This window comes from Lepisosteus oculatus, chromosome 14 (genome assembly GCF_040954835.1).
Source record: "Lepisosteus oculatus isolate fLepOcu1 chromosome 14, fLepOcu1.hap2, whole genome shotgun sequence".
NCBI lineage: Eukaryota > Metazoa > Chordata > Actinopteri > Semionotiformes > Lepisosteidae > Lepisosteus > Lepisosteus oculatus.
Genome location: NC_090709.1, coordinates 9,486,447 through 9,557,703, shown reverse-complemented (window position 1 = coordinate 9,557,703; position 71,257 = coordinate 9,486,447). Strand labels below are relative to the sequence as shown.

At 46.1% G+C, this 71,257-nt stretch overlaps 2 protein-coding genes, 2 long non-coding RNA genes and 1 pseudogene across 4 annotated transcripts; 4 read left to right on the top strand and 1 right to left on the bottom strand.

Annotated features, from left to right (window-relative positions):
* The first annotated feature begins 8,292 nt into the window (after positions 1 to 8,292).
* LOC107076125 (uncharacterized) lies at positions 8,293 to 10,962 on the top strand. Its single transcript, XR_011191740.1, has 2 exons — positions 8,293 to 8,468; positions 8,778 to 10,962. It is a non-coding gene; the product is annotated as an uncharacterized lncRNA (long non-coding RNA).
* Positions 10,963 to 18,802: 7,840 nt separating this feature from the next.
* On the top strand, positions 18,803 to 19,762 carry LOC107076102 (uncharacterized). The gene is made up of 2 exons (XR_001477506.2): positions 18,803 to 19,423; positions 19,662 to 19,762. It is a non-coding gene; the product is annotated as an uncharacterized lncRNA (long non-coding RNA).
* Positions 19,763 to 25,336: 5,574 nt separating this feature from the next.
* On the top strand, positions 25,337 to 49,375 carry LOC102682882 (E3 ubiquitin-protein ligase TRIM39-like). Its single transcript, XM_069198345.1, has 5 exons — positions 25,337 to 26,796; positions 29,788 to 29,883; positions 30,027 to 30,260; positions 38,870 to 39,029; positions 48,054 to 49,375. Exons 1-5 carry the CDS (start codon positions 26,206 to 26,208, stop codon positions 48,755 to 48,757), a joined length of 1,785 nt encoding a protein of 594 aa, XP_069054446.1. The 5' UTR covers positions 25,337 to 26,205; the 3' UTR covers positions 48,758 to 49,375.
* A 1,177-nt stretch (positions 49,376 to 50,552) lies between these two features.
* On the top strand, positions 50,553 to 62,081 carry LOC107076103 (E3 ubiquitin/ISG15 ligase TRIM25-like). The gene is made up of 7 exons (XM_069198364.1): positions 50,553 to 51,216; positions 54,466 to 54,699; positions 54,824 to 54,983; positions 55,475 to 55,534; positions 56,490 to 56,522; positions 56,797 to 56,823; positions 61,886 to 62,081. Exons 1-7 carry the CDS (start codon positions 50,620 to 50,622, stop codon positions 61,903 to 61,905), a joined length of 1,131 nt encoding a protein of 376 aa, XP_069054465.1. The 5' UTR covers positions 50,553 to 50,619; the 3' UTR covers positions 61,906 to 62,081.
* Positions 51,976 to 53,914, bottom strand: LOC138243326 (uncharacterized; annotated as a pseudogene).
* Positions 62,082 to 71,257: the final 9,176 nt, after the last annotated feature.

Genomic DNA, 71,257 nt, shown 5'->3' with positions numbered 1-71,257 from the left:
GTCTGAAGGGAGTGTCCCACATTGACAGGCTGCAGGAACTGTCTCTTTAGTCTGAAGGGAGTGTCCCTCCCTGACAGACTGAAGGAACTGAGTCTCTTCAGTCTGAAGGGAGTGTCCCATATTGACAGACTGAAGACTGAAGGAACTGAGTCTCATTAGTCTGAAGGTAGTGTCCCACACTGACAGGCTGCAGGAACTGAGTCTCTTTATTCTGAAGGGAATGTCCCACACTGACAGCCTGGAGGAACAAAGTCTCTTCAGTCTGAAGGGAGAGTCCCACACTGAGAGGCTGCAGGAACTGAGTCTCTTCAGTCTGAAGGGAGTGTCCCACATTGACAGACTGAAGGAACTGAGTCTCATTAGTCTGAAGGTAGTGTCCCACACTGACAGGCTGCAGGAACTGAGTCTCTTTATTCTGAAGGGAATGTCCCACACTGACAGCCTGGAGGAACACAGTCTCTTCAGTCTGAAGGGAGAATCCCACACTGAGAGGCTGCAGGAACTGAGTCTCTTTAGTCTGAAGGGAATGTCCCACACTGACAGCCTGAAGGAACACAGTCTCCAGTCTGAAGGGAGAGTCCCACACTGAGAGGCTGCAGGAACTGAGTCTCTTCAGTCTGAAGGAAGTGTCCCACATTGACAGACTGAAGGAACTGAGTCTCATTAGTCTGAAGGTAGTGTCCCACACTGACAGGATACAGGAACTGAGACTCTTTTGTCCGAAGGGAGTGTCCCACACTGACAGGCTGCGGGAACTGAGTCTCTTCAGTCTGAAGGGAGCGTCCCACATTGACAGGCTGCAGGAACTGTCTCTTTAGTCTGAAGGGAGTGTCCCTCCCTGACAGACTGAAGGAACTGAGTCTCTTCAGTCTGAAGGGAGTGTCCCATATTGACAGACTGAAGACTGAAGGAACTGAGTCTCATTAGTCTGAAGGTAGTGTCCCACACTGACAGGCTGCAGGAACTGAGTCTCTTTATTCTGAAGGGAATGTCCCACACTGACAGCCTGGAGGAACAAAGTCTCTTCAGTCTGAAGGGAGAGTCCCACACTGAGAGGCTGCAGGAACTGAGTCTCTTCAGTCTGAAGGGAGTGTCCCACATTGACAGACTGAAGGAACTGAGTCTCATTAGTCTGAAGGTAGTGTCCCACACTGACAGGCTGCAGGAACTGAGTCTCTTTATTCTGAAGGGAATGTCCCACACTGACAGCCTGGAGGAACACAGTCTCTTCAGTCTGAAGGGAGAATCCCACACTGAGAGGCTGCAGGAACTGAGTCTCTTTAGTCTGAAGGGAATGTCCCACACTGACAGCCTGAAGGAACACAGTCTCCAGTCTGAAGGGAGAGTCCCACACTGAGAGGCTGCAGGAACTGAGTCTCTTCAGTCTGAAGGAAGTGTCCCACATTGACAGACTGAAGGAACTGAGTCTCATTAGTCTGAAGGTAGTGTCCCACACTGACAGGCTGCAGGAACTGAGGCTCTTTGGTCTGAAGGGAATGTCCCACACTGACAGCCTGGAGGAACTCAGTCTCTTCAGTCTGAAGGGAGAGTCCCACATTGAGAGGCTGCAGGAACTGAGTCTCTTCAGTCTGAAGGGAGTGTCCCACATTGACAGACTGGAGGAACACAGTCTCTTCAGTCTGAAGGGAGAGTCCCACACTGACAGGCTGCAGGAACTGAGTCTTTTTAGTCTGAAGGGAGTTTCCCACACTGACAGCCTGGAGGGACTGAGTCTCTTTGGTCTGAAGGGAGTGTCCCACATTGACAGGCTGCATGAACTGAGTCTCTTCAGTCTGAAGGGAGTGTCCCACCCTGACAGACTGAAGGTACTGAGTCTCTTTAGTCTGAAGGTAGTGTCCCACACTGACAGCCTGGTGGAACTGAGTCTCTTTGGTCTGAAGGGAGTGTCCCACATTGACAGGCTGCATGAACTGAGTCTCTTCAGTCTGAAGGGAGTGTCCCACCCTGACAGACTGAAGGTACTGAGTCTCTTTAGTCTGAAGGTAGTGTTCCACACTGACAGGCTGAAGGAACTGAGTCTCTTTAGTCTGAAGGGAATGTCCCACACTGACAGCCTGAAGGAACACAGTCTCCAGTCTGAAGGGAGAGTCCCACACTGACAGGCTGCAGGAACTGAGTCTCTTTAGTCTGAAGGAGACTAAAGACAGGCTGCAATGTCCCACACTGACAGCCTGGAGGAACTGAGTCTATTCAGTCTGAAGGGAGTGTCCCACAGTGACAGGCTGCAGGAACTGAGTCTCTTTAGTCTGAAGGGAATGTCCCACCCTGACAGCCTGGAGGAACTGAGTCTCTTAACCCCCTAGGCTCAACCTAGAGCAATACCAGCTCAAGCACTCTTCAGGATCTTCGATCAGCTTCTAGAACTTTGTCTTTCCAAAATCAAATCGTCTCGCGGGGGAGCCAGAGCCTCTCCTGCATTCAACGGGCACAGGGCGGGGTACACCCTGGAGAAGACACCAGTCCATCACAGGACACGCACTGGACAGGACACCAGTCCATTACAGAGGACACACACAGGACACACACAGGACACCAGACTCCCAGTACTGACACTTGTGCCCCCCTTCTGAGGTAAGCATCTTGTAGAAAGAAAGGGAACTGAAATTAAGGCACATGAAGATATAAGTAAATGAGACGTGACTGTTAGATGTGTTCAGGCACATCTGGGTGTCTCCAAGCTTTTTTACGCACTGTAACACAACACCTCCAAGCGACCCATAAGATGCTCAGACGTTCTGACAAGTCATTAACCCATGAAAACCCGGAAAAAAATGAGGCAGTGAGTTCTTATTTTCAAACTTTAGTTCAGCATCAAATCAAGTCAAGTCAAGTCAAGTTCAAGTTTATTGTCATTACACTCATATAAATGGTATATGGTATAACAAAATGCTATTTAGCTAGCTCTCGGACATAAGAAAACAACAACAACAATACAATTGTATAGCAAAAGAAAGACAGAGACAACAGGCAGTGTGCAAAAAACAACAGACGATGTGCAAAAAAACAACAACAGGCAATGTGCAAAAAACCAACAACAGGTAATGTGCAAAACAGGTAAAGTAACAGGTTATTTGCAAAAATATGCATCAACAGAATAAAATAAAGGGATAGAAATTATGGGGAGTGAGCTTTTGACATGTATGGTAGAGGTAGATTTTCAATGTGTGTTTGGGTTTTTGGTAAGAAAGAAAGAAATAAGGCACTGTGAGGTTCAGATCATAGGTGAGAGGTGAGGTGAGAGTGAGAGAGGCTGGGAATTTAACAGTTTGATAGTGCAGGGGTAAAAACTGTCTCTGAGTCTGGTAGTCCGGGCCCGAATGCTCCGGTACCATTTTCCAGATGGTAGCAGATCATAAAGTCTGTCGCTGGGGTGTGTGGGGTCTTTGATTATGCTTAGAGCTTTCCTCAAGCACCGTCTGTCATAAATGTCCTGGATAGATGGGAGGGTAACCCCAGTGATGGACTGGGCAGTTTTCACCACCCGCTGTAGGGATTTGCGGTAAGCAGCACTGCAGTTGCCATACCACACTGTGATGCAGCCTGTCAGTGTGCTTTCTGTAGTGCATCTGTAAAAGTTAGTGAGGATCTGGGGACATATCTTAGCCTTCTTCAACCGTCTTAGGAAGTACAGGCGCTGTTGCGCTTTCTTGATCAGACAGGTGGTGTTGAGAGACCATGTGAGGTCCTCGGTGATATGGACACCAAGGAATTTAAAGTAACTGACCCCTTCCACTTCAGTCCCGTTGATGTGGATAGGGGCATGTCCGGTTTGCAGTTTCCTGAAATCAACGATCAGCTCCTTGGTTTTGCTGACATTGAGGGTGAGGTTGTTGTCATCACACCATGTTGTAAGGAGATTGACCTCCTCCCTGTAGGCCCTCTCATCATTGTCTGTGATCAGACCTACAACTGTGGTGTCATCGGCAAACTTGATGACGGAGTTGGTGTTGTGTTTGGCCTTACAGTCGTGGGTATAGAGGGAGTAGAGCAATGGACTAAGCACACACCCAGAGTTAGTGTGCCAGAGGTGTGGTTTCCAAGCCTGACAGCCTGAGGTCTGCCTGTCAGAAAGTCCCGAATCCAGTTGCAGAGGGTGGTGTTGAGACCAAGTGCACTGAGTTTCTTGACTAGTTTCTCTGGGATGATAGTGTTAAAAGCTGAGCTGAAGTCGATGAATAGTAGTCTTGTGTATGTGTTCTTTTTGTCCAGATGGGATAGGGCCGTGTGTGTGGCAATGGAGATTGCGTCATCTGTGGATCTGTTGGACCGGTTGGCAAACTGGTACGGGTCCACTGTGTTTGGGATGGTGTCCTTAATGTGCTTCATGACCAGCCTCTCGAAGCACTTCAAGATGACAGGTGTTAGTGCCACTGGTCGGTAGTCATTAAGACATGTCACTGTGGTTTTCTTTGGTATTGGGATGATGGTGGTTGTCTTGAAGCAGGTGGGGACTACGGCTTGGGCCAGAGACATGTTGAAAATGTCTGTGAATACACCCGCCAGTTGATTGGCGCAGGCTCTGAGGACGCGACTGGGTATGCCGTTGGGTTCTGCAGCCCAGAGAGAGACAAACAAACAAAGGGAGGAAAGATATCCAAAAAATATGTGAACAAAAAAAATACACACACACACACAAAGCAATACGCAGCTAGAGGTTATTATAAATCAGTTTTATATACATCTATTGTTTTTTTTAACATTGTTATTTTTCATCTTCATAATACAGTTTAAGTGATATTGCAGTTCCATTTTATAAGCGTTAAAGGAGGGGGTATCAATGGGCCGTTTTGTTTTGTGATTGCGATATCTAGCCAGTTTTACTAACAGATCAAATGTAAACAGTCAACTTCCACATTACATCTTGCACAGTATAACATAATATCAAACGCCTTAAATCTAACATTGGAACTTAAATGCTTAGAGATATAGTTCTGCAAGTCCATCTAAAATAACTTTGTTAATATATGCAGGTGATAAATTAACGTGTCTGAGTATCTTTTCCAGCTTTACTGAATTACATCAACTTGCCCACCGAGGATAAGCGTACCACCGTTGCCCGAGTAACGTGACGCCTGTGAATGACGTGTAAAGAGCGCATTCTATACCAGGTGGAGACGGACAACGTTTCCAGCGCTGGGTTTCAGGGGCTTTCCCAACCTCTCCTCGACCTTTAAACGCCTTACATAGTAAATTTACATTATCCTGTAATATGAATTTCCCTTACAGAAAAGAAATGTAACAGAAGAAACTCTAGTAAGGTTAAATTCCCCCCCACGATTACAACCTCCGATTAAACTGCTGCCTGGCCGGTGTACGCGTCGCCAGTCCGCTCCGGCTCCGCAGGAGACGGGCTGTCAAACCCGAGACGGGAATCCGGGTCCGGGCCGCTCCACGGGTGAGTGAACCGCCGTCCTCTCCGGGCTTAGTCCGGACGGAAGCTCAGTAGTACCTAGTGCCCTTTTCACTAACTGCTGTAGGGTACGTGAGGTCGGCGGTGACTAAACACTCCGCCTGCAGGGAGAGGGACGGGACGGAGACGGTTATTCTCTTCTGGCACTTTATTTTAACTGTCACATTTCCACCGTCTCTCTCTCTTTCATTTTCGTCCTGCTCTCTCCCGTTTCCTCGTCACATGGCCGCCGCATGGCCAGTCAGAGAACAAGGAAACGCGTGTATCATCATCGTAAACCTGTCCAGAGACGGAAGTAGAGAGCTCTCTTTAACTTAAAAATATTTTAAACTGCATAACCGAATAAAACAATGACAACGGGCCAGGGCATAAACGCGCACCAGTTTCTGACGCGTAGGCGGAAGTCAGAGGCGCCTGACTCCTTTTGTCGTTGAACCGACTTCTGTCTTCATTACTTCGGAGTTTCACTCCTATATCGTATCAGAAATAAATAACTTTCCACACGACTTTACAGGAAGCTGGAAACAACAGGTTCGAGAAGTGATATTTACATGTCTCTATATATAATACTTTCCGTACAAATAAAAGGTATAGATGTCTGGGGGAGGCTCAGTGGTTGTTATTCCTGCCCTGGGATCAGTTCAGAACCTGGGGTGCTGTCTGTGTGGAGTTCTGAACTGTGTTTGTGGGGGTTTCCTCCTGGTGCTCCAGTTTCCTCCCAGTCCAGAGACAGGCTGGGGGGTTAATTGACTTCTTGGTGTGTGTGTATATGTGTGTGTCCTGTGATGGACTGGTGCCCCGTCCAGGGTGTGTGTGTGCGTGTCCTGTCCAGGGTGAACCCTGCCTTGTGCCTGTTGCTTGCTGGAATAGACTCCAGCTCCCCCCTGTGACCCTGGACTGGATACAGCTGTTAGAAAATGGATGGACGGTTTGGATGGGTTTTTTATTAATGTTTTTCTTCTCTTTTTTCAGGAGTGGATGGTTGTTTTAGGTGGGGATGGGGGGGCATGAGGGATTGAATCTGTTATTTTGTGATGTGTTTATAAAAAATCCTTATAAATAGGATTAAACATTTTTTTTAAATGTCCGCACTGGGGTCTGACACAGCGTGATCTGATGTCCCTCTGCGATGAGGAGCCTGCTGCCGTGTCTGGCTGTGCTGTTTGCCCTGTGCCTTACCAGTGAATACCTCAGCCTCATCACCTCTCACGCCGGTGTATGGAGGTCTTGCCTGTCTGTCTGTCTGTATGCCTGCCTGTGTTTGTTTGTCTGTTTGCCAGATTTCCTCTCTGTCCTCCTGCCTTTCACTCCCCCGCACACAGAGAGAGCCTCAGCCTCTCACTGGCTGGTCTACAGCTCCACGGCGGTGTCGGAGGCAGGGCTCCTCTCCCAGCTCCTGATCTCCAGGGTGCTGGACTAGCAGACGGTCTCTCACTGGGACAGCGCCTCCTGGAGGCTCCGCTGGCCCAGCGGAGCTGCCGGCCTCAGAGACGTCGACTACGAGCACGAGGAGACGGAGAGCAGGGAGAGGCTGAGGAAGGGGAGCAACATGGGGAAAGGTCAGTCAGCCCTCCCCTCTGTCCTCTGTCCTCTGTCCTCTGTCCTCTGTCCTCTGTCCTCTGTCCTCTGTCCCCTGCCCCTGCCTCTGTCTCTGTCTCTGTCTCTGTGTGCATGTCAGTGTCCTCTGTTTCTCTGTGTGTGCGTGTCAGTGTCCTCTGTCTCTGTCTCTGTCTCTGTCTCTGTCTCTGTCTCTGTCTCTGTCTCTGTCTCTGTCTCTGTGTGTGTGTCAGTGTCCCTGCTCTCTCTGTGTGTGTGTCACTGTCCCCTGTTTCTTTGTGTGTGTCACTGTCCCCTGTCTCTTTGTGTGTGTCAGTGTCCCCGGTCTCTCTATGTGTGTCACTGTCCCCAGTCTCTGTGTGTGTGTGTCACTGTCCCCAGTCTCTGTGTGTGTGTGTCACTGTCCTTGGTTTCTCTGTCTGTGTCACTGTCCCTGGTCTCTCTGTCTGTGTCAGTGTCCTCGGTCTCTCTCTCCAGATGTGCTCCAGAGGTGGCAAGGCTGTAGACTGGAGGATGATGGGAGTGTGGCTCTGTTTGATCACTACAGCTTCAATGGACAAGACTTCCTGTCCTTTGTGGTGGACAACATGACCTGGAGATCAAGTTCCCTGGAGACAGAGGGCAATCGAAGGGACTGGAACCAGAATAAGATTAAAAACCAGTATACCAGATTCTTCCTGGAGACTGACTGTATGGAAACACTGAAGAGATTCCTGCAGTACAGAGAGAAACACAAAAACCACACAAAGGTGAGACAGAGAGATATCAGATACAATATGAGACAAATGCACCTAGAAGCTCTACACAAGAAGTTCCCCCATGTGCAGAGGAGTGGGTGGCACAGTGCAGTTTCTGGGGTGCTGTCTGTGTGGAGTTTGTATGTTCACCTCATGTTTGTGTGGGTTTCCTCCCACTTGCTGGTGGGTAAATTGGCTCGTGTGTGAGTGTGTGTCTGTGTCTGTGTGAATGTGAAGCTTGTGTGATCCTGTGTGAATAGGACGTGTCTGCAGTGCTCCAGTTCTACTGTGATCTCCTTTCTTAGCCTGAGGAACAGACAAAGAGAAAATGTGTTTGATTTGTATAATTGTCTAATACAGACATGTTTTGGTTGTAAAGGTTCGCAGAAAGGAGCCACACAATATTTTGTCTGTGCAGCGTTGTCGCCACACTAATTCTCAGTGTGTTAACATTGCTTCCGGTCTCCCTCTCAGTCTCTCCTCAGGTGTTTGTCTCTTCCAAGCATCTGGGAGACACACAGAGCTGTTCCCTGTCCTGTCTGGTCACTGGCTTCAGTCCTAGAGTCATAGAGGTCAGTTTGTCCAGGCCTGGAGAGACCGAGGGAGAGGACGTGTGGTCCAGTGGGCTCAGACCCAACGGAGACAGCTGAGGAAGAGTGTGGAGATCTGAGAGAGTAAGATCGAGGAATACAGCTGTACTGTCACTCATCACAGCTCCAACCACAGCGTCATGCTGAGCTGGGGTAAGTGTCTGGAGCAGATCAGTGTGTGTTATACTATATCACACACGGGGGTGAGAGTGGAGCAGATCAGTGTGTATTATATTGTATCACACACTGGGGTGAGTCTGGAGCAGATCAGTGTGTATTATACTGTATCACACACAGGTGAGTCTGGAGCAGATCAGTGTGTATTATACTGTATCACACACAGGTGAGTCTGGAGCAGATCAGTGTGTATTATACTGTATCACACACTAGGGTGACAACAGAGTCACATTATTTTTGTTATGCAGCAGGTAACGTCTGAAACTTTTCTTGTCTCTATAACAGATTATGCCGCATGTCTGAACTCTGACCACCTGGATTCCAGACTGCATGTCAGGGTGATTCTGGCACTTCTGTGTGTGATGGCAGCAGGGGCTGTAGTCATCTTGCACCAGAAGAAGCTGTGCTGTGTGCCATTTTTACCACTGTCTTCACAAAGTCTTTTCACAGACCCCAGCTTGCTCTCCATGAGACACACAGACAGGGAGAGAAGCTGGGGGTCAGAGTGCAGGGTCAGCCATTGTACAGCACCCCTGCAGCAGTTGGGGTTAAGGGCCTTGCTCAGGGGCCCAAAGGAGTAGGAGTCCTCTGCCGGCCGCAGATTTTTAAAAAAGATTTTAAGATTTTTAAAGTACGCAGGCTGCATAGCCAGTAGCCATATCACCCTGCAACTCGCAACTGGCAACCCACAGACACCCAGCAGTGTGAGCCTGGTCAGTACTTGGATGGGAGACCTCCTGGGAAAGCTGAGGTACTGCAGGGAGAGGTGTTAGTGTGGCCAGCAGGGGGCGCTCACCCTGCGGTCTGTGTGGGTCCTAATGCCCCAGTATAGTGATGGGGACACTAGACTGTAAACAGGCGCCGTCCTTCGGATGAGACGTAAAACCGAGGTCCTGACTCTCTGTGGTCATCAACAATCCCAGGGCGTTTCTCGAAAAGAGTAGGGGTGTTTCCCCAGTGTCCTGGTCTAATCCCCCCGTGGTCTTTACCAGTCACAGCCTCCTAATTATCCCCATCTCTGAACTGGCTTCATCCCTCTGCTCTCCTCCCCACTGAGAGCTGCTGTGTGCTGAGCGGACTGGAGCATCATCCAGGTGGGGCTGCACACTGGTGGGGCTGGAGGGGATCCCCATTAACCTGTAAAGTGCTTTGAGTGGAGTGTCCAGAAAAGCACTATATAAATGTAAGGGATTATTATTAATTTTTATTATTAAGCTGTTTAAGATGGCAACACACTGCAGGCGCATGGAACATGAATGCTGGACATGAATATTAATAAGCTTCCAATGACAACACCACAGAGCAAGAACACGTTTGAGCTGAAAGATGTATATTTCACATTGAAACCGCAGGAAGTCTGATTACAAGGAATTATGTGATGAATGTTTCTACCACCCTGGGGGTGTCAAAGCATGGTGTTGTAGTCCTAGATGGTGATGCATTTTTTAAAACTCTGTTTGCTTTTGGACATCCACTTTGTAGGAAGAGATTTAGCTCGAGTTTGCTTTTTATTTTATTTTATAGAAATTGGCCTGTCTCATTATTGTCCAGTGCTTCAGGTTAAGGAGCTAGAATTGTGTTAAGGAGCCTCTGAGACTCCTTATTTGATATATATGGAGTACCTGGGGGACAGCTCTGTGGCTCAGTGGTTTTGCTTGGCTGCCTCGTACTGCAGAGGCCCCAGGTTCAATTCCAGACCCAGAGTGCTGTCGGGGTGGAGTCTGCATATTCTTCTGTGTGTGTGTGTCCCTTATTGGACTAGCAGGGTATACCACTATCCATCCTGGATGCATGCACATCACAAAAGACTTGAACGCGGGTGCCTTGTGCTTCCATTGGATGACAGAGGAGCTACAACCACGATGATTACACAGTACCTAGTTTGGATGATGTCTTACGCTCATGAAAGTCGACTGCAGTTCCAGATATTGAGCAGGTATATTCAAGATTTATACAACCCTGACAGCCTCGATCCTTTCTTGACAGCCTTGTTAGGAGCAAAGGCAATTACTGCTATGTTTAATTACTCTGGTGACCGACACCAAGCTGCATGGTCACTATAATCCACTATTTATTCCATACATGCCAGCGTGATTAAGTAGCACTATAACCCTGAGTATGCACAGATATATACAGTATGTCTCCTTCAAGAAGTTCCTTGAAGTATGTTCCTTTTAAATCATTAATACTACACTTTCTTATATTGATTAAATGAAATGGTCTGAGACACATGTTTGAAAAGTTTAAAATAGGCATAAGGGCATTATCTACAATACAGTATTTCGAAATGTAAGAATGTGAGAGTTGTGTGGACCTTATCTTTTTTTTACCTTGTTTAGTCTTTTTTTTGGTCAAGTGCAATTGTATTACAGTATGTAGCCCCTGACGGTGTTATTGGTGTTAAATGTTATATGTACTCTTGTTTGTACGGTATGAATTTTTGATGTTGGAATAAAAAAAAACGAAAGTCGTGCATAGCAACGGTCACTAAGGAAGTGCGGCTTAATCCCTGAATTCTGGTGTCCGTGCAGTAGAAGGAGACACTCCCTCCGCTCTCACAGTGGATCAACTGTCACCCTGCTCACAAGGGGGTGGAGGGGATCCCCATTAACCTGTAAAGAGCTTTGAGTGGAGAGTCCACAAAAGCGCTATATAAGTGTAAGCAATTATTATTATTTATAACAAATCAAATTACTTAAGAACATATGAAAAGTTAATGATACCAATAGACAATTCAGCTTATTAGAGCTCAGTGTTTGTTCTGTACACATGTACTTATAATACATGGAATCATTTACAAAGATCCCACTACGTCCCCCTGTGTAGAATAGATGTTCATAATCTGTTTAGTCTATTGTTAGTCTCTAAGCTGTCAAAATTGAAAATCTGAGGTTTAATCATATTCCACTTACTGTAAGTCCACCTGTTCTGATCTGTGGTTTCAATGTCATCAACCATCAACTAACCAACCATTTTTATTCTCCTTAAAACTTTTGAAATCCAACTTTTCAGCAGCTGGTCAGAAAGTCAAGTTGCCCAGTAAGGCTGATCGAATGTTCCCTTCCAAACATACGTGAGAGGAAAAATACACCAGTGATTGCCAAAGCAAACAATTCTCAAATAGTATTTCCTTGGACCTGAATACTACTACTACATTTAAATGTGATAATATATATATATATTCATTAAACAACTCTCAATGCATTTTCACTGTACTGAGACCAGACCTTCATGTTTAAACAGAGAACCACTCATAGAGAAAATATTATACTATATCCATATATATTGAACCTTAATATAAATGCTACGGTATTTGAAGCTTGCATTATTCTTAGATGTCGGTCTGTCGCCAGTGGCCAGTCGCCAGTGTTTCACAGAGGAATCCTGTGCAGACTGATCCTCTGACACTCAGTCTCCCATAGGGTGGCACTGCCCTGTGGAGCAAAGACATCACTGATGAAGTTCCTGGCGTTCAGAATGCGCGACGCCAAGGCTGTGCTGCTTAAGCATCTCACCATCTTCCTCCTCGTCTTTTGAGAACACCACGCCATTGTCCTCCTGGCCCCAGCGCAGGCTGGTGTTACCCAGCTCGGTGTGCCTGGACAGCTCTCTTGTCACCTGCGGAGGGGACAGTACCACAGCAGCCCTGGTCAGAAATCAGGGCCCGGTACGTCTTCCTGAACGAGAGCCGCGGTCGTGTCGCGGCAGGGAGGACACGATCGCCGGGCGAAACAGGGAAACAGCAGCAGACAGCGCCTGTGGTGGGTGATAGTGGTCTGTAGTGAGAGGTGGCAGCTGGAGTGAGCGCTCTGGAAAACGTGGGACGTAGTGGGATTCAAAGTCGCAGAACGAAGCAGGGAGGCAGCCAGATAGGTGACGTCGAAAGCAAGCAAAGCCCGGAGCCGATAGATACCCAAGCAAAGCAGCTAAGAGACGAGGTCGAGGCGAGAAATCTTCGACGCCAAGGAGCAAACACAAGGGCAATCCAAGAGCAAGGTCGAGGGAAACGGGGTCAAAGAATCAAGGAAAACTTGACTAAGGAACACCAAGCCTCAAGCCTGAACTCCCTAACACTGAGCGAGTGGGGGGCTGACTGTGAGCAGGTGGAACTGATCTTCCACCCGATTGCACTGTCACGGCAACCAGGTGACTGACAGGTGGCCACATCGGTTGCTGTGGTTACTCGGAAGGGTCTTCGAGCAATCCAACGTGAGCAGGCATGATAAAATAAACAAAGCCAGCAAGGGAAAGGTCAGCGCTTCGATATAACTGCAACTATGATCTCCAGTATTCTCTCTCTTATATTCTAGTTTAAAGCCCTTATTAACTCTATAACTCTACCCTGCACTTTTGGGCCTATTCATATGCTCCCTTAATTCAAAATGCCAAAAGGAAGATAATAGTAATTTCTTCTGTTTGTTTTGTATTGTGTTTATTAATCACTTCCACTCCCCAGTTTATAAATACTCCCAGTCTGTCCACAGCTCTGCGCTCATCTTCTCTTGCTCCCCTCCCTCCATCCCATCTTGACCCTTGCAACTGCCTCCCTGGCTCATTCTTCACAAATGATTTCCCCAGCCAGGTGAGGTAACACTACAATAATAAGTACACTATCCCTTTATATTCATCTGATTGTTTCCTGAATTCCTAAAATGCAGCTTTTTAACCAAAGAAAATCCCCAATAATGATTCATATTGGTAGGAACCCACTGCGTGTAATGTGTGACAAACATTTTGATTGAGTGTATTTCTGATTTCTGTATAACGTAGCAATGTGTGGCTCATTATGCATAGCATTGACTGGATGATCTTTTTTGTCTACTGCAGCTCCAACAGTATGATTTACTTAGTTTCTTCTTTACGAGGAGCCTGGAAAATCGCAAGCCACCTATGCACACTGACACAATCTAGTAGTCGATTTCCTATACCTGGACCAGAAGCCACTCTTTAACATCTGGGTCATTAGGATTCACTTCCGAGTCCATTAATATCCTTACTCTCAGCACCACTCTCTTCCCTGTGGAGGAAAGGATGAAAACAGCGTAGAAGACAAAAAAAGAGGCAAACCCCATTCTGAAGTAGCATTAAGTGATTCACCCTGCCTGGTCTGAGGGAAAGTTATATGGTCAAGGACGTCAAAACATCACTTACAATATTACAAAAGACTGGTGCTCTGGAGGTGGCTCCAGAGTCTATCCCAGCAAGCAACAGGTGCAAGGCAGGGTTAACCCTGGCAGTAATGCCAGTCCGTCACAGGGCACACACCGCAGCTCATTTTCCCAGGATCCGATTCAAAACCTACCAGCATGTCTTCGTACTACTTTGTACTACAGGAGAAAACCCACACAAAGACAAAGAGAACATTCAAACTCCATGCAGACAACAGCCCAGATACTGAACCCAGAGCTCAGGCACTACGAGGCAGCAATGCTAACCACTGCACCCAGTGCACCCTTGGACCGACTCTGGGCCACCACAAGTGCGAACTGGACAAGCGGTCGTGGAATAGCAAAGTGCCGGCGACGTTCCCCGCAAGGTTACCCCCATAAGGCTGTCGAAGTGGCACCGCGATAACTTACCACTGTAGCAGAAGAAAGCGTAGGTGGTGTTGCAATTATAGTCATTCCAGGAGCCTCTCGCGCTCCCCTGAAGATTCACGGCGCCACAGCTCTCGATGCCGCCATAATTGTTGGGCTCGCCCACGTGCCAGGGGCGGAAAGTGGAGACGTCCCCATCGGACCACTTCCAGGGCTCAGTGAACAGTCCGATCCAGACCTCCCTGCCTCCGGCCGTAACTCTTACTAACTCATTCTCGCTCTGGCTCCTCACCTGGGTCAGGTCGGTGTAATGTTCTCTGCAAAACGTCAGGGCTTCTGTCCAGTTCTTGGCCTCAGCCACCAGGAAGTATTGATCGGCTGCGCCTTCCCCCCCTGAAGAAGTGAACCCCAGTCAGTAGTCGGGTTGAGGGTCGCGGAGCAGCCTCGGCAAGCAACAGGCAGGATACCACCTGGATGGGACGCCAGTCCACTGCACGGAGGCACAAGCACCGCATACAGTCACACCAGGGCCAAATATTCCCAGCAGCCAATTCACTCACCAGAGCGTCTTTGGACTGTGGGAGGACACTGGAGCACCTGGAGGAAACCCCCATGCACAAGGGGAGAACATGCAAACTCCACCTCGCCACCCCAGGATTTGAACCCAGGGCCCCGGTGCCGCCATCCCATCAGCCCAAGAGCCACTCAAAGGATTCAATTCCGAGAACAATGGGGAATTTCATTAGGAGGAATTACTCGTACTCCCAACCCCCCCCCCCCTCCCACCACCACCTTCACATGCAGTAGTCGTGTGAGAAAGACCGTAAAAGGCCGTAAAAGACTCAGGGGCCATTTACCTTGATAGCAAACGGAATAGCTCGTGAAACTGCAAGGGTGATCGGCCCACAACCCGCCGCCGACCATCGCCACGCAGTTCTCCTTGCCGCCGTAGTTGTTTGGTTCTCCCGCACGCCAGCTGGTAAAAGCAGACCTCCCCGCGCCGTAGAGGTAGCCCCCCCCGAGGGACCACTGCCACAGGTCCCAGACATAGTACAGGTCCAGGAGTGGCGTCCTGTCCAGAGCGTAGCCCGTCTAGTGCCCTTTGCTTACCAGAATAGGTCCTGTTGCCCTGAATTGATAAGATCAGATCACTTTTATTAGCCATATTCAGTTTCTTGCATTAGGAATTTGTCTTTTCACAGACCCCAGCTTGCTCTCCATGAGACACACAGGCAGGGAGAGAGAAGCTGGGGGTCAGAGCGCAGGGTCAGCCATTTATACGACACCCATGGAGCAGCTGGGGTTCAGGGTCTTGCTCAGGGGCCCAACAGAGTAGGATTCCTCTGCCAGCCGTGGGATTTGAACCGGCAAACCCTTCCAGCCACAGGCACAGAGCCTTAGCCACAGAGACACCGATTTGTTTTTAACTGGATAAGCAGTTACTTAAAGCAAGGTGATGTCATGATAATAAAGGAGAAGCTGATCGTTTTTCATCTTTCTCATCAGGTTCTCCCTGGGTCAACATTGTTTGACCGGTACAGTTTCACTTAAGGCAGAGCCTGGCTTTGGAGTCGCCACTTACTCCAATAAAGCAACCGACCACTCCCTCTTCAAAACAGGTCGCATCGCGGGCTTACAGTGAAATAAACGCTCTTTTTGGGCCCTGTCGGTTCACTAGGTACTTAAAAAAAAAACCTACCCGCTTAAAAGTTCCCAGACTCTCAAACGACCAAAGCTTACATTTCTCGCAGGTTTGGACATTGACAATCTTTAAAATGTCCTGAAATTTCCCTATAATCCTCAAAATATTCCTCCACACCTCGAAACAGTAACATCGGGATTTCCTAATAAGTCACTCATTACACAGCGTTTTTGAAACTTTGCACTTTTTCTGAAACTTTGCTCCTCGATATTTTTTTCCCCTCTAATTTAGTCACCACTCACCCTTCTTCTCCCCTCTGGATGCAGGGAGTGTCTCCGACCTCCCAGGACGCTGCGTAGACGCGGACTGTTACCAGGCCTGTACAGCCCTCGGATCACCTAGCTGCGGTCCCCATGGAAACCATTTGGGCTTAGCTAGGCCCTATCTAATTGATTCTCTGCAGGGACAATATTCAAATCGGACTCCTTCCCCCACCCCGTGCCAGGTGCCTAGGCAAATCAGTCTCTCTGCTTTACTTTGGGCTCATTTAAATTTTAATCCCTGGCAAATCAGGTTTGGATTTATATCTATTGGGGTGGGGGGATAAATTTGTTTTCTTATGGCCAAGGTCCAGCAAAACCAATACGACAAAGACAAAACACTGTCAACAAAGAAGGTGGCGCAACAAAGGTTCAGCAGATTATTTGAGAAAATTAGTTTACACTGTTCAGAAGTCAGATGGTGGCACAGTTCTGGTATAGTGGTTAGCATCCTTTGACGGACTGGCACCCTGTCCATCAAAGGTACACTGACAGGCTGAAAGAAGTCTTTAGTCTGATGGAACTGAGTCTCCTTAGTCTGAAGGGAATGTCCCACACTGACAGGTCTGAAGGAGCTGAGTAGCACAATCCCCGGTTGCCATCTTATAGTACAGATCAGCACTGGAATCAGTCTTCAAGAGAGCTGCAAACGCCTTACACTCACAGGCTGTGGGACTGAGCTTTTTTTTGAGCACCGAAAACTCTGAAAACTACGAGGGAAGATTCTCCAAAGCACGGACAAAGTTAACACAGTTGGGGGATGTAGCCAGATTTGGGGGGGGGGGCAAATCAGCTGCCCCCGCCACCGTTTTAGGCGTTACCCCCAAACCCCCTATTGTCTTACCAACACAAGCACAAGAAAATGTAGAAACGTTTCAACAATTGTGATGTGTCTTCATGTGGGTCCGGCAGTCCCAATTTCTCATACCAGTGATTAAGCCCCAGTAACAAAATAAATCCATGCGTTTCTGAAACTTTGCACTTTTTCTGAAACTTTGCTCCTCGATATTTTTTTCCCCTCTAATTTAGTCACCACTCACCCTTCTTCTCCCCTCTGGATGCAGGGAGTGTCTCCGACCTCCCAGGACGCTGCGTAGACGCGGACTGTTACCAGGCCTGTACAGCCCTCGGCTGTACACATGGACAATTTAGAAAAATTGGAAAAAGTCTGAATTAAGCAATGGCTGGGAAAATTGGTCCCGCTGTGTGTGTGTGTGTGTGTGTGAGAGAGAGACTCAAAGGGCTGTCTGTGCGGAGTCTGCATGTTCTCTCTGTGTTGGCATGAGTTTCCTCCAGGTGGTCCAGTTACCGACAAAGAAGACAGTCCAGAACGGGCTCTGATGTGAGTCTGTGTCTGTGATGGACTGGTGTTAGTGGGGCCAGCAGGGGGTGCTCACCCTGCGCTCTGTGTGGGTCCTCATGCCCCAGTAAAGTGACGGGGACACTGGACTGTAATATCTCCGGCCTCACAAGCTGTTCACGCACGCGGCGGTTTTCATGCTGCTGCTGCTGTATTTTTGAGGGGTTGTGGGTCACCCAGTCTGCGGCTCTTACCCCCGGGGCAGGCAAGCCGAGCGCAGATCCCTGGGTCTGTCGCCGTCAGCACCAGTGAGCTATCAGGGGATAGGTGGTGGCCTCTGCTCTGATGCTGGGCGGTCTCTGCTGGGGTGGGAGCTGAGGTGAATAGAGGAATAGAGCACTGTGGTGTCTTCTTCCTGCTCGCAGAGAGACAGACACACACACACACAGAGGTGTGCTGAGCTCAGCTCAAGAGCTCTTGATCTTGTCTCTTCTTGTACACGCCTCCAGGAAACTCACAGCACGCACACAGAGCAAGGACAGCTGAGGTTCCACACACAGACACACTGAGACTCAGCTGGAGTCAGATGAGCTGTTAATAAACTTTCATTAAAAAACACACTTATGGACCAGCACATAGAGTAAACTCTCAGTGTAAAGACACACTAAAGACCAGAGATTCAACACACACACACACTGAGACTCAGCTTTTGTGAGGCTGGAGTCAGATGAGCTGTTGAGAAACATACTTTTTCTCAGATACCCCTCCACCTTCCTGTATACCAGCACCCACAGGAATCTCACTGTCAGTGTGTGTGTGTGAGAGAGAGACACTGTCAGTGTGTGTGTGAGACACTGTCAGTGTGTGTGTGTGTGAGAGAGACACAGCAGATACACTTACTTATGGACCAGCACACATAGTAATCTAACAGTTTGCACGCAGCGCAAGGACACAAGATTACACACACACAAACACTCACACACTCACAGAGGATAACACGCCCAGGCTTATTCTACGCAGAGCTTGTCTTCGCTGAGCCAGAATGAGTCACGGTTTCCTCCCACATGTCTGAGCTTGTGTTCTGGTTGGAGCTGAAGTTGTGGGTTAGTGTGTGTGTGTGGAATCTGCTGTCTTGTTCTGTCTGCATACTGACAAAGAAGACAAGCTCTGTGTAGAATAACAGTTAGTTATCCTTTGTATCTGTGTGTGTATAATCTCGGGTCTTAGTTCCGTGTAAACTGTTAGATTACCAGGTGTGCATAATGTGAGTTTAGTATGTGTCCTGGTTCATAAGAAGGTGTTTTGAAATGAAAGCAAGTTTATTAACAGCTCATCTGACTCCAGCCTCACTCAAGCTGAGTCTCAGTGTGTGTGTGTATGTGTGTGTGTGTGTGTTGAATCTCTGGTCTTTAGTGTGTCTGTATACTGTGAGGAAGTGTATCTTGAGTGAAGCTGTCTTACAGACTCCTACAGTACGTCTTGGATTTCACTGCTGGTCTGACCAGGCCAAATATCGGCAGTTGTTTTATTTGCGTGTGGTTACGGGGTCATCGTCGAGACTGTTCCCGTCCCTTGTGCTCCACCGGTTTCCTGCGGCTCTTCGGTGTCCAGACCACAAAGACGGATGGAGGGACAGAAATGAAGAAGCATCATGATGAGAAGCCTGCTTTTAGTGTACTGACTGAGCTCCGGAGAATGTCCTACAGGGACAGGAGGTGGAGGAAGGGAAGGCTCTCCTGTCCCGATCGGTGGATCACATTCAGACTAAAGAGACTCAGTTCCTCCAGCCTGTCAGTGTGGGACACTCCCTTCATACTAAAGATACTCGGTTTCTCTAGCCTGTCAGTGTGAGACACTCCCTTCAGACTAAAAAGACTCAGTATCTCCAGCCTGGCAGTACTGTATAGTTCTTTCCTTTAAGAATGAAGAACAATATCTATTTCAGAACGTGGGCACAGTACTCCGGTCTGATCGAGAGGTGCTCTGACAAGATCAGTGGGAGAGGCAGTAGGTGCAGCAGGAGCTGATCACAGCCAGCGTCACAGCTGTGCAGCCCTGGAGGACAAAGCACAGTGGGAAGGCCCCGGGTTCGACACCCGAACCTGTAACAGAGCGGCAAGACAGGGTGAGGGGTGAGTCAGCCTTTACTGATGTATCCCTGTGAGAGACAGCACTTTGGACAGATTGACTGACTGACTAGTGCACTGACTGACTGGCACACTGATTGACTGACTGGCACACTGATTGATTAACTGGCACACAGACACACTGATTAACTGGCACGCCAGCACACTGACTGGCCAGGTCCAACCTCGCTGAGCCCCCCCAGATCTCCCACCTGGGAAGACGAGTGACATTCTCAATCCGCAGGCCGACGGAGCGCAGCAGCGAGTCAGGCAGGGCGGAGAGGCGGGAGTCATCATCCCGGGGGGGCTTCGCGTTGCACTGGGCGGCGCCCGGGCGGACCGCGAGGAGCTCCTGGCAGCTGTGCGAGGGCAGCGCCTGGTTGGGGGGGAGTAGACGGGGAAACAGATTGTAAAGGAGCAAATCGTGAGCAAATCCCGCGTTTAAAAAAACAAAACAGAACACTCCAGGAGAGTGTGGTGGCGGGTACCCCCGGGGCAAAGGGGCACAGCTCAGGTCTCAAACGATTAATTGAATCTCACCCAGCTGTGACTGGAGAGAAGCCAGGGTATCGGCTTCAACCACAGGGCTGGGCAGCTTGTTCCCCCTCCCACCCCCGTCTGTGTACAGAAGAGCCTCCTGTGCTGAGTGGAGGACCTCATCCAGCTGTGTCTGGAGGGGAGACGGGGTATCAGCTTCAACAACAGGGCTGGGCAGCTTGTTCCACAACCCCACCACACTCTGTGTACAGTAGAGCCTCCTGTCCTGACTGCAGGAGCTCACCCAGCTGTGGCTGGAGAGAAGCCAGGGTACCGGCTTTGAAAACATCAAAGGTTGGAACCTTTGCAAGCTTCTTTTCTTCCACTCAGAGGTATGAGATTTTGCTTCTTAAAGCAGCGAAAAAACACGACCTCCTACCTGGCGTTGAACTGAAAACAACGAGCTCGGAATGAACCCCTATCATGCGGGTCCAGTGAGATCTGATTTCAGTTATTTAATTGAGGGGCTCGGGTGGAATTAAAAACAGCGGGTGTGTGTGTAGGGGGGTCCCCAGAACTCGAGTTGGGGGGACCCCTGCTCTATTTTACCGACGCCACCTCGCTGCCCGTTAATGTGACGGGTTGGGCGAGTGTCGAGAAACTTCGAAAAGGAAGCCGAACACTGTGACGGCCGCCGATGTTGGTCGAGGTCTGTGTTAATAAAAAACGCCCTGTCCTCTTATCAAACGATGGATACTCGGGAATGTACTGCAGGTCATAGTCTGAAACAATGAGCTAAACAGTTACTGGCCCAGGAGAGTTGTTTTACAGACATGAAAAACCAAGCCAATAACCTGTTTATTATCCAGGATTCGGCGGCTATTACAGACTAGATGTGTTGATTATATCAGGAAATAAAAAATTTCTAAACACAAGATTGGTGAGGTCGCTATCTAGGTGGCTACAAATAAACCCCTTTAAAGAAAGATGGTATTTATTATTATTTATATAATTATTGTATTAGTCGGAGCGGCGGAGGCGAGAGCACCGGTGCGGGCGCAGTAGGTTTCGCAGGCAAATATTAAAGTCGTGCGTGGTATTTACGTGGTTTAATGATATTTTAGCGAATCTCCCCCCACCACCACCACCAAAAAAAAGGAGAAAAAGAGGCGTTTTGTCGCAGTTCATCAAATTATGCGCCACCTGTTCCGAACGAAAACGGGTTAGAAGGCGAGTCCCTGAAGGTTCCCCACTCAGAAAAGTTTTAATAACCGTTCTAAAAGCCTCTGTACGCATATTGGGCTCTTCAACCCGGTTCCGGGGACAGGACCTCTGGCGGCTCCGGACCTCTCGCGCAGGGGTTCGTCTCCTAGCAACCGGGGGTCCGAACACAACCCCGGTCCGACCGCAGAGTCCGGCTCCTCGGTCGGGTCCTTCGCTTACAGCCTTAAAAACATCGAAATGCCCCCCCCAAGCACGGCTGAGCCCTGATATTGAAATCCGCGGGTATGTACTCTCTGAGGTGGAGAAGGAAGGGAAAAAAAACGCCGTTATGTGGCGTGAAAGCCAGACTTTAAGACCCCAAATGGAATTAAAACAAATATCTGCGAAATGCATGAAATTTATCCGAGAGATCCTTTTGTTTTCAAATCAGAAGACTGAGTTTTTTTGCTCTCCAAAAAAAAAAAAACAGTACTTATTAAAGCAGTGCTCTGTAGGACAGACACAGAATTTAACTCCAAACTAAGAATCGGGGTCTTTCGTCGCCGACAGTCTCTCTACTCCGTTCAAGCGTCAGTAACGAACCATTATAACCCCCTGCGTGATTTTACAGCGCGGTGTTTTCCGCGACAGAGTTGAAGTGTCTGCTTTCCGACCAGCACATTTCCAACGGTCTTCTCCAGGACACGGGACACGGTACACGGGGGGGAGCTGGAGTCTCTCCCAGCGAGCAAATATCGCAAAGAGAGGGTACACCCGGGACGGGACGCCAGTCCGTCGCTGGGCAGGCACACATACTGTACACACACACTCACACCACTGGGGGAAGCCAACATTATCCACCAGCATGTCTTTGGACTGTGAGAGGGGGGAAAAAGCCGGGAGTCAGTCGGTTCTCTGAGACGGTGGGTTATTTTCTCCAAATAAACGCCGACCAAACCTTCCCCCCCTCCCCCCAAATGGCACTGAGTCTACCCCTGTATTCGACCCAAGGCGGAATGGGATAAATACGCCGCGGCACAGTTAGTTACAAAGGCAGCGGCGAGGGAGAGGCAACACGTGGTACTCACAGATCAGGAGGAATTTCATTTTGCCCCCTGGTTCTCCGAAAACCGCTGTCCTGTTAATATAGTGAAACGCTTACGGCCACCAGTGAGTGTGTAAGAGCCGGCTTACCAGTGCGGTGACGTCACCGCCCTTCCCTGTGATAGCAGGGGCTGCAGCCGCTGGGCTGAAGGGAGATGTTGAGTGATGCCGGAGGCCTGGGTTTGAGTCCCTGATGGTGGGGGGCTGACCTGATGCAGCAGCAGCAAGGGTGCCCATGTGAACCCTGAAACATTACAATAGCAAGAGGGGCCCCCCCTTTTTTTCTGGTGGCTCCGCCTTTGGCCTCGGCCTCGCCTTCCGCTGCGGGCGAAAGGGCTTGTTAGTTTGAGGGTCGTCGTTCTTGTTTGCGTCGTTTGGTTTCGAGGCCCCGTTCCTGTCCGGCCCTGCGTCTTGCGCGTCAATCACACAATTAACCGAAGGGAACGTGTGTGTCTTCGCCTGAGCTCCGCCAAGTCACAGTATTGGGGGTTTTGTTTTTATTGTGTTTGGGTTTCATTCGGACACCCGCTGGCTTTTCGTGTTAAATAGGTCTGGCGGCATTTTAGGAGGCTTTTCCTGTGGAAAGTCTGTTTCTTTTTTCTTTTTTCTTTTTTCTTCTGCAGGGGAAGGATGGGTCTGGCCTGTGAGGTGTTAATAATAATAATTAATAATAATTGCTTACGCTTATATAGCGCTTTTCTGGACACTCCACTCAAAGCGCTTTACAGGTAATGGGGATCCCCTCCACCACCACCAGTGTGCAGCCCCACCTGGATGATGCAACGGCAGCCATAGTGCGCCAGAACGCTCACCACACATCAGCTATCAGTGGGGAGGAGACCAGAGTAATGAAGCCGATTCATAAATGGGGGTTATTAGGAGGCCATGATTGGTAAGGGCAATGGGAAATTTGGCCAGGACACTGGGGTTACATCCCTACTCCTTTCGAGAAACGCCCTGGGATTTTTAATGAGCACAGAGAGTCAGGACCTCGGTTTTATATCTCATCCGGAGGACATCGCCAGTTTACAGTATAGTGTCCCCGTCACTATACTGGGGCATTAGGACCCACATGGACCATAGGGTGAGCACCCCGTTCTGGCCCCACTAACACCTCTTCCAGCAGCATCCTTAGTTTTTCCCAAGAGTCTCCCATCCAGGTACTGGCCACACCTGCTGAGCTTCAGTGGGTTTCCATTTTTAAGTCTGGCGAAATTTCAGTGCCACATAGCCTTATCTAACGCTCCTGTTAATCCTCAGGCAGTTTCTTTGCCCAGACAGCTAAGAGCTACAGTGTGCTCTTAACCCTTTCCTTCAAAATCATTTAATCTATTTATATAACTGGTAGTATTACTGTAGTCCACTTTCTTTGGAAATCAATCTGAGACATTCACTCGTGAATACTTTGGAAACATTTTGATCTATCCATTTCAGGTATGTTTCTGAGTGGTGTGTTGGTACTGTGGGATTGGTTAATGTCTCTTAGACCCTGAAGATCTGTGTTTATTCCCACACAGGGCACAAGTTTTCTTAACAAATGACTCCTTTTTAAAAAAAGTAAATAGTAAATATTTTGTATACTGTATTGACTTTTTATTATTTTTAAATATCACAGCATGTTCAATGTTAAATGATATTATTAAAAACATGAATAAGCAAGTGTGAATACTGTTAACAGTGGGAGCTAAAACCAGTTCAACTGGTTAAATTCAATCAAAATACATTATTAACCCCAGTGGGGCAATTTAACACAAGTCTTTACAACAAGCCATAAAATGAAATTGTATGTATTATAATTATAATTGAGAACAATGAAGTGGTATTAAAAAAGACCACTGAAACTGATCATTATTAACAATATTAATTTATTGATTACAAATAATTTCAAACTTCTTGTATTTTGTTCAGGGTCATTTTCTTTCTCCATTTCTCCAATAAATTATAATATTTATTGTATATATCATAATTATAATAGAGAACAACAAAGTGGTATTAAAAAGACCACTGAAACTGAACTATAATAATGTATTTGATCATTATTAACAATATTAATTTATTGATTACAAATAATAATTTCAAACTTTTTTGTATTTTGTTCAGAGTCATTTTCTTTCTCCAGTTTTCATAACCTTCACTTTCTTATTGAAACGTCTGTTTATTAGACACAATGTATCAGATGTCAATAACTTTCAACCAAATAACACAGAGCCTTCAAACTGCAGGCATTTTAAATATTGCGATTTGTGAAACTTTTTGCAACTGTTATTTAAACATCATCTAGTACCTGGTTGCATTTTTAGAAACCTCAGTTTGAATAAAGCAGATCCACCTGTAAGTGAGTTTATAACGAGACGATTACTATTCAAAAAGCTACTGTATGTTTGCGAAACAGCTGAACATATAAAGCAGAATAACACAAACTTCATCTCCAGCTGTTCCACACACGCCAATCCCCTGAAATAAGATACACAGATATACCGAAACGTTAGCGCACACGGCAATGAACGACAGTGAGATTGTATGTAAGTTATATATATATAACTGTAATACAGCATGATACTGTATGGTTTTAAAGCCACTACAGTACAGTATATGTGAAATATTTTTCATAATCATAAATTGAAGTTAATTGCTGATTTCTCATTGCTGAAATTTGAATTAAGACAAAATATAGACAATGTAGAAATTACAGCCAAAAGGATTGCTCTGACCAGGATCTTTTTATGAAGTATATAAACTTTATATAGTTAGAACAAGCACATCAACACTTTCCCAAAATAAACACCGCAAGTTACAGAGTAAATTTGATGCATAAAATATTTATGAAGACGGTGGAATACTGTGTATAATTTGTATTTTTTTATATTGAGCTACTGCTACCATCTACTGTATGTAGAGGAGGTATGTATTACGTATGAGACTGTATGGCTTTTAAAGCTACTACAGTGCAGTATGTGTGAAATACACTATTATAAAAATGTAAAGTTAAATTGTTTCCTGATCACTTGTTGCTGAAATTTGCATTACATTAGGTATATATTATGTTATACTTTCTTATGTTCATCCACCAAAATTTCCCTTTAGTTGTACAATTCCATATTAATATTCCATATGAAGTGGATTTAACCATGCACAGTAGAGATACAGATTCAATGAAGCAGTCGTTTCACTAACATCTAATGCTCCACAAGTGCCACTTATCGATCATCTTTGGCCAGCAAACTGCATACCGCAATGCACCGCACAACCTTTACTGTATTAGGAAGAAATACTGCGAGCTGCTGCACACAGAGATCAGGGGCTCGCTGTTACACTGGGTGGATGGAGATCACAGTCACACCCACATGACACTGCCCTGTCCATCTGCTCCTCTAGTGTCTCTCAGGGGAGAGATGGGCTCGTGATTCTCTGCAGCGGCTCACAGAGGGGGTCACTGCGCAGGTGAAGCACGAAGCCCTGGACGTACCCTGCTGGCCCACACGCTGCAGGGCAGAGCCAGGCAGCAGGCTGGGCTCACTGGCCTGGAGAGAGAGACACAACAGGCTGGACTGCTCGCAGTAAGAGTTCACACCTGGACAGTGAAATCCTCTGCACCATGTGGAGCTGTGACTGTGACACCCCTTTGTCAAAACACAGCTGGAGATGATCCTGGAGCTAAATAACTCCCAACGATTAAACAGCTGGATGGGCCAGCTGGCCTCCTCTTGTTTGTCACCATTATGCTCCAAGTTTTTGTCAGCCCAAAATAACACTGTAAGTCACCTCTTCTACAACACCAAACCTTCCCCAAACAATAACCACCAAAGAAATGAAATTGCAGCTGGTTTATAACTGAAGCTCTAAACCACACCCTCTAACAACCCTAATCACACCCCCTAACAACCACAACCCTGCAGCTCAGATCAAGGAAGTGGCTCAGGGATTAGTTTCGTTTCACTAGAAACAGACTCACTGCAGCTCTGTCTCTACTGCTCCTCTCTGTGCAGTTTTTATTTGTCAGAATAATGGCAGAAGGCAGTATTTCAGTTTCTCAGGACCAGTTCAGCTGCTCAGTGTGTCTTTATTTGCTGAAGGATCCAGTGACTCTGCTCTGTGGACACAGTTACTGTTTGAGCTGTATTAAGAACCACTGGGATCAGGAAGATCAGACTGGGATCTACAGCTGCCCCCAGTGCAGACAGACCTTCACCGCAAGGCCTGATCTTGGCAGAAACACCATCCTGGCTGAAGTGGTAGAGAAATTGAAGGAGACAGGGTGCAGTGGTCCTTCCCCTGCTCACAGTCCTGCTGGCCCTGGAGACGTGCTATGTGATGTCTGCACTGGGAGAAAGAGGGGAGCTGTGAAATCCTGTCTGGTGTGTCTGGCCTCCTACTGTCAGACTCACCTCCAGCCTCACTATGAAGCTGTTCCATTGAAGAGACACAAGCTAGCTGATGCCACAGGACAACTGCAGGAGAAGATCTGCTCCACTCATGACAAACTGCTGGAGGTCTACTGCCGTACTGATGAGAAGTGTGTTTGTTATCTCTGTGCAATGGATGAACACAGAGGCCATGATACTGTCTCAGCTGCAGCAGGAAGGACTGAGAAACAGGTGAGGACTTTGAGTTTGTATTGAGTATCTATACAAGATGTTAAAGTCTGTATCTGTATCTGTAATGCTGTATCTCTCCACTGCTGAGTCCTTCTCATGTACTCAGCTGTGATCCACACAGGTTATGTCTCTGAAGTGTCTCCTGTTCTTCTGTCTGTTGTTCATTATCTCCTCCTCCTCCTCACCTTCACTGTTTCTCTCTTTACTGTCCTCATGTAGCACCGATGAACCTGTACAACTACACAGCACACTCAACATCTCTAGAGCAGACTGCACCCTCATTAATGCACAACACATTCAACACCTCTAGAGCAGACTGCACCCTCATTAATGCATAGCACACTCAACACCTCTAGAGCAGACTGCACCCTCATTAATGCACAACACATTCAACACCTCTAGAGCAGACTGCACCCTCATTAATGCACAACACATTCAACACCTCTAGAGCAGACTGCACCCTCATTAATGCACAACACATTCAACACCTCTAGAACAGACTGCACCCTCATTAACGCACAGCACACTCAACACCTCTAGAACAGACTGCACCCTCATTAACGCACAGCACACTCAACACCTATAGAACAGACTGCACCCTTCATTAATGAAGTCCTACTTTAATTTCACCACAATAGTATTATTATTAATAAAAAAAAATATTATGATATGGAATCTTTACAATGGCTTCTCAAAGCACTTTACAGAACAGAGAGATGCACAGTGAGAGGAGATAGTAGAAGGGGGTTTGATAAAACAGTAGAAAAGCAAAGGGGCAGAAACAGACCCAGGTAAATTAAAGCTCTTAATGAATAGAAGATTGTGAGTCTGAATTTAAAAGAGCCCAGGGAAGGTGAGTTATGATATCCACAGGGATAGAATTCCAGAGCTTTGGGGCGCAGCAGGAGAAGCCCTGTCACCCAGAGTGCTGACTTTGGAGACAGACAGGAGACCATAATTAGAAGAGTGAAGGTTGTGAGGTGGGGAGTAGGATGTAGTAGCTCTGGCAGGAACTAAGTTGTCAAACCATGCAGAGGCTTTTAGGGGAGCATGAGGATTTTAAAGTCAACATGAAACCTGGTAGGAAGCCAGTGTAGGGACTCCAGGACAGGAGTAATGTGGTCACTTGCACTAGACCTGGTGAGGACTCTGGCTGCCAAATTCTGGACATACTGTAGTTTGTTCAGTGTGGGCTTAGAAGCTCCACTGAGTGGAGCGTTACAGTAGTCAAAGCGTTACAACTATAGAGCGGTACAGTATTATCAACACAATTAGGAACCCCTGGCCTCACAAGTGCATGTCATTGGTGCTTCCCTACCATCCTAACACCCCTTCCATCCTCAGGATCATTAACGACAACTTCCCCATCCTACAGGATAATCCCTCCACTGGTACCCTTTTTCTGACCGCCCCATCATCTCATCTCATATCACCAACCACCTAATCTGCATCACCTTCTTGTTCACAGCTCCCTTGACTGCCCTCAGCAACCATCCACACCAGGCACTTTCCCTTCCAACAGAGCTTGCTGTATCACCTGCAAGTACATATCTAACACCACACTCATTCAAGGCCCCTCAGGACAATTCCAGATCACTCAGATGACGTCTTGTACCTCCAGTAATCTTATTTGGTGCCTCTCTTGCAGAAAATGCCCAGCCAGGTTGACTCGGAGAACGCATCAGAGAACATGTTAGGGCATTGAGGATCAAAGATTTCTCCAAGCCCATAGTTTCTTATTTCACCTCTAATAGCCATGATCACACTAATCTCTGTATCCACAAAGAAGGGTTTCTTAACTCCTATTGCAGAAAGACATTAAAAACCCAAATTATCCTGAAACTAGGATCACACCTTTCGAGATAAGGTTACTGCATTTCTGGGCCAATAAACTTGTCTTCTTGCAGTTTAAATGAAGGAAATTGTGAGTCATACATGTGTTTATGTCCGAGAAGCAATTGGAGCAGAGACATGTCAGTGTCAGTTAAGTATGGACATACTGTACTGTAGATTTGAGTATCATCAGAACTCATACATGATGAAGGGTAGGGAGCCCAGTGTCAACCCCTGAGGAAGACCAGACTTAATGAGTCCAATTTCCGAGCTACAATCGCCAAGAGACAAAGTGAAAGTAATCAGTGAGGTAAGACTGGAACCATTTAAGGACAGTGTCAGAAACTCCAAACACAGTCTCAAGACAAGAAAGTGTGATGTCATGGCTGACGGTGTCGAAAGCAGCACTGAGTTCAGTAAGAATGAGGATAGAAAGAGAATGAGAATCAGAAGCCATTAGAAGATCGTTAGTGACTTTGAGCAGGCCAGTTTCTGTGCTGTGAAGTTGTCTGAAACCAGATTGGTGGGGTTAAAATAGGTTATTTAACTGAAATGTAACAGCTCGTTCTAAAACATTTGCAAGAAAGGTTAACTTGGATATAGGGTGAAAGTTGTTCAGGCTGTCCAGAGCCATGATTATTTTTCTCACATAGGGGTAACAGCAGCAGTTGTGAAGGCCACTGGTTCCACATCAGTACTCAAGGATTCATTTATTATATTGAGGACTATGGGGCAGAAAGCAGTGAAACAGGAATGAAATAAAGTGCTGGGAAGGGGATCCAATAGGCAGGTGGTGGATTTCATACACAAAAACCAGTTAACTGTGGTATAATACCTTCACCTGCTTTATTGAATCCAAGACTCACACTGGGCCATGCTGGAGTCAGATCTGACACAGAACATGTTTCTAGGAAGCAGACAGGATGTGAGATGTGGTCAGACACATGGTCTCCCTGGTCCAGAACTTAAGCCAGTGGTCAAGCACGTCAGCCACAAACTAGTAGCAACCGGACTCATCAGCACTGCTGAAGTCCTTTGTTTTGTGGATAAGACATCAGGGGTACAGAGTGTGAATTTTCCAGGGTGACTCTAAGGGGTGTCTCTGTGATGTGATTCTCTTACAGCAGAAATGTCCTGAGTGTCTCTGTTTCTCCACAGAAGCAGCTTGGGGTGACACAGACACAAACCCAGCAGAGAATCCAGGAGAGAGAGGAGGAGCTGCAGGAGCTGAGACAGGCTGTAGAGTCACTCAGAGTGGGTATTCACCAGAGCAGTGGACACACTGACACATTTCCAAAGTTGGACACTGGACAGTACCCTTAGAAAACACAACATACAGCATAATGTTGTTTGAGTGTTTTCATGTGTAATAATCCACTGTGTGTCTCCTCCCTCAGAGCTCTGCACACACAGCAGTACAGGACACTGACAGGATCTTTTCTGAGCTGATCCAATCCATTAAGAGAACATGCTCTGAGGTCACAGAGCTGATCAGAGCACAAGAGAGGGCTGCAGTGAGTCAGGCTGAAGGACTTCTAGAGCAACTGGAGAAGGAGATCACTGAGCTGAAGAGGAGAGATGCTGAGCTGAACCAGCTCTCACACACAGAGGATCACATCCATTTCCTCCAGGTAACATCACTGCTCTGTGACTCTGCAGTACGGAAGGGTGTGTTGTAACAGAAGAAATAAGGTTCTTGATCCCGAGATGAAGTGAAACAGATGAGTTTATTGCATGCAAGGAACAATAAAGCCGAAGTCTTGTTTCCCGCAAGAAACAACAAAACCGAAGTATTGTTCCCCGTATTGTTACAAACTTTTGGGTTATATACAGTTTTCTTCTCCGTTTCTGACGTCACTCGGTCTGATGGTAAAGAGGGGGGTTCATGGTATTTGGCCAGTTTATGATGTTCTGGGCAAATGGTCAGTTTAACATTACACCCAGGGGGGTTCCTAGCTGGCATCTGCACTCCTTATCAGTTAACCCCCTTTCCTGCCATAAACCCCTGCTTGTGACTTGGAAGTCTAAACCCCCTACAGAAAAGATTAAATACAAACCCCCGTCTTCACATCTTTCTTCATTCCCCCCTTATAAAATATGGCATACGTCAGTGTAGCCTATTTTTATACATACAATGTCAGGGCAGATCTTTCCTTTCTTGGCGAACAGGTATGTATTGCCATGACATTGTTCGTTCCACGGTTATGGCAAGATGTGATACATGTTTTTGTGCACGTGATGATTACAATTACACATATAAACAATACTATTCCTACAAATAAACACTGTAAAAAAGTTCCGCCCCAGGCCCCAAACACAGACTTTACCCAAGATCCAATTCCCCAATTTTCAGTATAATAGTCCTGATATTTCTGTCCCTCATTGTAAATGTGTTGGGCCAGATCTGAGATGTGCTCAGAATTATCAGGGATATATGTGCAGCATTCAGTGCCAATTACTGCACAAGTTCCTCCTTGGGCCGCCAGTACATAATCTAAAGCTAGTCGGTTCTGCATGGCCACTGTTCTGAGGGCTACCATCTCATCATTAACAGCCTTCAGACTAGATGAGGTAGAATTTGCTAATTCTTCTAAAGTCGAAGCCATTTGAATTAACTCTCGACTCAGAAAGTTCATGCCGGCTTGTGGAAATATTATACCTAAATAATATTCCCAATCAGCCAATTTTCTTTGTGGTCTGTGGTTAGGTCCGAAGGGGGTGTGGGTTTGAACACGGATATGAGGAACCACATATCCTAAATAACATGAGCCAGACCACTGGGCTGGCAACCATGGGTAGGCTCGTTTTCCACAAATGAAATATGTTCCGTTTGGCGCTCCCCATGCCTCTGAAAATAAGAAACTTATACCGAATTGTGGGGTGTGCCGATCCCATCCTGGAATTTGGAAGGTAGAGGTGGATATATTTGCAGCAATGGTAAGGTTGCAACGACTCCATCCAACCAAGTGCAGACCATTAGTGTGCTGAAAGCATATGTTTCCCTCACGTTCCTTATTTAGAGTCAGGTATGGTGGTGTATGGCTTCTGTTATATTTAGGAGCGTAAGAGCCTGTGAAACTCGTGGGCTCTAAGCCTCGCTCCTGTAGATACTGTAATGTTGTGCAGGTTAAAGTCGTGTTATGGCAACCCCCATAGTTTGTCATATTAAAATCTCCTAAATTATCCCTCCAAATGATCATGCCTATGACTTCCTCGAGACGCCAAGGAATGGCCCCCATAGGAAGTCCTCCCTGTACATATTTGGGTAATGCGGCACACACCCAGCAGGCACTTTGGTTGGTTTTCTTAGCTGTCAGATAGGAGAGGCCTAAAAAGGAATTAATTCCATGTTCTCCTTTGTGGGAGAGATGATCATTAATCCCTGCGGAACATAGTTCTACAGCAACAATTATCATTATTGACAGAAATGTTTTCATTCTGGGTCCGGGGATGAGGCTCGTCGGCAGTGTGACGCGTGGATCCAGCGATCTTTTCCTTCCACTCGAACCGCAGACTCGGTTGTCAACAGGATCTGGTAGGGTCCGTCCCACCTGGGCTGGAGAACCTGTGAAGGAAATTTCCTGATCCACACCCACTCTCCTGGGATGAGGTCGTGCCCTCCTTCAGGTGGTGGTCCCCACGCCTCCAGGACCTGCTCGCGGGCTCCTTGGGTGGCCTCTGTCAGCAACTTGCAATACTGTAACAGAGAATCAGTTAGTATACTCAAGCCTACTCTGTCATGTCCTGGAGAGTCACTCAGTCTCATGGGACGCCCCGTGATCACCTCAAACGGGCTCAGCCCCACTATTCGATTTGTCCCAGCCCGGATGCTGCACAGTACGGCGGGCAATGCATCCACCCAGGGGATCCCTCCCAAGTGGTACTTTGTCAATTTAGCTTTCAAAGTCCGGTTCACCCGTTCCACCATGCCGGAGGACTGCGGGTGATGAGGGCAATGCAGGTCCCATTTGATCCCTAGTAGGTCTGCCACCACCTGACACACTTTTCCAGTAAAATGTGTGCCCTGGTCTGAGTCTATGCGACACGGGAGTCCCCATCGGGGAATTACTTCTGTCACGGGATATTTGGCAGTTGTCTGCGCAGTCTCTCGTTTGACAGGGACAGCCTCCACCCATCTAGAAAACTGGTCCACCATCACTAGGAGGCCTGTTTTCCCTTTACAGGGTGGCAGTGAACAATAGTCTATTTGCCAGTGTCTAAAGGGCCCCTCGGGTGCAGGACGTCGAAGATTAGGAGCCCGAACCGGCGGTGCTCCAGAGGCTTTTTGGCACTCTCCACAGCGTTGTACCACATCAGCTGCGAAGGGTGTGAAGCCTGTGCCCACCCAGCTCTGAGCAAAGCGTCGAGTCATTTGGCTAACGCCTGGGTGCCCTGTGGAGTGTATTTGTTGTGCCAGGTAGGGCATTAGTTGCTTGGGACAGGCGGGTCTGCCCGTACGCTGGCACCTCCAGGTCCCATCCTTCTGCAGCCCCACATTGCGTTCCATCCAGGTCCATTTCTCAATCCTTGGAGCCTGGGCCTGGAGCTCGCTGAGCTGTTCCGTCCGGAGTGCCTGTATGTTCACTGTGCAAACTGAAATAATCTGAAGAGGTTTTTCTATAGCCCACTCCTCCCATTGCCCCAGGGCAGCTTGACGTGCTGTCCAGTCTGCTAGCTTATTGCCCCTGGCCTCGGGAGTGTCCTCTCTGCTGTGGCCCTTACATTTGACTACAGCTACCTGCTTTGGGAGTTGGAGAGCCGCAAGCAGCTCAGACACCAGATCTGCATTCTTTACCGGAGTGCCAGCAGAGGTTAAAAAATCCCTATTACTCCATAACCTTCCAAAATCATGGCATACTCCAAATGCGTATCGTGAGTCTGTGTATATTGTGGTGGTCTTGCCTTTTGCTAATTTACAGGCTTCCACCAAAGCTTTCAGTTCAGCTCGCTGTGCTGACGTGGGTACCTCAAATCTTCCCCCACATTGGATATCATGTTCTGTAGTCACAGCCCAACCCGCTTTCCTCTCCCCACTAGAATTTATGAATGAAGTTCCATCAGTGAAAAGGATGAGGTCTTCATTCCTTAGTGGTTGCTCGGCTATTTTGATGCCCTCATCTTCTCCCATTGCCCAAACATCACAGCTGTGTTCTAACATGTAGGCTTCTGATGGGTCAGGTAACAATGTGGCTGGATTAAGAGCTCCTTCACGTTCAATGGTAATATTTGGAGCCTCTAACAAGACCTGCCACTTGCTCCATCGTATCGCATTAACCTGACTGACCCGATTCAGGGACATGAGGGTGTGTACCGCATGTGGGCATCGAACAATCAGTTGTTGATCTAGCACTATGTTATTGACTGCCTGTACTGCTAGACAGACGACCTGAACGGCTCGTAGACATGGTCCCCAGCCCCTGGCTACCTCGTCCAAGGATCCAGAGTAATACCCTACCGGGCGGTACCTACCCCCATGTTCCTGTGTTAGTACAGCTGTCCAAAATCCATTCTTTTCACTTACGTAGAGGTAGAATGGTTGGTCTGTCTGAGGAAACCCCAATGCAGGAGCCTGTAACAGAGCTTGTTTTAAATCATTAAAAGCATGTTCAGCTTCAGGACTCCAAGCAATAGGATCAAGGGACCTCCCTCCCCCCTTTAATAGGTCTGTAAGTGGTTTGGCCCTTTCAGAAAAAGCATCAACCCAATTTCTATTGAAATTGCACAGACCCAGAAATGATCGGAGCTCTCTCACCGTATTGGGACTAGGGTGTGTTCGGATTGCCTGGGCCCGATCTTCTGTCAATTCCCTTTTTCCCTGACTAATCTTTTGTCCCAAGTAAATTACGGTGTCTAGGCATAACTGTGCTTTGCTATAACTAGCCTTGTGTCCTTTTTTAACCAAATGGTTGAGAATAATTTGGAGGTCCTTCTTGTGGGTTTCCTCGTCAGGAGACGCGATTAAAATATCATCCACATATTGGATAACGACGGAGGACACTTGAGGCAGCTCCCGGAGATGCCTCCGAAGTGCCATGTGATACACGGTGGGGCTGTTATGAAACCCCTGTGGTAACCTGGTCCAAGTATATTGTTCTCCATCTACAACAAAGGCGAACCAATCTTGTACCTCTGGGTGTAGAGGAACAGACCAGAACCCATTAGCCATGTCAATTACTGAAAACACCTGGTGCTCAGGGGTCAGTAGTTGAAAAATAGCAGAGGGGTCTGCTACTAAGGGGGTGAGACGGTTGATGTGTTGATTAGCTTTTGAGTAATCAACTGTGAATCGCCATGCCCCGCTGGCTTTCTTTACGGGCCATATTGGACTGTTGCTTGTACTATGTGTTTTTCGTACAATGCCTTGAGTCAATAGTTTTTGTATTACTGGTCGAACCCCTTCCTCCGCCTCTTTGTTGATTTTATATGGTTTTGTGTATGGCGGGGATTTCCCAGTAAATGTGGCGGGTTCCATATCCAGAAGCCCGCATTCGTCCTTATCCATAGTCCAAATTGGATGCCCTTTTAGTTCGTCTTTTTGGAGGGACCAGATGTTTACCTCCACCCTCTCCTCATGTACGGTTAATGTAACCCCTTGTAGGTATTTCAGAGCATCCCATCCCAACAGATCTGGGGTAGATCCTACCCACATGACAGCATTAAATGTTACCTCCCCATCTCCTAGTCTAATCTTGAGTTCTTGAGTTTCTCTGAGTGTTATTCTATTACCCCCTACACCAGTGGCCTCCAGCTCCTTCCCTGTGAACATGACACCACACCGTTTGGCTGACTGTTCAGATAAACACGATAATTGAGCCCCAGTGTCCCATAAAAGTGACATTTGAATCCCATTAATCGTGCATTGTAATTTGAGCTCTTTTTCACTCAGTTCCTGAGATAGGCGTAGGGAGGCCACTAGGGGGAGTCCTAGTTTAAAAGCTCCCTGATAGCGCGTTTGTCTGCTTCGCTCAGATCCTGTAATTGTGACAACAGGTTTTTTTGCCCCTCTCGATTCGAGGGATTGAAAGGGGGATCTCGGTATCTTCCAAACCTGCCCTCACTGGCTAATCGCTTTTTGCAATTCTTTTGCCAATGTCCGAAATTTTTACAATAATGGCACCGAGTTGTAATTTCGCTTTTTGGATTTAGTCGGGTGTCAGGGCCAGCTCCACCCTTCAGTATGGGGGGTGTCCACCCTGTTTGTATTGCCCGCACCTTAGCATACATATTTCTCTCGATTTGCCGTGCCATTTTAACTATTTCCTCAAATTGTTTAGTCGTATCTTGCCCTATTTCGGGCTCTTTTAACTGAAGGGCTTTGGCTATATCAGGCTTAAGACCGCCCAAATAAATTTGTTTAATTACAGCAGAGGCGTCGCTATTCACATCATCTTCGTCACTCAGTCCTGAGCATTCCAGCCAGAGTGTGACGAAGCGGTCAGTGAAGTCAGCCACATCCTCGCTTTCTTTTTGCTGACACGCAGATATCTTTTTCCAATCTGTCTTTGGTGGATAATTTTGTTTAAGCCATCGCCAAACCCATTCCCATCGCCCTCCCCTGCCGTTATCCTCACACAATTGCTTAAGTTCTCCGACACGCTTTTCCCCTGTCCTTCGGAGGATCATAGCGGCAGTCAGGGGGGAGATACCATAAGTATCTTTTAATTCCTGAAGCGCACTCCAGGTTCGCTGCATCCCTAATTTTGGGTGCGGTACTTCTCTAGCCCACCGGTCAATATCCTCCGGTTTTGGATTTGATCGTATTGGGGGTTCAGGGAAGGTAGGTGCGAGAACGGACCCCCTCGGCGGGGTGCGAGACGGAGTTAGAGTGGCGCTGTCATCAACGGCACCAGCCCCTGCTACATCAAGTCCTTTCCCACTTCGAGTGAGAGTACAGACCTGCGGGCGCCCTCCCTCTAACAGGGGAGACCCTGATCCGTCTTTATCACACTCATACCAAGTGTTATCCCAATCAGACCCCCCTTCTCCATATGGCCACTGAGGGAATTGATCACAATTATTTTCGTTTCCTGCCTGTTTGTTCCCCTGTGGGAGAGCAGGATATAACTTAGTCGCCGGCTGTAGCACATTAACCAGTGCAGCGTGACCAGGAGTTAATTCCTTTTTTAATTTCTCATTCTCCTGTACTGCCTCTTTTAGTTTTTTTTCTAGTACCTCTTTTGCCGCGAATAAATTATCTTTCCTCTCATTTAACGCTTTTATTTTTTCTGTGAACTCCTTCTCTTTTCTATCCCATTCTGATTTCTCCTTCATGCTAATCTGCCACCTCAGGTGTCGGCCGATCACCAGGGCTGCAGCTAAATCTTTGTTTTTGTTCCAATGTTCGTACGCTTTTTTACAGGCATCTTCGCCCCAAACTCCTTCTGACAGACTCAGCTTCTTCCTATATTTCTCTTCCCTTTCAGTCAATTTACACTTTTCTGATATGTAATCAGATACTTCCACCACTTTCTCAAAAACCCAATTAGCACACATGTTTGGTTTCTTTAAGATTTACTTTTGTCGTGTGTGAGGTAACAGCTCATTCAGTAGGGGGATGTTTTCACTTGGAAAAACCTGTGCATTACTGCACTCATTCAGCTAAGGGCATCTGTTACCTCCAGATCTAAATACCTCTCAGAGACTTTAGAGAGGATTTACACCACACTGTTCACAGGTAAGAAACGAGACCTCGAAAACCCCCTTTCTTGATCAGTAATTCACCATCCCCAGAACGCCAGCATCGCTGCTTTTGCCCCGGGGTGGACTTACGCACTGAGCTCAATCAGGGCGATTCTCGGGTCTCAACGTCCTTTAAATCCTGCTACTTAATGCTTTGCTCTTTTATTATGAGGTGTGTTTATGTTAGTGTCGTGCGTGTGTATATGTATTTCACAAACAAGGAAAACACCAAAAACATACATACATATATCTCCTCCACTCCTGCTTCCTTTAAAACAAAAAAAAACCACGCCACGCCAATCTGTGCACGATCAAGGCGTAGCTAATCTCAGGACCCTGGGCGTAATTAAAGCCCACACTAATCCTGGATTATACGTGCATTTAATGCACCACTCAGCTCCAGAACCCCGGGCGCAATTAAGGCCCACACCGATCCCGAGCCACAGAACTCCGGGTGCAATTAAGACCCACACCAGTTCTGACCTTCAGAACTCCGGGTGCAACTAAGACCCACAACAGTCCCGAACTACGTGCATTTAATGCACCACTTGCTCTAGAACCCCGGGCGCAATTAAGGCCCACACCGATTCAGAGCCTCAGAACTCCGGGTGCAATTAATACCCAAACCAGTTCTGAGCTTCAGAACTCCGGGTGCAATTAAGACCCACACCAGTCCTGACTTCACGGTAAGGGTCCAAAACCCGTTCAAAACTCCACGCGCAATTAAGGCATACACCAGCTTCGAACGCCTGTACACAATACCGCGGAACCCCTGCCAGACCAAATTCTGGGCTTACAGCAAACAACCCATTACATACACCGGTGCCTTCCCCGGGCCAGAGGAATTCAGAAACTCACGTTTACTCCGTCATCTCGGGCGATTCTCGCAGGGAGCAGAGATTTCCCAATCGGTCAGAGAGAGTCGGGACTTTTAAATAAAAGAGGAGTCCTTACCTCTTAGTTATGTGCGCGCTGACTGTCTCTCCTGCCGATGGGAAGTTCTGCGCCTTCTGGAGCATCCTGCCGACTACGCCAAATTTGTTGTAACAGAAGAAATAAGGTTCTTGATCCCGAGATGAAGTGAAACAGATGAGTTTATTGCATGCAAGGAACAATAAAGCCGAAGTCTTGTTTCCCGCAAGAAACAACAAAACCGAAGTATTGTTCCCCGTATTGTTACAAACTTTTGGGTTATATACAGTTTTCTTCTCCGTTTCTGACGTCACTCGGTCTGATGGTAAAGAGGGGGGTTCATGGTATTTGGCCAGTTTATGATGTTCTGGGCAAATGGTCAGTTTAACATTACACCCAGGGGGGTTCCTAGCTGGCATCTGCACTCCTTATCAGTTAACCCCCTTTCCTGCCATAAACCCCTGCTTGTGACTTGGAAGTCTAAACCCCCTACAGAAAAGATTAAATACAAACCCCCGTCTTCACATCTTTCTTCAGGTGTCTCTCACACAAAGCTCTCAAATGGAGCTGCTCCTGGTATCCCCCCTGGAATGTGTGTTTGAGCCCCTTGTGTTTGACTGGATACTCCTCTTTCTCTTCTGTGCTGCAGAATTTCCAGTCTGTCTGTGTCCCTCCTGGAGCTGGAGACTCACCCAGCATCCCTGTCAGTCCACACTTCTCTCCTGAGGCAGTGAGGAGAGCTGTCTCTGCACTGAAAGAGCGACTGGAGGACATCTGCAAAAAGGAATCAATAAAGATTTCCATGACAGGTTAGTGGAGAAACACACTGATATCTTTCTGGATAGCTTACATATTTCCTGTTTTTCTCTTATATTGTTACTGGATTTTCTGTGCAGTGAATGTATTTATCAAAACAGTTTATCAGTCAATAATTTAATTTCTAGGTCAAATATCTCAAATATCTGGAAGCTTTCACAGGGGCTACAGTCCCAATATAGTAGTTAAAATAGTGGCTACAGACCCAGTACAGTAGATCAGTTCTGTTACACTAGGAGATACAGTCCCAGTCTAGTAGAACATGTTATTCCCGTTACTCTGTTACTGCAGCCCTGATGAGACATTTCTCTGTGTGTCTCCCCTGTGACTGAAGCCTGCATTCTGCAGACTCCAGAGCCCAGGTCCAGAGCAGATCTTTTCTACTGTGAGTCTACAACAGCTCTCCCCTGAAATATACCTGGAGCTCAAACACACAGCAGAAACAGTGATACATAAACTGATACACACTCTGACACACACACTGATTCACACTCTGATACTTTCTGATACATGTCTGAATTCATAAAGTCAAGCTTGCAGACAGTCACTCTGTGTGCATCACAGTCACACTGTGTAAGAAACACACAGATGGACAGAGACAGAAAATCCAGTGGGGTCATTTTTTTGAGAAAATGCACTTTATTACAATGTCTACTGCACAATTCTTACAAAGAATACAATTCTAACAACAACACTTCAACAGAATGTAAAATGTCTTAAACAGAGTGATTGTCCATTATCAGTATTTCTATTTTGCAAGTGGTCAGTGAGGCTGGTTCACACAATAAGAGCCCCTCTAAGCCTCCTATGTGTTACCACTGGCTGCAGTACCCGGCTCTGAAACTGCGATTGTATATTTCTCAACAGAAGCAGTAAGGAACAGTTTTTCTGGGTTTTCTTCAGCCCCTTTATGGGGCCCTAAGACTTGTCCAGAGCTCTTTTGCTGTGATGAAACCCCACCAGGCTACATTGCTACGTCGTGCTTCATTCTGCCTTTGAGGCTCATGAGGATCCTCTCCTCCACCTCTCCTGCCTTTCTCTCTGTGTGGTGCTGGACGAGCGTGTCACTATGGATGGTAGCTCATAACCATTCCCCCTCCCAGGAGTTGTCCATTCTGTCCCACACTGCTCTGGTGAAGGTCGAGCTCTTGAACAAGTGCTCCTGCGTCTCCTCTATGAAACACGTGTCCCAGGGGCGTTGCGATTTCCTGGTGAGCGAGTACCTGTGAAGGACCTCTCTGGTCACCAGCTCTGGTGCACAGTCATCCAGCTGAGGGCCTTCAGCATGTTGTCTAGTTTTTTGGGTTGAGTCCTTACATTGGTGTCCTGTGGGATCGTCAGCCTCTCCCTGGTGACCAGTTCTTTCCTTCCCTTCCTTGTACAGGGCCCTTTATTGATACCATGCTCTGATTGTCTTGAGGCCTTATACCTCCTGCTCCACTTGACGGTGTGGGTGTAGGTATCCGGTTGCTTCTCTGCTTTGGGCCCAGTGTTGGACCACTGGATCAGGTGCTTCACTGGGAGGGAGAACCACAACCTGACCAATTACTGGTACTTGTGACCGATTGGGTCCAGCCCCTAGTGACAGAGGTTGCAGAAGAAGATGCAGTGGAGTTTCAGGGGGAAATTCGGCACGTCTCTCCCCCCTTCCTCAACGGCTGGCACATCTGGTTCCTTGTGATGTACTCGTACCTGTTCTGCCATCCCTAGCAGCCCTCGTCTGAGTCTGGCTAACAGAGGGCACACCACGACCAGGTCAGCTAAAGCCAGCAGGGTGTCTGCCTTCAACACCCTCACTTTCCCCATGAGAGTCAGCGAGCGAGTCTTCCACAGGCCCAGTTACACGTTCACCTTGACGGTCCTCTCTGTCCAGTTTATGTACTTGTTGTCCCTGCTCTGGAATGAAACCACCAGTATCATTAGGGGCTCCATGCAAAGCTTGACATTCTCTAGCGCCATTTCTCTGTCCCTCCAGGGTTCAAAAAGCTTGCCCTTGCTCCTTCTGTTTATCAGCCTCAAGTCTGAGGCCCTGGAGTACTGCTCCCTAAACTGCAGCCCACTCTGCAACCCCCTGTCTGAAATCAGGAACAGCGTCATGTGTACTGGGAGATCTTGAGGACCCCTGTGCCTCTGCCAATGGTTCTATAATGAGACCATAGAGAAGAGGTGAAACATGAAACTTTTATCGTACTGGATTCCTGAGGGATGAAATTCCAAAGATGTCTGTTCACCCCTTTGGCCAACTTCAGAGTACAGTATCTATCCAGCAGATGAAGCTTTCTCAGAATCTGAAGTGTTCCAGCGCTGTGAACAGATTGCTGTGGTTTACTCTGTTAAAGGTTTTCTCCTGGTCCAGGCTCATCACGGGCACGTTTCGGTTATTGTCACAGGGGAGCTGGAGGTTCCAGCTGACAGATCACCCTTCCACACTTGATGATGTGGGGCAGGGAGGTCCTCAGTCTGCTGGGCACTGGCTTGTTCAGGATCTTGATGTCCACACAGAGCTATGTTACCAGCTTCCAGTTTTTGAGTTGCAGAGCAGGAAGATGAAACCTTCTCTCATCGTATTTCTGAGTTTTCCCTGGCGGAAGAGTTCTTGCTCCACCTCCACCAGGTCTGCCACTGGGGTGTCCCAGAAGCAGGTGTAGAATTTCTTGGGAAGTTGCTTTGCTATTCTCCATCTGTCAGAAGTGGCAGAGTCTGTGACACTGGATTTGTTAATAACTGTGGGATATCGGGAGCAGAGCCAGTTTAACAATAACAAGCCAGCCACACTGTACAATACTGGGGGGGAAAAATAATGGTAAAATGACAGTACTTTTCCCCTGCAGCTTCACAGACACACAGCCTCTTGTGAGAGGCAGCAGTGTGACTCTGGTACAGGGGCTCCTCTGGGGTCTGTAGGCCTCTTTCTTGTCTGAGAACTGGCTGCTTCTCTTCACATGTCAGCCAGGCTGATGGGTCAGCAGGTAGGAACAGTCAGGACTTGTTCTGTCTGGACAAACAAAACAATAGAAAAACTCAACATCATTTTTCCATTCATATTAGGAGAGAAGGCATCTTTGTTGTGAGAGGGAAGGACTTACGGTGATTTTCAACGCAGAATCACTGTGGTAGAATATATTCTGTTTTTTTCATATGCACAATAGCTAGCTGATGACACAGACATATGTAAAGTATTGTGGTTGTTTAGCCACAATAAACAGAGATCTTTGTTTGTGTAGCCGCCTGTGTCCGGTTTTAATCAACTGCACTGTGTTGGAATTACAGGTAGTCTAGCTTCAGCTGTTTTTCTCTCTCTCTCGAATGTTTCGTTGATGAAGTGTACATTGGTAGTATCTTTGACTCCATCCAACATTAATTTTTTTAACAGATTCATAGGTATTCAAGGCAACGTAATTATAAATGTCAATGCAATGTAAACATATATGGATATGGAATATCCACAACATTTCTAATGTGTAATTATGTAATTTGAGCTTCATGGACCGGTGTCACCACACCTGTCTGGTTACCAAGAGATCTGGGGCAGATGCCTATAGCCTCTCAGTCCAGGGTTATTATCTTGGAAGGGGGGGCTCTTCCTAGGACAGGGGCATATCTGTGTGTCCTGAATGAGCTCTCGAGTCTAGTCAGAAAGAGACTGGGGATTATATCTTTTACTTGACCATCAGGTGTCGTATTAGTCCTGGTAAGAGAGGGGTGTTGGGGTGTTTATCTATCAATAAGGAGTCTGTTTACTGGGCTGGGGAATAAATCTGAGAGCTGTGAGCTCTACTGAGACAGGTTGCAGTGATGTGGGCTCAATAAGAGACTCAGTGGTGTGATTGACTCAGAATAGATCAGACATTTCAACATCAGTTCATTATTCTCTACTGTCAGCAATGATTGGAGTTTTTACCTCAGATATTGGGGTGACTTCACAGGGCAAGGGGAGTAAAGTTAGCTCCTGTGTTTCCATGTCAGACAGGTCTTTATCTTCTTACACAGTGTGACTGTGTATCTAAGAATGTATGTGTGAAAAAAATGCTACTATAATCATTGGGGATATTTTGTTTGAATTGAGGAACCATTCCTAGATCAAGGGTAATAAATTCTTAGTAGTTCAGGTACTGTAGGTAGTAGCGTCAGCATGCATAGGCCGCAAAGGAACAAGTTAAGGTTTATTCCTGCTGAAAAGAGAAGAAAACAGACACAACATTTTGGCTGTGGAACCTTCTTCTGGTTGTTCTTGGATTCCTGCCAAAACAAGAATGTTTCATGTTATTGTTAGTCGTTGTTAAATCTTTAATCACAAAGGTCTAAAAAGCTTTTAGATTACAGTATGCTGATAATTTAGACAGTGAAATGCAGGAGAGGTGTATTTGAAGGGTGAAGAAACAGTATTTCTGTGTCTGTTTGTGCAGATGAATGTAGAGACAGGTGTATCCGTGTGTAGCTGCGGAGAGCACTGGTAAACAGTCAACGCTCCATGTGCTAGTGTCACAGTGAGCTGAATCATTTCCTGCCTCATATATATGATGACGCCACCTACTGTAGCAATACAAATGGGGTGCTAGGGCCCCTCTACATTACCACAGGTTCTGTTTATCTCCCAGAATCACCAATGCACACACAGACCAGCGACAAGCATTTGTATTGTATAAGTGCCCTTTTTATTTTCTAAGTACATTCACATTCACCATCACCCAATGACACAGTGAAAACAGCATCTGCTGCAGCAAAAGGTCCTTCCAAGGGTTGTACTGAATTCCTGAGTGTCAGCTATCCTTTTCCTTAAAGTGCTGAAGAGAGGACACTAGAATTTTTCTTCTATCTGTGAAAGTCTTTGATGGCTCAGAGGAGAGCAGACACTTAGAAGAGAGGGATACTACTCAGTCCAACTTCCCCAGTCTCCATTAGGGTATGACTAGAAATCCTCCCATGGGCTGTGCTACATTTCCCTTGGTTTGTATCAGCTATCTGGGATGGTTTCTTTGTTCCTTTCCTAAAGAGATTTAAAAGTTTATGTACACTACCTATGTTCCAATGCCAGTGTCTCCCGTAGTCATCAGTTCCTAGACCAATAGTTCCTTGCCCCCGTGGTCTCGCACTCTGCAGCTTCCCTTGTGCTGTCTGTGTCGTCTTCAGGGTCTTGTGGGAGTCAGGAGCCCACTCTGTTCCGGCTCAGATGTTTTTATTCCTCCCCTTAGCCAATCCCCCTCAGGGGGTTCTCCGCTGTCCCTGTTGGAAATGGCTTTGCCCAGTATTATACCAGGAGGAAGCTTGTGTTGTTTGAGGGGTGTGGGAGCGCCGACCTTAGATGTTATGGGCTCTTATCACTTCTTTGTTCACTCTCCTGCTCTCCCTTTTCCTCTGTATGTCTGGTTAAAACTGTTTCCGCGACTCCTCACACCCCCAATCATCAGTTCTCATTACTTCCTGAGTGAGTTGTTCCTGACTGTTTCCTGCTAGACTGTATTCATTAGAACAACTGAAGTTGCAAGTCTTTGGGTGAGAGACAACATTGACACCATCCTGGCAATCTCCATAACCCAATCAATCCCAGCCTGTAACTGCCTCAACGGCCCACATCCTGCGACGTTAGCAGGGACCAAAAATAATACAAGAAGAGTGAAAAAGCAGTGCCTTTATAGGACCAATCCCAGCTAAATCAGCTCATCAGCTAAAAGCCAAGACTGCTGGGACTACAAAGGCGAGGCATCTACCTAGGCTCTGGCTCCACACTGGGCATACCCCTGCGTAATGCCACATAAGTCTTCCTTTTAGTTCACTAAAACAGACCTTTTAGAACATTTTAGTCATACAGACCTTTAGTCAAAAAGTACAGATGTTTGGCTTGCTGTTTACTGGGACCAACAGTAACAGTGACAGGAAGACAACAGGAGGGATAAGTCATTGTAAATGTATTCTGTTCAGTGTTTAAAGAGTGAGCAAACACCCTGTACAGGACATGTTTCTGCAGTTTCACATCAAGAGTAACAGACGTTTGGAAAGCTGTGTCAATTCTACTTGTCACAGAAATGGTAAAAACGACACACATTTAACCCAGGAACGCTCACTGACAGAGTGTTGTACTTCATGTGTACAAAAGACAGAGCATGTGCTCCTTTAGATTATTTTTTTCCAGAAATATGTCTGGAGTGTCTCTGTGGCCTGTTTTCCTCAGCACAGCTCAGACATGTCAGAGTCAGGTGCTCATGGTTAGATTAAGAGGGGTATTTACTGGGGCTGTAGTGCTCCTCTTACTGGCCAGGGGTAATAACTTTGGGGTCTTTCTCTTCAGCCCAGCTGGTGTTCTTACATGGTCCTGGTCATTAAGAAACCCAGTGGTGTGTTTCACTAAGAATGACACTGGAGTGTCAATATTATTTCATTAGTCCCACCAGAGTGAGTGTGTATTGGGGTGTTTGCCTGTGAAATTGGGGACCTCATTTCAAACATGAGTGATCTAGAGCAGTGGTTCTCAAACTTTTTGGACCAAGTACCACCCCTAATCCAACCAAAGCATCCAAGTACCACCTACAAGTCATCATCTCATAGGAACCCCAGAAATTATCAATGACCAACATGAACGCATGTGCACACACACTCACACATACATATAATAAATATTATAATAATAAACTTTGTTTGATATATTAAAATGTGGCTTCTCAAAGTGTTTTACAGAGAAAAAAACATACAAATAAAAAAGCACCATTTCAGTGAGAGGGGTGAGCCTGTTTAGTCGAGCAAAGCAGATGTGAATTAATTTTTCGAGCCCTGATACAATTCACAACAGTCTAACAGATTTTAAATCGTCAGGCATTTTCTTGACGGCAAAGGTCTCGCGGTGAATGTTGCAATGAAACCATTAATTTCTGGAGCAACCTCTCTAATTCATGCAACTACACTGCTGTGTCGGCTTGTCATTGCTCTAGCACCGTCTGTACAAACTCCGACACATTTTATCCAGTCGATGCCATTCTCTTTGATAAATTCATTCAGAAGCTGAAATACGTGCTCTCCTGTAGTTCCTGTTGGTAGCGGCTTACAGAACCGAAAGTCCTCACGGGACGTACCCTCAAACTCGTATCTAACGTAAACGAGCAAATTGGCCAAATCGACTACAGACTCATCTAATTGCAGTGAACAACATCTGCTCATCTTAACGCGTGCTGTCAGCGTACTTTTGATATAATATTTCATTTCAATAATTCTATGAATGACTGTGTCTTTCGGGGGGGCAGCAGGTCGAGCTGTTCAGCAGCTTTTTCTCCACACATAATAGTGTGGGGCTTACCTGGTTTAGCCATCCGCAAGCACGCATTTTTCCACGTTTCCGTTTTTATTTCAGTGTTTATTTTAAGTATTTATTTCATGCGCATGGGAGAGAAACACAGAGACGCTCGGTGTATTTTTCTCAAATTAACTTAGAACAGTTCTTAAATATTTCTCTGTTATTTTTCACGCTTTCCTGTGCTCACAAGATTACCAGCGTTCGTAGCACGCATTTCTATGCATTCCTGTGTTTACAACGTTGGCATTGTTCCAAAATCACGCACATTCTCCTTTCTCCATATTTGCTGGAGATACAGTAGCTTTTTAAAATACAATTGGTCACTTGCGTCCGTAGCACGCATTCCTATAGACTGGTATAGAACTACAGAGTATCTCTTGTGTCTACTGAAGTATTAGCGCGCACTGTATCGTAGTATGTAGGCTGCGTATTCGACACGTATAAAAATACAAAATATGAAAACCCGTCCGATTTTTTCAGCGCACACAACACAGTTAAAGGGTCATTTGGCGTACTACCTGGCAGCACGCCACGTACCACTGCCGGTACGCGAACCACAGTTTGAGAACCACTGATTCTAGAGGTTGTGTGTTTCCAGACTGATAGACTCTCCTGTGGAATAAGTCAGTGTGTCCTGTTCTATACAGAATAAGTATGAAATATCTGTCATGTTGGCTTCAGAGCTGCAGTGTCCAGTCTTGTTCATAACTCTCTCTCAGTATTAAGAATTAAGAGTTAATACTGCTCGTATTGTCTCCTATCAGAGAGGCGGACAGCTGAGCGCGAGCAGTCTGAAGTCAGTATGAGCGCCTCTGTTTCTCTTGTCTTTCTGTTTGGGTTTCTTGATGTGTTATTTCTGGTTTAAATTGATTATTTTGAATATTTCTTGGCATTTTCAAAGTACATGTGATGGCTTTCTTACATTTTAGCAAGGTTTTGCTTTTGCCATTACATTTTTCTGTACAATTCACCATTATACACTCTTTGAATACAGCACTTTTTTATTCTGCATCATCAGGAAAATGGAAGATGAACGAGCTGTTGAACTGGGATTTGAAATTAACCGTTTTAAAAGACAGGTTGTCTAGTTTCTTACAGTATACAGGTCATTGTGGTGGGTTTTGAAGTATTTGAAAACGAGTGGTCCAGCTGTAGTTTCTCTTGTGTTGCTGTGCAGGCTGGGAACTGTAATCGGAGGATGTTCTGAGGGTCACCTTGCTGGTATGAATAGTCACTATAACACTTTATGTAACTGGAGTTAATCATTTACTCCTATTTTCTCCGTTGTCTGCAAGTGTGTCTGCAATCAAAAACGTTGTCTTGATTATTCCTGCACCAACCCCACGAGCGCTAGAATATTAAGAGGATTTTGGGGATCATTTGGATGTCTGATACTTAGTGAAACAATAACAGAATATGTTCTTTCTCTGGCAGGGGAGAGAAGTAATTAGTAATGTAGCGCCTTCATCAGGCGCTTATGTCAGCCTCAGTAGTGTATGATGGGATAGATGGTGTTGCTAGGGAGAGCAGCTTTTAAGCATACTATGCTTTTATAATCAATAAAAGAACAATTCCACTACCACACGTCTGCATGATTATTGCCATCGCTACAGTAATTTACTTGCTTTTCTCTCTTGGTGTGTTTAGGGGACAAAGACATGTCACAGTATAATTGAGTTGAACTGGAATGTAATCGGCAGGAGCCTGTTGTGATGTTTGCTGTTTTATTCCCCAGCTGCTGTGACTCTGGACCCTGATACAGCTCACTATGGGCTCAGCCTGTCTGAGGATGGGAAGAGAGTGAGAAAGGGAGAGGAGGAACAGGATCTCTCTGACAGTGATGACAGTAATGTCAGCGTTTTCAGCGTTGTCAGCATTGTCAGTGATGACAGCGATGTCAGCGATGACAGTGACGTCAGTGATGACAGCGATGACAGCGATGACAGTGATGATGGTGATGAGGATGTGGAGGAACAGAAGCTCTCTGACAATCCTCACAGATTTGATTCCTGGCCCTGTGTCCTGAGTAGGGAGTCCTTCATTTCAGGGAGACACTACTGGGAGGTGGAGGTGAATGACAGCTGGAGAATAGGAGTGACCAGAGAGTGTGCAGAGAGGAAAGACTGGTTCAGATTCTCTCCCCAGCAGGGTTACTGGTGTCTGGACTTTGACTCTACAGGTTTCTCTGCTCTCACAGACACTGAGACTCGTCTCCCCCTCAGTCTGCAGCCCAGGAAGCTGGGTGTGTGTGTGGATATTGAGGAGAGGAAGGTCTCCTTTTACACAGTGGAGTCCAGAGCTCATCTCTACACTTTCACTGACATGGTCTTCACTCAGGGGGAGAAGATCTATCCTGTCTTCGGTACCTGGGATCGTAATAAAGACCTTGAGCTGCTGCCTGCTGTCAGTGTGGAGATTAAGCCTGTCAGTGACTCATGAACACAGACTGACTCTCTCCCAGCTCTCTGTCCCACTGGTAATATTATTAATATTAAAAGTTTAATTTGTGTTGTAGAGACCTGGTGATTATCAGGACTTGAACTACATTCATCAGAACAGCAACCACTTGTCTTAACTACTGCACTAAACTGCCATCCGGGGACAGTACCCTACATTACAGTTTATTGATCCATTACCACTATAATGAGATTTAAATATGGATGTCAAAATATCCACAAGTGATATTTGTAACTGTCCAATTTTCTCTAGTTACAGGATTCCATATTAATATTAATTCCATATGAATATTCCCTATAATGTGGTATTAAATCAGTATTACACCTTTTTTATAACAATGGCAGCAAGTGTTCTTATTACAAATTCTTTGAAAAGGATAAAACATTATAGTTTTTTAATGAAGAATATATACTTCATATACATAGAACAAGTGAATTAAACCACCGTACATTACTGAGTTAAAGACTTTGATGCATAAAATATTTATGAAGATGGTGGAATATTGTGTACTTTTTTATATATTTAGCTACCACTACCATCTACTGCATGTACATGAGGTATATATTACATATGAGACTGTATGGCTTTAAAACCACTATAGTGCGGTATGTGTGAAATATATTTTTAATAAAAAAATTAAAGTTAAATTGTTTCCTGATTACTTGTTGCTGGAGTTTGAATTACATGAGGTATATATTATGTTATACTTTCTTATGTTCATCCACCATATCATGTTCCACTTCTGATTTTTTGTTTTACTAGCAACATTTCCCTTTACATGTTTTATATTCAAAATTTAAAGTTACATTATTTCTTGATTACTTGTTGCTGAAATCTGAATTACATTAGGTATAAATTATGGTATACTTCTGATTTTACCAGAATACTACCACAATTTCCCTTTAGTTGTACAATTCCATCTTAATATTCCATGTAAAGTGGATTTAAACATGCACAGCAGAGATAGAGATTCAATGAAGCAGGTGTTTCACTAACATCTAATGCACAATAAGAGCCACTTATTGATAATCTTTGGCCAGCAAACTGCATACCGCAATGCACCGCACAACCTTTACTGTATTAAGAAGAAATACTGCGCGTTTTGAGTGCCTCCATCTGGAGTTAGGGGTCTTTTGTTTGAGAACGATTTGAAAGTCTGGTTTTTGACGATGGCTTGTCTTGGACTCTTGAAAAGGACAAAGTGAGTAATCCTGGAGTTTGGTGTTTGTATTAAGGATCCCATTTGATTGACAAGAAAGTAGGTTTCTGTCACAGGAGTACTAGTTTACACAAACAGAGGTGGGTGTGTGAAACAGGTTCCACAACACTTTAGAGTAACGTGATGAGATAGTCAGATTACTTTGTTTCTAATAATAATCTCACACAAAGATCAGGGGTTTGTTAAAATAGCTGGATGGGCCAGCTGGCCTCCTCTTCTTTGTCACCATCATGCTCTGATCTTCTCATGGTGAGTTAGTATTTTATTGTTTTGATTATTGGGAACACAAACCACTGGACTGACTTCACATTAATATCTGTATATGAGCAGCTACTGACATTAAAACATTAAAAAGTGCAATATGACACGATAAGTCACATCCCTACAACACCACACCTTCTTTCAAACAACAACCACCAAAGAAATCACAGCTGTTTCTAAACCACTCCCCCTAATAACCTTAATCACACCCCCTAACAACCACACCCCCGAAAACTCACACCCCTACAGCTCTGTGCAGATCCAGGAAGTGAAACTCAGAGATCAGTTTCGTTTCACTTGAAACAGACTCACTGCAGCTCTGTCTCTACTGCTCCTCTCTGTGCAGTTTTTACTTGTCAGAAAAATGGCAGAAGGCAGTATTTCAGTTTCTCAGGACCAGTTCAGCTGTTCAGTGTGTCTGGATTTGCTGAAGGATCCAGTGACTCTGCTCTGTGGACACAGTTACTGTATGGGCTGTATTAAGAACCACTGGGATCAGGAAGATCAGACTGGGATCTACAGCTGCCCCCAGTGCAGACAGACCTTCACTCCAAGACCTGATCTTCACAGAAACACCATCCTGGCTGAAGTGGTGGAGAAACTGAAGGAGACAGGGTGCAGTCCACCTCCACCTCCACCTGCTAACAGTCCTGCTGGCCCTGGAGACGTGCTATGTGATGTCTGCACTGGGAGAAAGAGGGGAGCTGTGAAATCCTGTCTGGTGTGTCTGGCCTCTTACTGTCAGACTCACCTCCAGCCTCACTATGAAGCTGTTCCATTGAAGAGACACAAGCTGACTGATGCCACAGGACAACTGCAGGAGAAGACCTGCTCCACTCATCACAAACTGTGTGAGGTCTATTGCCGTACTGATGAGAAGTGTGTTTGTTATCTCTGTGCAATGGATGACCACAGAGGCCATGATACTGCCTCAGCTGCAGCAGGAAGGACTGAGAAACAGGTGAGGACTCTGAGTCTGCATTTAGTGTCTAGTACAAGATGTAAAATGGATATTTAGGATATTTGGGGCTCTAACTGATCTCTGGACTGTATTTACTGTATCTGCAATGCTGTATCTCTCCACTGCTGAGTCCAGCTTATGTACTCAGCTGTGATCCACTCAGGTTGTGTCTCCTTTCTTCTGTCTGTTGTTCATTATCTCCTCCTCCTCCTCACCTTCACTGTTTCGCTCTTTACTGTCCTCATGTAGCACCGATGAAGCTGTACAACTACACAGCACACTGAACACCTCTAGAACAGACTGCACCCTCATTAATGCACAGCACACTCAACACCTCTAGAACATACTGCACCCTCATTAATGCACAGCACACTCAACACCTCTAGAACATACTGCACCCTCATTAATGCATAGCACACTCAACACCTCTAGAACAGACTGCACCCTCGCTAATGAAGTCCTTCTTTAATTTCACCACAATAGGATTATTAATATAAAAAAAAACTTTATTTTTAAATGGTACCTTTAAAATGGCTTCTCAAAGCACTGTGCAGAAAAATGCATACTAAGAAGAGATGGTAGAATGGGGTTTGGAAAAACGGCAGAAAAGCAAAGGGGCAGAAACAGACCCAGTTAAATTAAAGCTCTTAATGAAGAGTAGATTGTGAGTCTGGATTTGAAAGAGCACAGGGAAGGTGACTCTATGATATCCATAGGGATAGAATTCCAGAGCTCTGGGCTGCAGCAGGAGAAGCCCTGTCACCCAGAGTGCTGGTCTGGGAGACAGACAGGAGACCAGAATTAGAAGAGTGAAGGTTGTGAGGTGGCGAGTAGGATGATAGTAACTCTGGCAGGTACTGGGGTGTCAAGCCATGCAGAGACTTTTAGGGGAGCATGAGGACTTTGAAGTCGACACGAAACCTGATAGGAAGCCAGTGCAGGGACTCCAGGACAGGAGTAATGGGATCACTTGCACTAGACCTGGTGAAGACTCTGGCTGCCAAATTCTGGACATGCTGAAATTTGTTCAGTCTGGGTTTAGATACCCTACCGAGCGGAGCATTACAGTAGTCAAAGTTACAGAGCGTTAAAGTAGCATTAACTCGATTAGGAACTCCTGGCCTCACAAGTGCATGTCATTGGTGCTTCCTTACCACCCTAACACCCCTTCAGCCCATGTAAAAGACAGCTTTCTATTGGTGATGTTCACACCCAAAAATGGGTTTCCAATTTTATTGTTTATTAAGTAATTATAAATATTTATTAAGTTACAACTTCATTCCTAGTCATTATCACAAGTTCTGCACTTCTTTTTGGAACTTATGGTATATAGACCTAATTTACCTGAAGTTATGCTACTCATTTTTGAGTAAAATAAGTACAATTTATGTGTTTTTTTGACTACAGTAAAGACCTGAGGAAAACATGTTGAGTGATTATCAAAGACTAGATTATGTCAAGGTTTAGCCAAGATACTAGTTTTGAAACCATTTCAAATTTTGCAAGGTGCCACATATTTACTTCTGTTATGTTTCCAGTCACAACTGACCATATGATGTTATCTACAATGAAAAGACAGAGTCACAAATTTCAAATGACCCTTTATTTTGCAAACATCACAAATTCAACAAGCCTTTTAGATAAAATGAACAGTGACATTTGTGTGTGTTTGTGTGTTCACGCACATGAATGCAGTGGGTAATGATGGCGTGTGCCTATATTTGTGGTGTACGATGCTGGTTTTTACACCCCTTGGGGCACAGAGCTGGCACCTCTTCCTTTTGTCTGTTCTTTTGTCGGGGGGCAGCTGCTGGGGAGGTAGAGCTGCCCAGATCTTTATGCCACATTTGCCTGGTTTACTCGACATGTATTGTTGGGAAGGACAGCTGTAACGAGTCCACGTGATGAAGTAGTAGGATCCTATGCAGACGAGAGAGAGAGTAGAGGCATAAACAACACAGGTGTCCAATCTGAATCGACAGGCGAGTTCGTGGTCAAGAGCAAAGGTAAGTTCAAAAAGCCAAAAGTAGTCGTACAAGAGGTTTCCAAAAAAGGAGCGAGGTAGGAGCTCTCTAGGAGAGAAGTCAATAGCGAGCAGCAAGTAGCCAGTTTAGAGGGTTTAAATAGAGCTGAGTGCAGAACGGTACAGCGGTTGGTGATGGTTTAACACGTGCAGTGGGGGTGTTATAATTAGTCCACTGCTGGAACTGGTTTGTGGTTTGTGGGTTGATCTCTGATGACTGGCAGTCCTGACAACAGCGACCTCGGAGGGGGACCAGGCGCTCATCCACAGTGACTTCCGGGCCATGACTGTAAATGAGTGGCAGGCGCTCAACCCACTTGTCCCAGACATCTCCAGTGCAGGGAGTTCGTCTCGTTGACGTCGAGCAGGTCTTGTGTCCCGCTTGTCAAAGCGAATGGCTCTTGAGAGAATATGAAAGGATTGACATAGTAGCCTGAAAAATGGCCCGACCAGACTCGGCATGCTATAAGCTGGTGGTGGCCTCATTCCTTGATCTGTATATGCCAGAGAGAATCAACAGACCCACGTATGGTTGAGAGTCTACCAGACCACCTCCCTCCAGCTATCGCTATGCACACGTCTCCCCTCCAGGTTTGTCATATCTAGGACTGTCCTTACAATAGCCTTTGGCAGAAACAATTCAAAGCTGGACTTTATATCTTCAACACGGGACATCCTGAAACTAGCAGCTACTGGGCTCATCAGCACTGCTGAAATCCTGTTTTGAGGTGCAGAGAGCAGTCAGGACATAATATTGAGCTGTTAGAAAACTGAATGCTCTAGATTGTGTTTCAGATATAATTTCTGTGTTTTTATATTTCACTTCACATACAGATGTGCAGACCCAGGTGTGAGGTGTAAAACTCGAACAGGAGGTGGAGGCTCATGCTCTGCTGCGCTGCACACGCTGCCGGTGTAGATTAGACAAGAAACAGGAGCGTGTCAGACAGGACCAAGAAACACATCTCATGTGGATAAGACATCAGGGATACAGAGTGTGAATTTTCCAGGGTGACTCTAAGGGGTGTCTCTGTGATGAGAGGAGCTGCAGGAGCTGAGACAGGCTGTAGAGTCACTCAGAGTGGGTATTGACCAGAGCAGTGGACATACTGGCACACATTTCCACAGCTGGATATTGGACAGTACCCTTAGAAAACACAGCATACAGAATAATGTAGTTTGAGTGTTTTCCTGTGTAATAATCCACTGTGTGACTCCTCCCTCAGAGCTCTGCACACACAGCAGTACAGGACACTGACAGGATCTTTACTGAGCTGATCCGCTCCATTGAGAGAACACGCTCTGAGGTCACAGAGTTGATCAGAGCTCAAGAGAGGGCTGCCGTGAGTCAGGCTGAAGGACTTCTAGAGCGACTGGAGAAGGAGATCACTGAGCTGAAGAGGAGAGACGCTGAGCTGAACCAGCTCTCACACACAGAGGATCACATCCATTTCCTCCAGGTAACATCACTGCTCTGTGACTCTGCAGAACAGAAGGGTGTCTCTCACACAGAGCTGCTCCTGGCTTCTCCCCAGGAATGTGTGTTGTGTTTGACTGGAAACTCCTCCCTCTTCCCTGCTGCAGAATTTCCAGTCTGTCTGTGTCCCTCGTGGAGCTGGAGACTCACCCAGTATCCCTGTCAGTCCACACTTCTCTCCTGAGGCAGTGAGGAGAGCTGTCTCTGCACTGAAAGAGCGACTGGAGGACATCTGCAAGAAGGAATCAATAAAGATTTCCACGACAGGTTAGTGGAGAACCACACTGATGTCTTTCTGAATATCTTACATATTTCCTGTTTTTCTCTTATATTGGTACTGGATTTTCTGTGCAGTGACTGAATTTATCAGTGCAGCTTATCTGTCAATGATTCAAATTCTCAGTAAAATATCTTAAAAGTTTTAGTCTCACAAATCTTTATGACAGTAACTGTATTGTCATATTGTGCTGTATATAGTTTGAAAGGAATGTTTTAATAAGAGCTACAGTCCCAGTATAGTAGAACAGTCCTGTTACAATAGGGGCTGCAGTCTCAGTACGGTACAACAGACCTCTTACAATAACAGCTATAGTTCCAGCACAGTAGATCAGTCCTGTTACAATAGGAGCTACAATCCCAGTACAGTAGATCAGTCCAGTTACAATAGAATCTACAGCCCAAGTGAATCAGAACAACTGTTATTCCTGTTACTCTGTTACTGCAGCCCTGATGAGACATTTCTCTTTGTGTCTCCCCAGTGACTGAAGTCTACAGTCTGCTGACTCCAGAGTCTGGGTCAAGAGCAGAGCTTTTACACTGTGAGTATGTTTTCACAACAGCTCCCCCCTGAAGTGGTCAGTGAGGCTGGTTCAAACAATAAGAGCCCCTCCAAGCCTCCTGGGTGTTACCACTGGATGCAGTCCTGGCTCTGAAACTGCAATTGTCCATTTCTGAAGAGGAGCACTAAGGAACAGGTTTTTCTGGGTTTTCTTCAGCCCCTGTACAGAGCCCTCTGTCCTGTCTAGTGCACTTTTGTCGTGTAGAAACCCCACCTGGCTACCTCTTTAAATAGCTTCATCCTACATGGCTATGTCATGCTACATGAGCTGGAGGTTCCAGCTGACAGATCTCTGTTCCACCCCACACCTCTGGTCGCATTTGATGATGTGGGGCAGGGCGGTCCTCAGTCTGCTGGCCAGTAGCTTGGACAGGATCCAAGTAGCTTGGGCGGAGCGCTGGCTCTGTGGCTTAGGATCTGCGCCTGTGACTGGAATGGTTGCCGGTTCAAATCCCGCGGCCGGCAGAGGAATCCTACTCCATTGGGCCCCTGAGCAAGGCCCTTAACCCTAACTGCTCCAGGGGCGCCGTACAATGGCAGACCCTGCGTTCTGACCCCAAGCTTCTCTCCCTTTCTGTGTGACTGTGTCTCCATGGAGAAAAGCTGGGGTATGCGAAAAGATGAATTCCTAATGCATGAAATTGTGTTGGGCTAATAAAGAAACATCAACATCATAACATCATAGGATCATTGACACCTCTCACTGTCCAGCTGATGTCCAGAGTGGCAGTGTTACCAGTGAGCAGAACATCTATGTATCTCAGTCAGTGATACTGGTCACTGTGGGTATAGGTCACCAGTAACACTCACTGACTGAGTGACCTGTATCCACAGTGTCCAGTATCACTGACTGAGTGACCTGTACTCAGAGTGATAGTCAGTGATACTGGTCTCTGTAGGTATTAATACAGTAAAAATCTGCTCTCTATCTGCAGATCCTGTGAAGCGAGCCCCTATCCCTAAATCACGTACGTACACTCTGTGAAAATCTGCTGACTGACAACACTGATTGTACTGACGTTTTATTACCAGCGTGTGACTGTGATTCACAGTGTCTGTATGTCTATGTTCCAGTGTGTGACTGTGATTCACAGTGTCTGTATCTCTGTGTTCCAGTGTGTGACTGTGATTCACAGTGTCTGTATGTCTATGTTCCAGTGTGTGACTGTGATTCACAGTGTCTGTATCTCTGTGTTCCAGTGTGTGACTGTGATTCAAAGTGTCTGTATCTCTGTGTTTCAGAATGGCAGTGGTTGTGCAGTGCTGCAGGTAAGTCTGTCTCTTCTTGATGACAGAGATGCTGTTTTAAGCTCTAGTGTCTGTGGTTATTGAGTTTTTGATTCCAGAAGGTCTCTTTAGTGTGAGGAAGTCATTTCTGGTTTGTATACAGAAGGAGATGTATTTCAATTTCATGTTTCTGTATCATCCTACATATAATCTCAGTGGGCTGTGAAGATCAATCAAAGTTTCATGGTGGGAATTTCTATTTCCATCCTGTGTTTCAGTCTATTGGCTAGTATGAGTCTCTCCTGGAGGGACTGACAGTGTAGGAAACTAATTTTCCCTGAAGGCCATGTGCTCTGGTCTCTGCTTACTCCTGAATGAGGGTCTACAGACTGAATGTGGCAGAACCAGTGATCCCGGATTTGGGAATAACTGTGAAATACCAGGAGAAATGAATCAGGTGCAGAGCCAGTCTCATAATAACAAGCCATTCAAATCCTGAGGAGAAGGACTGTTAAAAGATGGTATAATGACAGTACTCTTCCCCTGCAGCTTCACAAACATACAGCCTCTTGCGAGAGGCAGCAGTTTGACTCTGGTACAGGGGCTCCTCTGGGGCCTGTAGGCCTCTTCCTTGTCTGCGAAATGGCTACTTCACATGCCGACCGGGCTGATAGGTCAGAGTCAGGGCTTGTTCTATCTGGACAATTAGAGTGAAAGGAAAACTCAATCACATTTATCCGTTTATATTGGGAGAGAGTGCATCTTCTTAATTTGTTGTGAGAAGGAGGGTCTTATAGTGATTTTCAGCTCAGAATCATTGTGATAGAATATTCTGGTGTTTCTGCTCCAGTGTCTCATTATAGGAGGTGACTGGTACTGATTAAGATGAAGATGGTAAACTTGGTGTAAAGGGTTAATATGAGTTCAGCACACTAGGGTGTCTCTGTTTGTGATTATAGTATCTGTAAGACATGGAGTACCTGAGAGGAACTCTCCTGTTCTGACTTCCTGAGTTTGGCTGAAGGAGGAAGAGCTAATCTGAAGAGTGAAAGTCTCTTTGTGAAGAATGTCTGAACAGTGGACTGTGCAGGCTTCTCTGAAAGGGGACCAGTAGAAAATCTGGGAGCCCAGAGGGGTTCCCTCTGCTAGAATTAATTACAGGACACTCAGATGTGCACATTTTAACATCATGTGTTTACTGAAAGCTGTAATTTGAAGTTAATGGTTTGGTGTCACCACACCTGTCTGGTTACAAAGGGGTCTGGGGCAGATGCCTCTCAGTCAGGGGGTAATTATCTGGGAATGAAGGGCTCTTCCCAGGACAGAAGGCATATCGGTGTATCCTGACAGAGCTCTCAGGTCCAGTTAGAAAGAGATTTAGTGGACTGTTTCTCTTCCAGAGTCTGAGATTCTTCACCATCAGATGACTTAGTAGTCATAGAAAGAGATGTTGGGGTGTTTATCTGTCAGTAAGGAGTCTGTTTCTTGGGCTGGAGAATACATCTGAGAGCTGTGAGCTCTACTGAGACAGGCTACAATGATGTGGTTTCAGTAAGAGACTCAGTGGTGTGATTGACTCAGAATAGATCAGTAATTTCAACATCCGTTCATTAATCAATATTGTCAGTGAAGACTGGGGTTTTTACCTCAGATTTGGGTTTGTCTTCACAGGGCAGGAGGAGTAAATTTAGCTCCTGTGTTTCCATGTCAGACAGGACTTTATCTTCAAAGAGTGACACAGTGACTGTGTGTCTAAGAATGTATGTGTGAAAAAAACGCTACTATAATAGTTGGGGATATTTAATTTGAATTGAGGGACTATTCCTAGGGCAGTGGTTCTCAAACATTTTGTTTTTGTTTGAATTGAGGAACTATTTATAGGCCAAGGGTGATAAATTCACATTTAGTAGTTCAAGTAAGGAGATGTGTCAGCATGCGTAGGCTGCAAAGGAATAAGTAAAGGTCTATTCCTGCTGAAAAGAGAAGAAACACAGCATTTCAGCTGTGGAGACTTTTTTGGGTGTCTTTTGGTTGTTCTTCGTTTCCTATCAAAATAAGAATGTCTTAGGTTATCGTTGGTCACCCGTTAAATCTTCAAGCAGAAAAACCTCAAAAGCTTTTAGACCGCAGTATGTAGACATCAAATACACTTGAATTGGGAATTACACAATAAAATGCAGGAGAGGTGTAATTTGAAGGATGAAAAAACAGTATTTCTGCGTATTTTGTGCAGATGAATGTAAAGAGATAGGGGAATGACAGACAAAAAGAATGTCACAGATGTCGGAAAGGACGAACCGTGGAATGACAGGAGAGCGAAAAGACCCTATGCGTAGCAGCGAGACGGAGGTTAGCCCGGGCTCAGCTGTTCAGGGAATGCGGTAAAGAAACCTATGTCCTCAGGTAGCGGACGTGGGGGGAACTGGTGCTATGCAGCTCTCAGGACATCCGAACGTCAATGCTGAGCCAAGGCAGAATGAAAGACCCAGAAATATATAGCCCCAGAGAGAGAGAAACACCGGAAGGACAGCAGAGAACTGGAAATGAGAGACAGGACAGAGAAGGAGCGCCCTCTGGCTGCAGAGGATGTGGCAAAGAAAAAGAATTCCAGGACAACACACAACCAGTTATACAGTTTGTCTATTGCTGGCTTGCTGTTTAATGGGACCAACAGTAACAGTGTCAGGAAGACAATAGGAGGGATAAGTCATCGTAAATGTATTCTGTTCAGTGTTTAAAGAGTGAGCAAACACATGAACAGGACATGTTTCTGCAGTTTCACATCAAGAGTAACAGATGTTTGGAAAGCTGTGTCAGTTCTACTTGTCACAGAAATGGTAAGAACGACACACATTTAACCCAGGAACACTCACTGACACAATGCTGTACTTCATGTGTACAAAAGACAGAACACATGCTCTTTTAAATTATTTTTTTTTCCAGAAAGAGGAGTGTGACCATATTCTTCTGTTGTTAGAGTCAATGCTACTTTACACAGGACAGTATCATTGCATATATAATACCAAATTAAAATAGTAGACAATATTGTTCACAAATTAACTGCTGCATTCAAACACAATACTATCTCATCTAACCACAATAAATACCTTATCTCCGTGGTGCTAATAAGGTTCTGTAAATTTCAGTTACTCATGCCAGCACTGTGAAAAGAAGTGGCAGTTGAGTATTAAGCTGAGAATTGCCCTCCTCTCAGAACAGGGGGGTAATTAATTCTGATCTCTCTTTACTGACAGTGTTTCAATGACATGAAATCAGTCAGTGTCTCTGTGGCCTGTTTTCCTCAGAGCAGCTCAGACACGTGTTCTCAGCTGGTGTTCTCACATGGTCCTGGTCATTAAGAAACCCAGTGGCATGTTTCACTAAGAATGACACTGGAGTGTCAATATTATTTCATTAGTCCCACCAGAGTGAGTGTGTATTGGGGTGTTCGCCTATGATATTGGAGACCTCATTTCAAACAGGAGTGATCCAGAGCAGTGGTTCTCAACCTTTTTGGACCAAGTACCACCCCTGATTAAACCAAAGCATCCAAGTACCACCTACAAGTCATCATCTCATAGGAACCCCAGAAAATCTCAATGACCAACATGAGCGCAGGTGCACACACACACACTCACATACACTTATAATAAATATTATCATAAAGGTTATTTGATATAGCGCCTTTAAAGGTGGCTTCTCAAAGCTCTTTGCAAAATGACAACAGGAACAACAACAATTAAAAATAAAGTATAAAAAAAGCACCATTTCATTGAGAGGGGTGAGACTGTTTAGTTGAGCAAAGCAGATGTGAAGTCATTTTTCGAGCCTTGATACAATTCACAACAAAGTCTAACAGATTTTAAATCCACAGGCATTTTCTTGACGGCCAAGGCTGCAGTGCGTCCACTTCATATCTAGAACAACATCTCTAACTACACCGCTGTGTCGGCTTGTCATCGCTCTAGCACCGTCTATACAAACTCAGATGCATTTCATCCAACTGACGCCATTCTCTTCGATAAATTCATTCAGAAGCTGAAATATTGCAGTGAAAAGCATCTGCTCATCTTTTGATATCATCCGCCATATCAATAATTCTACGAGTGATTGTCTTTCGCAGGGGGCAGAAGGTCGAGCTGTTTAGCAGCTTTTTCTCCACAGACAATACGTGTCAGCTCTTTTCCCAGTGGTAAATAAGGTTCTTCAAAAATAGTTTGGGGCTTACCTGCTTTAGCAATCTGCAAGCTTGCATTTTTCCCTGTTTCAGGGATCCATCTCAGAAGTTAAAAGAAGTTCTTATTTCATGCGCATGGGAGCGAAACACAGAGACACTCTGTGTATTTTTCTCAAATTAACCTAGAACAGTTCTTAAATATTTTTCTGTTATCTATCACACTCTCTTGTGCTTACAAGTTTGGCATTGTTCCAAAATCACATACATTCTCCTACCTCCCTATTTGCTGGAGATAACTTTTTTAAAATACAACTGGTCACTTACGTTCATAGCACGCACTGCTATACAATGGTTTAGAATAGCTCTTGTGTCCAAATCAAGTATTAACACGTGCTGTATCGTAGTACATAGGTGCCGTATTTGACACAAACTAATTTTATTAAAATAGAAAATGTGAAAACCCGTCCCAATTTTTCAGTTGGAAAACAAAGTTCCAAGGTCATATGGTGTAACACCTAGTGACGCTCCGCATACCACTTGTGGTACATGTACCATATTTTGAGAACCACTGATCTAGAGGGTGTCTGTGTTTTCAGACTGATAGACTCTCCTGTGGAATAAGTCAGTGTTTGACACTTTGTCCTGTTCTACACAGAATGAGTGTGAAATATCAGCAGAAGACGTTGTCATATCGGCTTCAGGGCTGTAGTTTCCACTCTTGTCCTAAGCATCACTTGCACGTGTAATACTTAGTGAAACAATTACAAAATATGTAATTTCACATGAAGGGAAGAGAAGTAATTATTAATTTACTTGTTTTTCTCTCTTGGTGTGTTTGGGGGACAAAGACATTTCACAGTATAATTGAGTTGAGTTGTAATGTAATCGGCAGGAGCCTGTTGTGATGTTTGCTGTTTTATTCCCCAGCTGCTGTGACTGGACCCTGATACAGCTCACTGTGAGCTCAGCCTGTCTGAGGATAAGAAGAGAGTGAGACGGGGACAGAGGAAGAGTCTCTCTCACAATCCTCACAGATTTGATTACTGGCGCTGTGTCATGAGCAGGGAGGCCTTCACCTCAGGGAGACACTACTGGGAGGTGGAGGTGAATCGATACTGGATAATAGGAGTGACCAGAGAGTCTGTACGGAGTAAAGGAGATTTCAGATTCTCCCCTAAGAAGGGTTACTGGATGTTGAGATACTGGAGTTTGCACTCCAAGCCTTTTGATTTATCTGCTATCACTGACCCTCGGACCCACCTCCCCCTCAGTCTGCGGCCCAGGAAGCTGGGGGTGTGTGTGGATTTTGAGGAAAGGAAAGTCTCCTTTTACACAGTGGAGTCCAGAACTCATCTCTACACTTTCACTGACATTGTCTTCACTCAGGGGGAGAAGATCTATCCTGTCTTCTGTACCTGGGATTCAGATAAAGACCTTGAGCTGCTGCCTGCTGTCAGTGTGGAGATTAAACCCGTTACTGACTCATGAATACAGACTGACTCTCTCCCAGCTCTCTTTCGCACTGCTCATACTGGCAGACGGGTTTAGTGACGGGTAGTGAGATTATGTCATAAATCTAATAGTAATTTTAGAAATGACGATGTTGTGTCGTGTTTAAACATTTAAAAAAAGTTTGAAACAGGGAAAAATAACATGTACGGGAGAGGGAGATATACCACGCTACCAGCCTGCTGTACTCCTGAGTTTAATATACAATATCTCTAGAAACCCTACTGTTTTTACATTTATTTTAAAATAAGCTTTTAAAAATGCAATCTGTGTTAACTTCTCCTGCACGTGTAATGGGTTGTAATGGACGCTGTTGTTTCATATAGTACATAACAAGTACAGGTTTATTCCATGCTGAAAAGAGAAGAAAAAAAAAGAAGTTTATACAATGAAATGCTGTTTCTCTTCAGTCTGAAGGGGGTGTCCCACACTGACAGACTGGAGGAACCGAGTCTCTTTAGTCTGAAGGGAGTATCCCACACTGACAGGCTGGCGTGCACAAATTGCCTAGATCTGGCGTGCACAAAGCTTGATCAGCTGCCCTTTCCCACAGGAGGTATGGGAATGTCCAGTGATAACGGGCTTCCCTGTCCGTCGGGGCAGTGAACAGTTTCTCAGACTGAGCTATTTTATATAATCGGCCCAGAACGGAAGAGAGATGTTAGGCCTCTTGCAAAGAAAAAAAATTAATCTTCATTTATGGTGTATTCAACGGAGATGGAGCCCTGCAAAACTGTATATAGGAACCAGAGATGAAGGATAAGCTGTTTAAGGAAATCAGCTCAGGCGTGCCGAGTGTGAGAGAGGTGGGGGTACACGGTTGTGAACGGGTAAGGCTTGTGTGTTTCTTTCGGTGTTGTGTTTTTATCCTGATATATTTTTAAAATCTTATCTTTATCAAGCTCGTTTGCATGGGTCAAACTCTGTTCAGGCGTATGTTTGTAACCGTGTGCGTCTTCTGTGTAGGTGGGGGGCTGAGCCTCATTCAAATCAGACTGAGCGCTGCTATACTGTATGTAGGAGCCAGAGATGAAGAATGAGCTATTTAAGGTAATCAGGAGTGTGTGAGAGAGAGAGTGTGTTTTTCCTCCCAACAGAGAAGACTTGTGGTTCTTTCTGCTTTTCTGCACAGGCTGCCAGCGTGAGTGCGTGCTGGGATCTTGGTTTGATCTTGGTTTGAATGCTCGAATTGTCTGGCTGGCGTTTTTTGTTCCTATTTGAACCCATGTTTGTGCACAAGGCGCTTGCGGATGTCTCCGTGTGTGTGTGCGCGGCTCTGTATCAGTATAAAAAACGCATTTAAGACGTTCAACCTTTTCATGTTCATATATTGTTTTATTCTTGACAATAATAACTAAGGTTGCTGCTGGAAGAGGTGTTAGTGGGGCCAGCAGGGGGCACTAATGCCCCAGTATAGTGATGGGGACACTATACTGTAAACAGGCGCCGTGCTTCGGATGAGATGTAAAACGGAGTTCCTGACTCTCTGTGGTCATTAAAAATCCCAGGGTGTTTCTCGAAAAGAGTAGGGGTGTTACCCCAGTGTCCTGGCCAAGTTTCCCATTGACCCTTACGAATCATGGCCTCCTAATAAGCCCCATCTATGAATTGGCTTCATTACTCTTCTCTCCTCCCCACTGATAGCTGGTGTGTGGTGAGCGTTCTGGCACACTATGGCTGCCGTCGCATCGTCCAGGTGGATGCTGCACATTGGTGGTGGTGGAGGGGAGTCCCCATGTCCTGCAAAGTGCTTTGAGTGGAGTGTCCAGAAAAGCGCTATATAAGTGTAAGCAATTATTATTAATTATAATGTAATAAGTCCATTATTTCTCACCACTCCATTGCAAGGCATACACAACACAAACACCAGGAACAATTATCTCAGAAGCCAGTTAACCTCCCAGCATGTCTTTGGACTATGGGAGGAAACCCAATTGAACATAGGAGAACATGCAAACTCCACACAGATAGCTCCCTTTCTGAGCGCAAGCTCCCTGCTCTCTTCTGTTAACAGCCCTTGAAGGTCGCTACAGTACTTGCAGATGTGGGCTGTGTTAAAGGAGCCTGGGTCAAACCCAGAAATTGTCTCATTGATGAATTCAGGTGGCAAAACGAACTTGTCTTCTGGATGTGGGCTTTGTTGATCACACAGCTGTGTAATGTGGTGCCAGCTAAGATACACACCGGCATGCACGCACTCAGACCAGGGCAATATAATATACACTATACATAACATTACAGTGTAATAATATAGTGTGTGATCTCCTGTCCCAGCCTGAGGAACAGTCACCCTGTCTCTCAATAATAATAATAATAATAATAATAATAATAATAATAATAATAATAATAATAATACACTGTGTGATCTCCTGTCCCAGCCCAAGGAACAGCATGCCTGTCTCATAACAACAATAATACTGTGTTGATTCTGCTTTTTAAACTCCAACCCTAGCACTGTCTCATTTAACCAGCCTGTTCATTATAGCAATCGTCGGGTTATGTAGCCCAATGCAAAATCATAAGAATAATTAAAATCATTTGCCCAGAATGCCTTTTGTAAACTCCTCCTAGGAAATAATCCATGAGTGCCCAGTTGTGCTGTGGTTAGCAATTCTACACAGCACTGGGGCCTGGGGTTCAATTCTGAACTTGCGGTGTTGTCTGTGTGGAGTTTGCATGTTGGTAGGTTCATTAGCTTCTGAGAAACCTGGCCCTAGTGTAAGTGTTTATCTGTGTCTATGCACATTCTGTGTGCGTCTGTGTGTGTCCTGTGAGGCCTGGAGTCCTGTCCAGGGTGTGTGTGTGTGTCCTGTGATGGACTGGTGTCCTGTCCAGGGTGTGTGTGTGTCCTGTCCAGGGTGTATGATAGTGCATGTGTGTCCTGTGATGTACTGGTGTCCTGGTGTGATCAGTCCTGATCCTGGCCAACACCTGGCATCTCCTTCAGCTGGTCCAGGGTCCCACCTTGAGCCTGGCCTGGTTGGGACTGTACCGCGAAGGCGGTGGCTGGCGGTGGTCGTCGGGCGAGGGGGAGGGGAGCTTTCGGAAATGGAAAGATGCCCTGTGCAAGCAGCAGAAAAACTTAGTCTGCTACAAGAGTGAATATTCCTGCTTCGGAATGGGAGTGTTGATGTGTAGCTTGCGAAAGGGCTTTGTAGCTTAACCAGAAGTAATAATAATAATTGCTTACACTTCTATAGCGCTTTTCTGGACACTCCACTCAAAGCGCTTTACAGGTAATGGGGAATCAAACTACCACCACCAATGTACAGCCCCCACTTGTGGCTTTCAGTAGGGAGGACAACAGAGTAATGAAGCCAGTTCAGAGAGGGGGGTTATTAGGAGGCCATAATTGGTAAGGTTCAATGGGAAATTTGGCCAGGACACTGGGGTAAAACCCCTACTCTTTTCAAGAAACACCCTGGGATTTTTAATGACCACAGAGAGTCAGGACCTCGGTTTTATGTCTCATCTGATGGACAGCGCCTTTTTACAGTTCAGTGTCCTCATCACCATACTGGGGCATTAGGACCCACACGGACCGCAGGGTGAGTGCCCCCTGCTCGCCCCACTAACACCTCTTCCAGCAGGCCACGCGTGTTCTGTAATGGCAGTGTAGTGTGCCGCGACATCACACCCCACAATCCTTTGCGTTGCCCCTCCTCACTGTCTGCAGGTCTTAAGGTGAACGCATTGCACATGCTTCATCTTAATGTATCTATGCAAACCTGTAACCCTGAGTGGGAACCGAGGTGCTGGCGCAACATTAAGAGTTAAGAGGCCAACTTTAGTGGGAGAGTAGCTGTGAAAACAGACTTCCACCATCAAGCTTAAAATCCATTTCCAAGAGGAGTAAGGTACTTGTCTATTGCTGTTTACTGTTTTGAAAGGTTATGAGTACATTATACAGTGGCTGGTGCACACTCCTGCCCGGAGGTGAAAAAGTATTCACCCCCCCTGGACTTTTTCACATTTTAAGATGTTAAAACATGAAATCATAATGCATTTATTTGGGATTATTTTGTTTTGCCAGTGGTTGACACAAAATGCTGCATAATGGCAAATGGAGGTTAAGCTCGGCAGATCCTCCTACATTAATTACGAACACAAAGCAGGGCAAGCCCTCCCCTGTGAGCTTTTAAGAAAAAGCAGGCCAGCTCACGAAACGAAATGTTTCTCACGGGTGGGCGGGTGTTTCCAGTGACCGGCAGCGGCGGTGGCGCTGCGCTCCAGTACACCCTGATCCAGGAACAGAAGAACTGGACCGAAGCACAGAAGTACTGCCGGGACTGATACACTGACCTGGCCGTCATAAGGAACCCAAGTGACAACGCCGTAGTCAACAAGCAGGCACGGAACACATGGGTATGGATTGGTTTGTTCCTCGATCCCTGGAAGTGGTCCGATGGGGAGAGCCTCACTTTCCGCCACTGGGGCAAGGCACAGCCCCTGAACGAAGACTCCAGGAGTATGATGAATGACGGGAACGTGGGGAGACAACAACTGCAGCAAGGAGTATTTCTTCTTCTGTTCCAAGAGTAAGCGGACCACCATCTGTGTTTGGTTGGGGTTTTTAGTGGGCTCGTTTAGACTGTTTTTGCAGCATGCCTTGGTCATGCCCAATCTGACAGAAAAGAGGAAAGGAAGCAACAAGGGGTGGGAGGGGAGATGATAGATGATGCGGGCGAGACGGAAAAAAAAATGGGATTGCGCTCTGCTGCTGCAAATTCATTCCATGACAAATAGTGTTACCGATCAGAAACTCGGGAGGTGTCCTAAACTTGCATTTCCGTTCTCCTACATATCAATATTTTCTGGCTGACCACAGCTCTGAGCTCGTTTTCCCTAGCTCCCCTCCTTTTATTCCAATGTCACCCTCGCAGCCGACTCCCTGGCTCATTCTTTGTAATTACAATGGGAGAGCTGTGACAGTGCTGCTCTCCTGCCAGCTCTGTCACTCCTCGAGCGTTTAGTTAACGTCAACGTAGGAAGTACCCTATCTTTGTATTCGGGTTGGCTTGTTTTTGTCCATTATTAGAATTTGACCCGACTATTGAACTTGGAAGTTGGATCACAGCTTCAGTTCTGGTCATTAAAACAGCAAAGAAAATAAATAAGTTTGATTTCAAAGAAGTAAGCAATAGTTAGAAACATTGCAAGGGGAAACGTGATATCGTAGGTTATAACGTCAGCGGAACAAGTCCGAGAGTCTGGGCTCACTAGTCTGGCTGTGGCCTCATACTGTCAGGAAGTAGAAAAGAAGACAGAGTTCATTAAGGAAACGATAGTGGTACAGTGGTTAGCATTGCAGTGATAGAGCCCTGAGTTCAATTCCAGACTGGGGTGCTGTCTGCCATGAGCAGATGTGAACATGTAAACTCCATGCAGATACTGTGCCACCTACCTGTCTGTTATGTCTTCACATTCCTTTTGCTTGTCTCTGTAGAGAAGAGGGTGGTGATGAAGGTCAGAATCTCTCTGGATAAAAGCCTGAACCTGTCACGATTATAATCCCCCCTCCTTAAGGGTGCTCCAGCCCTTTCACTTTAGATTTCATTCTCTGCACCCGTTTCCCATTCCCAGCCCACCTTAAAAGCCAGGCGCTGACGCTCATCCGGGCTCTGCATCTGATTTCCATATCGTGCGAGTCCGGGACCTGGAAGCGCCTGGTCCCATTAAGGTTTTAACCTCTGTTCCCGTTCCTGTTACCTGTCCGCCGGTTCCGACCCAGCCTTCGTGGTTTTTAAATCCTTGCTCTGATGGATCTCCTGGTTTTGGACTTACCCTTGCGTTTTGGATTTTCCCTAAGGACTACTCTCAGATTGTTCGCCTCGGCCACACCTCCCCCGTGCACCAGCGCACCGTGGACACGCCCCCTTGTCTTCAGCCCCATTTTCCTGCATGACGTTTCCCTAGTGTTTCCCCACTCCGTCGGACTGTGTCGTCCGCATAGGGTCCGGAAAGAACTGTTCGTTACAGAACCTGAATGACCCTGAAATGACAGAACATCTCTTAGGCCAGGTAGGGAAAAACAGGGTCTCCTGCAGATCCCCTAATTCTTTAACACTACAAACCTCATCCTATTCCTTGTCATTAAAGAACCATATCAGTTTATCAAATCATGGTAAACCCCACCTTAAAACACAATGTCCATAGAAAGTCTGCACACTCCTTCTATACAAACACGTCAAGACCTCACATGCCGAAATCGAAATATAATTTATTTTATCCATATTTACGCTGTATAACCCACGACCTCCAATCGGAAAAAAACCTTCAGAAACATTCCAAAAAGAAAATGAAAACCAAGAACAACAGATTGGATACAACAGGGCGTCCACACCCTTGAGTTTTAGTGTTTGGTGGAAGTACCTATTTATCTGAAATCACAGGCATAATTCTGTGCGGACAGGTCTGTACCCATGTAGCATGCCTAGAATGGGAAATGTTAGCTCATCCCTTCTTACAGATCTGTAAGAAGTGCAGTGGCTCTGTGGCTAGGGATCTGTGCCTGTGGCTATAAGGGTTTGCTGGTTCGTATCCGCGGCCGGCAGAGGAATCCTACTCCGTTGGGCCTCTGAGCAAGGCCCTTCACCCCAGCTGCTCCAGGGGCGCCATGTAAATGGCTGACCCTGCGCTCTGACCCCAAGCTTCTCTCTCCCTATCTGTGTGTCTCATGGAGAGCAAGCTGGGGTCTGCAAAAAGAAATTCCTCATGCAAGAAATTGTATATGACCAATAAACTGATCTTCTCTTCAAAAGCTCGATTAAATAAATTATAGAGGGGACTGTTGATGCACCATCAAAATCATTCCATGGGTTTTCAATTTCAATGGCGATTCAATTTTTATTTGGATGTACCCATTTCCCATTTGCCGTTACCAATTATGGCCTCCTAATAATAATCCCCCTCTATGAACTGGCTTCATCCCTCTGCTCTCCTCCCCACTGAAAGCCACATGTTGCATCATCCAGGTGGTGGCTGTACATTGGTGGGGGTAGTGGGATACCTCATTACCTGAAAGCAGACTGGCGCATCATCCAGGTGGATGCTGCACATTGGTGGTGGTGGTGGGATTCCCTATGACCTGTAAAGCGTGTAAAGAGTGCAGTGTCCAGAAAAGCGCTATATAAGTGTAAGCAATTATTATTACTACTTTACTGGTTAAGCTACAAAGCCCTTTCCCCACCTATGCATTAACACCCCCGTCATGTGGTGACAATGCTGATATAACTAGTTTCAGGGCATTGACTGGCCATTTGAGCATGTTTCCACCTCTGTTCCTTGGCAGCTCTACTGTTGCTAGGACGGAGTCAAAATATCTGCAGACTTTTCAGGGATTTGTGATGTTGTTTGGTGAAACGCAACCTCCGCAGGAACACAGGTCCTCGTCCACACCCGGGCTCAGACTCCAACCCCCGGTGCTGTTATTTCAGATACGCAATGAGCTGTCCCAGCCCGTGTCCATGGAGAACACCAGCCTGCGCTGGAGGGAGCAGTGGGATGGGCTGGTTTTCCACCAGGAGGAGGAGGAGGTGAAATGGGGGTCTAGCGAAGATGGGCCTATGGGCCAGGTGGGACTGAGTGATGTAGGCGCCCCCTGCCCTGGATGAGTGATGCAGAAGGGATCAGTGATGCCAGGGCCATGCAGATTGATGGGTTTCTCTCACGCTTAGTCATTCCTCCAGCAGCCGTGTCACCCTGCAGCTCCCAGCTGGCAGCCCCCCCACTGGAGCCCAGCAGGTGTGAGCCTGGCCAGTACCTGGAGGGGAGACTCCTGGGGCTGCTGCTGGGAGAGGTATGAGTGGGACCAGCAGGGGGCGCTCACGCTGCAGTCTGTGTGGGTCCTGATGCCCCAGTATAGCGACGGGGACACTGGACTGTAAACAGACACTGTCCTTCGAATGAGAAGTAAAACCAAGGTCGTGACTCTCTGTGCTCATTAACAATCCCAGGGTGTTTCTGGAAAAGAGTAGGGGTGTTACCCCAGCATCCTGGCCAAATTTCTCAGCCCAGGGTGTATGTGTGCATGTGTGAGTAAGATGTCCAGCTCTGGTAGTCCAGGGTGTGGGTGTGGGTGTGAGTAAGTTGTCCAGCTCTGGCAGCCCAGGGTGTGCAGTGCCACATCCGTACCGCAAGGTGCTGGTGTTTGTCCTGTCCACAGGGTAACGGGTCTTCAGAGCAAACTGAGCTCCAGCCTGATGGGCTTCACTACATGGCCAGGCTATCCAGCAGGACTGGAACACTATTCTCATCCAAATACCGGGGGCATCTTGTGTGTTCCGGGTCTGAAGAACAGCATTATTAGATCCAGATACACAAGGCTTTAGATTCAAGCTATAATCTAGAATCCTATATCCATATCAATAGATTCTGCTGCAAGACATGCAAAACAAGTTTATGCTCTTTTTCTTGGGATTTCTTTCAAATTGTGTAACCTAGTTTCCCACGCTTTAATTGTATTATTAATTTGCAAAATTGTAATGACTATTTCATTGTTAATGTGTGATTGTTTCTAGAGATGCAAAGTTCAGAGTTGTGAAGGCCACAAGGTTAGGAACTGGACTGTTAGGGAATGTAGTCACTTCTATTATAAATCAGTGTCTCTTTTATCAGTATTCTGTGTTACACTGAGAAATTCTAGTCGCACTCAAGATGATCTAGAATTTGTTTTCGTACACTGCCCAAGTGTGAGCCTTTAGAAAAATGAAAAATGTAACATAGCCTGGGCAACAGGGCCCTAGTTATCGAAACAGGTTACGCATTCTCAGAGCAATGTGTGAGTTATTT

Bases quoted from the DNA above. Each gene is read 5' to 3' on its own strand.
- LOC102682882 (XM_069198345.1), top strand. From the start codon at position 26,206: ATGGCAGAAGGCAGTATTTCAGTTTCTCAGGACCAGTTCAGCTGCTCA. The intron at 29,884-30,026 runs GTGGGTATTCAC...CTCCTCCCTCAG, and splicing joins AGGCTGTAGAGTCACTCAGA to AGCTCTGCACACACAGCAGT. The intron at 30,261-38,869 runs GTAACATCACTG...TCTGTGCTGCAG, and splicing joins ATCACATCCATTTCCTCCAG to AATTTCCAGTCTGTCTGTGT.
- LOC107076103 (XM_069198364.1), top strand. From the start codon at position 50,620: ATGGCAGAAGGCAGTATTTCAGTTTCTCAGGACCAGTTCAGCTGTTCA. The intron at 54,700-54,823 runs GTAACATCACTG...TCCCTGCTGCAG, and splicing joins ATCACATCCATTTCCTCCAG to AATTTCCAGTCTGTCTGTGT. The intron at 56,824-61,885 runs GTAAGTCTGTCT...TTTATTCCCCAG, and splicing joins GTGGTTGTGCAGTGCTGCAG to CTGCTGTGACTGGACCCTGA.